Source organism: Sander lucioperca, chromosome 4, assembly GCF_008315115.2.
Source record: "Sander lucioperca isolate FBNREF2018 chromosome 4, SLUC_FBN_1.2, whole genome shotgun sequence".
NCBI classification, from domain to species: Eukaryota; Metazoa; Chordata; class Actinopteri; order Perciformes; family Percidae; genus Sander; species Sander lucioperca.
The window spans coordinates 7507005-7579093 of record NC_050176.1 but is presented as its reverse complement, the minus strand read 5'-3'; the positions used below and the strand labels follow the sequence as shown (position 1 = coordinate 7579093).

The following is a 72089-nucleotide window of genomic DNA, read 5'->3' as shown; positions in this document are numbered from 1 at the left end:
ACACAATATATATCATCACATATTTTGGTTGCTTTGTGTTTAAACATGCATTGCACTTTTTCATACACGATTGTTTCACACAAACTTGTACACTAATGTCAAGTTTTTTTTAATATATGGTAGTTTAATCACAATTTACAAACCAGCAGAGCAGAGTTCAGTCTTATTAGAGCAATCTCTCTCATCCATTGTTTTCTCCTTATCTGTCTATCATTACTGAATCTCTGATGACCTAAGAGACGTGGCACCTCCTCCTCGCAGCGCCTCCTGAAATAGCTCCAGTGTCCTCATAGGCATTGTGCTGCTAAATAAGCACCGTATCCAACAAAGCCCTTCACATACAGTACATACAGTATGGGATTTACTGTGCCACCAATCTGAAACCAGTGTTGGTAACATCATTTATTTATGGTAGCTTATGCATGCATTTCTAAACCAAGTTCTGCTCTCTACCCATTTATACCAGGGGCAGTTTCATATTTGTATTGCATACAATTAGAGTGTGGCATGTCTTAAAGGAGAATTCCGGTCGATTTTAACACGTAGCTCTGTTGTTTGTAAATTTGGAGTGCTGTCAGTAGTGAGAAAATGAAAATATATAGAGGTTTACTCCTCGACGCAGCGGCCACGGGTTCGACTCCAACCTGCGGCCCTTTCCTGCATGTCATTCCCCTTCTCTCTCCCCTTTCAAGTCTAAGCTGTCCTATCCAAATAAAGGCCTAAAATGCCCAAAAATGAATCTTAAAAAAAAAATTTAAAAAAAATTAATAAATATTTTTGTATCTATTTTCGGTGTTGTACTTCGTAGACGGTCCCGAAGCACTCGTCTTGCCATCTCAACACCGGAACTAAACAGAGCTGAATTAGCATACATTTTATGCATTTCTTTCATATCTACTGCAGTCAGATTCACTGTGTTCACTCAGAAGGAATCACTTCACATGGGTAGGCACTTTTAATGACATTTTGAACATGTTAAGAGGCTAAAAGCACGTTTATAACTTGCCCGGTTTCAGCCTCCTGGGTGCTAATGCTAGCAGGAGGATAACACGGTGTAGGCAGCACCGATTGTTTTCGTTTTTCTCGCTACTGACAGCACTCCAAATTTACAAACAACAGAGCTACGTGTTGAAACCGAGCCAATTTTATAGCAGTCGCCTGTTGCAAATCCCCTATAACGCTCTTTTTCATGTGTGTCTTCTTGTGATAAGGACAATATGCATGAGTCCACTCCGTTTCTTTGTTTGACTCATTTTTGCAATAGAAATTGTCAGATATTACTACATTTTTCAAACTTGCCATAATACCTGTTCAACAACTGAGACTATGATTAATGGTAAGTATTGCTCATGTTACTGCAAAATTAAACATGCCATCAAATCCATTGTTTCCTGTGATAAACTGAATGTTGCAACTTTCCTTCAATGGCAGTGCTCTATGTGCAGTGTTTTCTCTGAAATAGATTTTCAAACACTCCCTCCTTCCACCATGTGGACAGAAACTTTGACAACTATGCTAGCTTCTTTTGTGTATACACTGTAGAAAAGACACTTGATACACAACAAGGTGCAGTGTGGAGGCCCTCAAGGCTCCAATGTCATGCCAATGGTCTCATTTGATTACAGTGTTTATTCTAATATCACAAGACACAAATAGTGATAATTGTCCATATTAAAATGTTACATTACTGCCGTTAGCATCGTACTATCTTGTGAGTGCCTTTGCACATACTGTATACTCTATCTTTCAAACCATCTTAGGAAAGATAATTTTAGATATTTTTCAACTGGCGAAAAGACAACACAAGAGGCAAGGTCTGCTGCACATGAAGAGGACTGACATTCTCATATTGTCTGCAACTAATTGTTGTTTGCTAACCATCCTTAACGAAGCTTCATTATTTAGAGTCAAATCTGTCACTTTGAAGATATTACAATTGTTCAGAAACCTTTATTTCTTTGCCTTTTCATCACGCTTCCACTATACATTTTGTGTCAAATAAATGAATTCCCCTGCATTGCAGCGATCATTACTGTCACTTTTCAGACAAAGGCAGGAGGGGTTGTTTTGGCTGTGGAAGAACTGTCCAACTGCATTCGACACAGGCACGCATGTGAGCAGGAAAAAAGGGGCAGAGGAAAAGGCAGAAGAGAGCTGACGAAACAAAGAAAAAGCTACAACTACCCTACAATTATTCAGTCTCACACCGGGCATCTCTAAAGTTAAGAAATGAGAGAGAATGAGAAGCAGGAGGAGAAGGAGCGAGAGGTTGGAAAAGAGGTAGTTAGAGGAAAGAAATAATCTCAAGTCATGCTTGGTGAGCGTTTATGACCTTATCAGCCCACTAGTCTAGTAAAGGAACCAGGCAAATGCATGCCTTTGTTTTCAATATAGACATAAGACAAAGGTAGACTTTCCCAAAACTATCAACACTCTGCAACGGAGGCCATGGCGTCAAAAACACCATTAACGTATCTGCAGAAAGGAAGCGCAAGCATGCTTGAGTATGACACTATCAGGGCCCGAGAAAATAACAGCTTATGGCAGAGGATACGATTAAATAGCTGTAGACGAAGCTTGATGCAGGCTGGGTAATTGAGAGAGCATATTGCTGCAGAGTAACCTTCCCAGAGACATAACCATAATATAATGTGCAGTGGAGAAATTTCTCATTTACGGCCGGGTAATAGCGCTTAGGTCGGAACAATGGCCCTCTCCACTTGGAAATTGGATAGGGTTTCTCATTAACATGTATTGGTGTTAGGAATGGACTAATGATGGAATAACACGGTGAATGGCCTGAAGTTTGCAGAGAGGGGAAACAAAGTTAGGGAGGAGAGTCATAGATGTGGCTAGTCCAGTGTGTGTAAAAAAGATACAGGTACAAACATGCTGTACTTGTGGATGGTAAAGGTACAGAGCTGGTGGTTTGCAAAGAGACTCACACAAATGGAGCATAGTGTCAGTTCAGGCAGAGCATTGGTTAGTGCCAGTTTCTTTGGTATTGTTGTTTTCACTAGATGTCATGTTTATGTATGTGTGTTAATGGGAGATGTGTTCTCCCAGCAGAATCATCAAAGCTGCACTGATTCTTCAAAGAGCAGAGCCTTTTCCACAAAAGCTAAATAACCATATGTTACTCTGTCTTTCTCGACAACTAATATGGCAGCCATTTGGTCACCTTTGTGAATTTACACAGCATTGAAACTGCATAGGTTGATAAATACTCGTCTTTTTGAATCTCATAGCATCTCATAGCCATGGTGTATTGCCCCCTTTTCTGCAAGTTAAGTCATTTTTCAAATTCAAACCTCAAAGCTGTTAAGTACAAAACACAATCTTCTATTACCCACTGTGCAGCTCCATCAGAGCAGTTGGGGGGTGTGTGTTTTTTTTAAAGACAAACTGGGGTGGTGAATATTAGTAAATTTCCAGTCTCCAGTTTTCTATCCATTTAGCATTCGGGGAATTTTACATACATAATCCAGATCATAACTTCACCACTGGAGGACTGTGTTCAGTCACTGGCAGAGGTCTTTGGGCTTCATCCCTCAAACACAATTGGCATTGGTGTTCACAGATGAGGAGGGACCATGTCACAAAAATAAGTGTCTCCTGGTTATGCATGCATTTCTAAGTCTAGTTATGCTCTCCACCTATTTATACGAGGGGCAGTATAATTTTTGTATTGCATACAATTAGAGCGTGGCATGTCTTATGCCAATTTTATAGCAGTCGCCTGTCGCAAATTCCTTGTAACACTCTTTTTCATGTATGTCTTCTTGTAAGTGCAGGATGTCCTGCTGGTTGGTCTGTGTGCAGTGTTTCTCTCTGTATTCCCCCTCCCCAGACAGAGAGTGGAAAGAAAACAGCAAAGCAGCAACAAGCAGAGGACTTGGCGATTTACATTGTGGTCCTTTGGGTACATACTACCATTGCACTTTTGGAGGAAAGAAATTGTAGGGGTCGGAAAATAGAACCGTCAGAAGGATTACCATAAAGTATTTCGGTACTGTCCCACCCTCACTGTACAATATGTATGTACGTGTTTCTTTGAAGCCTGAATTTTTCCAACTCTCTTCATGACTACCAAATACAACCTAACATGATTCACCAGCTTCCTTTAAACACATTCATCTCTTTCTAACCAAAGTCTAACCTTAGTCTAATCTAAACCCTTTATAAGACTTTTTAACATCTTATCCACAAAATTCTGGATGCCACACACGAACATGATTTTGATTATATACATACAGAAACATCAGTCCATCATTCATACCATACACACGCTATACAGTAATGATGCTTCATTCTAAATTATAGCTGATCTTTTATCTGAGCAAGGTGACTAAATCAAGGTGGGATTTCCAGTGGAGAGAGATATGACATTTTTTATTACAAATTTCACACCTAATCTCAATAAAGGTTTCCATATACTATCCCACTTACTCAAACCTTTATCTTAAACCCTAACTTAATTTGAACTCTAATCCCAAATGTTAATGTTAACTCTAACCTGGAGAATAAGACTTTAAAATTAATTTAGAATTTGGAAGATTTTCCTGATCTTCTATCTTTCTATACTTGTGAGAACACACAAATACACTTAGTCAAACAGACCGACACACATACACTCCAAAACCATGTTATATTTTTGGCACTTAGTTGATGGCGTTATCCAGAAAGAAAACACACACACACACACACACACACACACACACACACACACACACACACACACACACACACACACACACACACACACACACACACACACACACACACACACACACACACACACACGGCTATGAGTGTACTGATAAAGTGTCCTCCCGACTGACTCCCCTGCTGCACCTAGCACCAGCGACATGCAGAAGATTGTCATGCCAGATTTGTTCGACATGAAGCGATGGGAAGAAAACATAACTGCAGGGAATGTGTGATAGGGATGAACATCCAGTGTGAAAAAAATATCAAAGGGGACCAAAGAGCGGGGGTATCTGGTGTGCTCAACCGCTACCAGCTACTGCATACTGATGTACTGAAATATACACGCACTTAAGGGGCGATCTGGCAGAAAGGTCATATCACGATTTTTTCAAGGCAGGATCACAATCCACGATCTTATCACGATTATTTTTGGTGGTTTTCAACACTGTTTCCAAGTTACTGAACAGTACAACCAAATGAATTTCCCTATCTAAAAAAAAAACCAAAAACAAAAATGATAGCCCTACTAGGTTACAAAACGCTATAACAAATCCTGTTCTCAAATTTAACACTTCTTTAAGAAGCCTCTTTAAGGGTTCTTAATCAACATTCAGAACATAAATATAGCACACTTTCCTCCACCCTCTCTCTCCCTTTGTGATACGCTGATCAGCTTTGTATGAGCACTGATCTCCCACGAAAGCCCAGCCCTGGTTGTGCACAGTGCAGATCGGCAGCAAGATAGCCAGTAGAGGCACTATTACTGTTGTTAGCACGCGGCAAGCATTTCGCTGCTGTACGCAGGGGAAACACTGGAGCTATAGATAGAACTGCAACTGATGTGCACTGTAGCACAATACTTTAAAAATAAAACTTTAATTAACTAATCTTTCTGTAAAGGCAGGACCCATTTTAATAGTTCACCATCTAATATTGTCACATTGCACACCCCTATGTGCACTTTAGAATAATCAGAAGAAAAACACATGCACGTAAGCTGCAGTTGCTTGTTACAGTATCTCTCAGTTGAGGTCCTCTTAGGACACAAGTAGAAATGTCTTTTGGGAATGTGACACAGGGGCGTGAGTCTTTTTCTGACTGATGGCATGGAAACTCTCAGACGACCATCACAGAACTGAGTTTAATGTGAGTCAAACAACCATTAGTCTCGGCCCCTGCTTGTATCTGAGCACAGCAGCATTTCCAAACACAGTGCTCTCCTCATGGTGATAAGAAGTCTTTCATTTTATAATTCACAGTCTTTGACAGGATTCTCAAGCAGTTAACTATTAAACCTACAGAGATGAGAGAACTGCAAAATTTTAAACTGAGGCAAATATATAAAATCTATCTCCCAGCAGGGACCCACCTCGAGAGCGAGAAAGCCCTGAGTATTTCAGCTAGAACAAACATGCTTCGGGTGAAGGGACTGTCATGGGTCCTTGTTAATGTAATAAACTGCAGAGTATAAACAAGCTCTATAGGGAGGGCCTTTGATCAAGCTAACATCTCCCTTATGTCTGATGTATTTGAATCTAGAGGAAAAACATAATCTGGTTATGTACCTTTTTATCCTGCTTTTTCATCTTTCTCTTTTGTTAGGAAAGCAACCTTTAGAAATCTCATTCTCTTGCTTGCTTAATCACAGATGCACAAACAAACACATACAATTCTTATTCTACTTTCACCTCTGTCTTCCTCCCACATTTTCACTATTGAGGCCCCATACCTCTCCATCTCCGCCACACAGCTCTTGATGAGTTTGTGAGTCACTGAGGAGATAGGGGATTTGAGCGACAACCCTGCACGCTGAACCTCCAGTGGAAGCTGATAATCCACAGAAGCGAGAGGTGGCTAAGGAATTCAGCTAATACCCAAACAATGGTTATCAGTGCAACTCCCCCTAAAGTGACGAAGCCCTACACAAATTTGGCTGTTATTGTGTGCAAAAAGCAAGCTCATATCTGTGTAAAAATTACTATGGCACAATGCAGGATGAAATCCTGTGACTTTGATTTATATACTGTACAGAAAAGCATCTCGTCTTGTCTTGTGTGTTCCTGATGGCCTTGTTTTCAATACATAGCTGCTTACATCCTTAAGTCAGGACATAGAAAGCCCTGTTATATAATAACATATTTTGAGATAAAATGGACAATAGTGACTAAAGGATTGCTGTGGGCTATAAGGGGCAAAACTGTTAAGGGATGCTAAAGGATTAGGAATGCACCGAATGTTCGGCCACCAAAATTATTCGGACGAAAATGGTACAAAAAGCCCTTTCGGTGTTTGGCCGAATAAGTGAAAATGCCGAAATGTTGCCGAGCAGTAACGTTTTTGATGACACAATCGAAATAGCAACCAGTGTAAAGTGAGAGGTGCGCAGGCTTCATAAATGCAGCAAACATGTCGGTAGTGTGAAAGCACTGTCAAAACTGTCAAAAAACCCCGCAATATTTAACGATTCCAATCTTAGCTAATTGTCTGCTCCTTTCACAAGCGGTGACAGCGCTGCATTTCATGCCGGGAAGCACAGATGCTCCCTCCAGGGCTGATGCTCTTTCGGGGGTAACACCCTTCACTTTACTGACTTTCATGTGAGAAAGCAGAGAAGCTACTTTTCATAAAGAAGAACCTACCACTTTTTCTAAAGAAGTAAGCTAAGTAGGCTAAGTCTAGGACGATTATTCATTGGCTGTGGATCCATCCACTTTTTTGGACTCTATTCAATGCACTTTTCAATGCAATTTTTGGTGTAGTCGTACAGAGTATGTTACATTCTTTCAGCAGTCAAGTTAAAGGCCTAATATAGGCTATTCAAGAAGGCGGCCTCAACGATGGCCAGATAAAATATTTTTTATTTTACTAATTCATTTATTTTAAGTTATATTGTGCTTTGTTGGTATAATGGCTGCTTTTCAAATTCCATTTCAATATAAAAACAATTAATCTATAAGCCCTAGCTGCTCTCTAACCACAAATCTGAAATGTCTTGGCAGTTGTCAAATGGTCACAAACATAGTGATGATAAAGACTAATTCCAAGCCTGTGGAAAAATGTTAAAAAGAATCACAGTTTTTTTTACCTAAGTAAAAGTATTCAAGGCAAATAAAAAGGGACCACAGCTAAAATCACCACTGAATGAAGTAGCTTTGCTCTGCTGGTCCGTGTAAAAACACCAGAACCTGATGAGCATTTTTAATTTGGCAATGGTGCATATATTCACATGGAAGGTCTGCCAGAAATGACATGTAGTTAATGATACACAAGACTGGAACTGAACTGTGTGTGCGTGCGTGTGTGAGCTGCTCTGCAGGTGGTGACTGGGGGCTTAATGAAAGGGCCAGTTGTTTTGTGGTGCTGATTTGCAGAGAGCAGATGGATCGGTCTCTCTGGTCTCAATCTTGTCCCACATTGCTGCTGTCGCCCCATTTAACAGCCAATTTCCTGCCAGCTCATCACAAACACACACACACACACAAGCGCACAAAGGGAGAAAGTAGCAAAAACAGTGTGAGGTAGTAGACCACAGAGATGCGCATAAAGGGAGAAAGGAGAGTTAAACAGTGGGGTATAAAACAAGTGTACCCAGGCACACTGTAGACGATAAGAGATACAGGCATCTTTTATGCATAGACAAGCACAAAAGTATTTAAGTACATAAAGGGGCGGGGACACACACACACACACACACACACACACACACACACACACACACCTCCTATGGGGAAGCATGGGTGGACACTATACAGTTTTTAATGAGCTTGCACCAGATGTCTTCCCAGGCTGCACTGCATGAATAGTTGATTAATCAAGTACATTTTACTAAGAAACACCGACACATACACAGTTATCTCAATTTATCAAGAACACAGTAATCCCAACCCCCCCCGTTATCTCTGTCACACACACTGCACCTGATTTTGGAATATGCTTCTACATATGCATTCAGTTAAGCCTGCTATTTTCTGTTTCCATTTCCACTGGCTCATCTTTCTCTCTGACATATTACAGCACACCCTCACACAACACCAACACCTGACTTATTTACAGTAATAGTAGCACTCACTCCATCTTTCACTTGCTCTCACACCAACGCAAACTGACACACAGCATGCTTCATCCACTGCTGCGCATGCACACATGTGGAAGCGCCCTCAGGATGCAGGATTTCTTATATTAACTGCAGCAGTAGGGAGAAGTTGCTGGCCTCCACAAAATGACCTCTGACTTTGAATCTTTGCACCTTGTACAGCAGGAGATTACAACGGCACTCTTTTTTTCTGCCTTGCCACTGGCACCCTTTACTCCGAGTCATATGATAATGACAATACACTGGTGAGATTTGGCTTCAGTGTCCATGCAACACAAGTACAGCAACCAATGTGCAGTGTGGAAGAATTCATGGTTGCTACAGTTTTTCACAGTTATGTCTGACAAAGAAACATGCTAAGAAGACATTACTGTATAAAAGCTCAGTTCCACTTTGCATACAAGCTCACGATTCTAACCTCACTTGCTCTCAAAACTTGCTCTTCGCTTATGAATCTGCGCATTCTCACATCTTAATATGGTAACTGTTCAGCACTAAATAAAGTTATTATTAACCTCAGTGCAAGAGCAAGACCACAGCCCGCCATAATACAATTTCCTTTGCCTATCTACAGGACATTAGTCTTGCATTGCCAGACCTTCCTCCACAGCGCTGCGGAGGAGGGTCTGGCTATTCCACACAGCATTCCGGGATGGAAGAAAAACGTGCTCTGGTTTATTGGCATGTCTTTAAACCAATCACAACCATCATGGGCGGCGCTAAGCGCCAGACGGAGCCCAGGTGCCGCTGCAAAAAAGCCTCGGGAAGGAACATGTGTACGTTCAAAAGTTGTTTTAGTCGTGCAACAGAAAACTCAGATTTGACAGGAGTTAACCATAGTCCTCATAAATCGACCGGAGTTTAAAAATTCCAACACAAAGAAAGCGTAAGGCCGAAAAGAAGGATGACATCCGGTGGAATTTCCTTCGGCAACAGAGCAATCCTGGAAGTGGAACGTCGTGGATATAGACTAACTGTATATAGGCATGTCTAATCCTTTTCTCTCCTGTTTGTATGAATTCTCACAACCCTCTCTCCCACATCCTGTTCCTCCTTTTGTCTCTAACAAGACAGGAGGGGTGATGAAGCCGAAGCTCAGCCAGACGTGTCCCCACCCGGAGTCTAACTCCCTGGGTTCCTTGACACCTTCGGGCCCATTCTCGATCCCCATTCGACCCTTCACGACCCCACATCTTAGTGAAAAGTTGTGTTGTGCTTGCCAGTGGTTAATGTATTCAACTCAACCACTGACTCAAGACAATCTCGGGAAATGTAGGAAAATACAATGCGTCCTTGTACCGTAATTTCCACTTGTGGTTACAGCAAAATGTTATATAGGCTTGCTTTAATGGACTTCCATATGATGGCGAGTCTAACAGAGAATCCTGAGAGTGTTCAGGGCAGCTGTAAAATGCATTTTAGGCTAGATTGCTTATCGTTCCAAGTCATCAAAGATAGTGCAAGAAAAAAGTTTGAAAAAGTGATTTCTTTTCAGTCTATCACCTTTAAGAGGGTTCATTCTGTTGTAAATGATGCATAGTTTTGTTTTGTCTTGCTGTAAAGTATACTGTCAGCTGAGTAAACAACATTTTACCAACCATATATTCACATGTATTTTCTTATATATCTGTCATGCACGCAGCCCCAGCATATACTGCATATCGCTGAAAAGTAGTGAGCGTGAAAACGATACACACTGCCGTCTCTGGGGATCAGACCAATAACTTTGAAGCTATTGGCTGGCGTCTCTATCTCATGTCCCACCCACCATATCAATGTTCTTTTTTTTTTTCTTCTTCTTTTTTTTTTTTTACAAGCATGTTGATTTATCGCTCACCACTTGACCGCAACTATAAAAAAGCAGCTTTTCTGCTGAAGGTTATATGAAAGAAATTCACTGGTCATACTGGTTCTGCAATGTAATTTACATTTACTTCATGATTTTGTTGCCTCATCCTTCTATTCCAGGCCATTTTATGTTTCCAGTGACAAGTGGTGCAGCTTTGACAAAGTGGCACATGGCAGAGAAGTGGCAGCAGGATCACAGTGTAGCACAGCAATATGCAGTGACTTTACAGCATTTCAACTCAGTGAAGGAACTGCGCGCGCGCGCGCACGCACGCACGCACGCACGCGCGCACACACACACACACACACACACACACACACACACACACACACACAGTACCTTCTGTGCGGATGGTGAAGGGGGAGTCCCCAAGTCTCTTGGCTGAGAACTGCCCCCCCAGAGAGGTCATTAGAAAGCACAGGCTGAAGAAGCCTATTCCCACCAAGAATATCCTGCAACACAGGGGGAGGAGAGAGGGAATAGATGAAAAGAGAGTTGAGATAGATAGACATATTTATAGGGAAGGACAGATAAATATATGTTTTGGGTGAGAAGTTGGGGAAAAAAAATGAAGATGAGGAGAGAGAGAGAGAGAGAGAGAGAGAGAGAGAGAGAGAGAGAGAGAGAGAGAGAGAGAGAGAGAGAGAGAGAGAGAGAAGGGTGGAGAGTGAGACATTTGGAGGCAGAAAAAGGAGTGGATGAAGAGTGAGAGGCTTAAAAAAAGGTAGAATGTAGGCAATTATTACAAGCCGGCAATTATGGAAGGCAGGTTTTGCAGGAAAGAATGATCGGCAGAGACAAAAAAGAGGGAGGGAAAATAGAGATGCAGAGACGAGGGGGTGAGGGAAAATGTGGAGGAGAGTAGAAGAGGAGGGGAGAAGAGAGACGAAGAGACAGGCAAGAAACAGCAGGCAGCACTTCCAGAAGGCAGAGCATAAATAGAGCAGCGATCACAAGTAGAAAAGTAGAAACTTGAAGCCAAAGGGCACCTAAAACAGTTTGTTGTTTTAATGTTGGCATACTAACAACTTATACATCAACAACTGCCAAAATAAGCAAGAGTGTATGGCTGCAGCCTGGAGACCTCCCGTCTCATGCCAACCTGTCTCATGCCCTCCCGAGCTTGGACTTTTCAGAATATGAAATTGCAAATTATTTTCTAAATGAAGTCACGGTTAAGTTAGTAAGCATGATGCAATTAATTGAACGCCGTTTAAACTTTTGAATTAATGATAGCCATACATAGCCTATAGTTGGCAGATTTGTGGATGTTAATGTTGTCTCCCTGATGTTGAAGTTTGTTGTTTATTTGATGAAACCTGCGTCAGCGTTTAGTTTGTTTAAGCCATATTACATGAGAGGGTTTAATTTCGAGGTCCATAATTCCGCACATTGTAATCAAAACAATACACATACGATTGTGTACTACTACAGGTTATATTTATTAAATGAAGCCCAAAACATGTTGCCGACTAGAAATCGCTTGTATCAGCTAGCGCTAGCTAACGTCAACGGTAGGTAGCTGCTAGCAAGAAGGGTTTGTGGTGACTTTGCCTGGAACCAAGTCGTAACTCGTGACTTGAAGTCGTAACTTACGGGCTAAAAAGTGTGTGTGGAATGCAGCAATATTGTGGAGCAATTCACTCTTCCTACAAAAAACAAAACAACAGACAGGATTTCTAGTCCCTCCCTCTAGTCAGCCAGTCAATGTCAGCTAGATAGCTTTGTGAGAGCATGGGATTTATCAAACTGAATAAATCCCGTCGGCACATATAACACAAAAACTGCTTTGCTAGCTCCATCGTGTTGTAACTGAGACACCTGCTAAAAAAATAATTGTATTCCTTAGCATGATTGCCGTACCGTTTAGTTTAGAAATGGGATGGCACCAGCCGGGATGGCATGAGACGGGAGGTCTCCAGGCTGCAGCCATACCCGGCTCAAAATAAGGGTGAACAGTTTAAACTTCTTTGTTGTACATACAATGTCCTGCTATGTGACAAAGTGTTAAAAGGATAGGTTTGAATATTTCAATTCTGTCTTAAAAATAAATACTTACACAGTATGAACAGTAAAAGAGTGATGTGCAATAGTTTCTCCTGTCCATATGTCCCCAAGAGGATCCTTTTATAATACAACTCTAATGTAGGGGACAAAACCTAGTCCTCTGTTTAACTGAAGCTAATTAGAGGCTTCAGCAGCCTGAGTTAGCCAAATCACGTGGGTGTCCTCATAGCCAGTATGGACAGCAGGAACAATTCCAACCACCAATAACTCTTGCAATGTACACATAGGCATGTCAGCATTGTTTTAAGTTTACATAACCTATTCTTTAAACTAGTCACAGGTGATATTAAAATCCATCAGGATGTGGGCTCCGGTCTGTAGTGCAGATCGTGCTTTGAAACATAAACTTCTTCTTTACCCCACTTTGTGGCACTGATTTGATTTTTGAATCACTACCGTGCCTCAGAAGAGGAAAATAAAATGAGACTCTGTGTGGGTTCTCCCTTGTTAGACAGCCATGAGAGAATCAGATCTTAGACTAAAAAGAGTTGAAAATCAGGTCTTCTGTATGTGTGTAAATCCTGCCCTAGTTAGGCTACTCGCTTCACTGTATATGGATTAAAGGTTATCTTATGATGCCAAGACTTATTGGGGAACCAGAGAGGCAAAGCTGTCTGTGATTCTCATCCGCTGGACAAAATACCAGTCAGCCTCCATGAGTAACAAGACCCACTTACGTGCTGCTCTGCTGCTAACACCACAAGAGAAAATGATTGGAAGATTTTGTAAAAGTAGTGCAGTACAAAGGCAGATTTATGTTACAAAGAACTGCTAACACTACAGTACACTACATATAGCAGCTGAAGCCATTATCCTAAATGTCCTCATCATGTTCATTTGTTTGGGTAAATGCATTGTAATCTTTCAAATATATATAGTGCTCCTATAGCAAACAAGCAGTTGCAATTTGTATTCAGCATATATGAGGAATTGCTAAAAACAATAATGTGATAAAACAGCAGGAAGAAAATACATTTTTGATGATATAATTATCACAATTCACTTCATAATTTACCTTGCACAGGTAGTAACCTTTAAACTCATAACGTATGCACTAGAGGTTGGAAAATAGAATGTTAACATAACAGATGAATACATTATTCATAACTATTCCTTTCTCTTTAAAGCCAGGCAAGAGCTGTTTGCTTGAATGCACGTCCAGGTGTGGAATCTGACAGCACTTCCTGTAATGGTAAGTAGCTCCAGTCACGCAAAGTTCTGAACAAAACCTCTTAATATTGATGAGGCTATAAGAAATGAGTTCCTTTCAACAGCAAGGAATAATGGCCATTTAAAAGAACATTTGCTGGAGTGATTTGATTGACCTAAAGGGATCAAAATGATATTGAATAATCCGTTAAGTATAGAGCGTGGTGGTTTGGCAAGCTCCCGGGTGACTTTGTATTCCAAGACGGAGCCAATGTGTCTTGTCCGAGTTCTATTGTAATACACCTACTTCAAGGATAGTGGGATGTGGCTCTTCTAGAGGAATTTTTTTAATGTTTAACACAAGAGCATATTGACAGTGAATAATCAGCATCATCATCAAGGCTCTAATTTAATGGGTTGCATCAAACATGATTACAGCTATACAGTCATTGCAGTTAAACTGGTCATTTATCTTCGTTTTCCATACTTTTTGGAAGAAAGGTGATCAGATAACATTTTGCTGGAGTTTGATCTAATGAATTACAGCACTTATTACACTTGTAACAAGACAAACTGTAATTCATGTCTGAATACATGTTGAAATTTAGACTCCCCAATTCTGATTATCAACTTAATTTACTGCTGGCAGAAACGGATTATTAGACAACACTTTCATGTGATGATGATCACTGTGATCATCAGGATTAGAGCTTCAAAGTGAAGTGTCAGCATGCCAATGACCACTCCTATAATTTCTTTATTGATCTACACTGAAAACATGAGGACATTATAATCATACCAAGTCACAGCATCTAAGCAGATGGCACATGGCTCATTCACCATGGTTTCTCATTTACCTCTCTTTCTCTCCCAGGATACTGTAATATTATGAAATAATAAAACATTACCCCATCTGTTCGAGGCATATTGTGGAATGAAATAGAATAGCTCAATCGCTGTCAGGAGGACCACAGAGCAGCAATAAATTAACTGATGTGAATCCAATCCCAAACAGTCATTACGATGAAGGGATCATTTGTCATGAATATGCCGCCATGATCCAGAGGTACTTCTACCTTCATGGATTATGCACTTACTATACTACTAGGGGTGTAACGGTACGTGTATTCGTACCGGACTGTTTCGGTACAGGGCTTTCGGTACGGTGCACGTGTGCACCGAACGGCCGAACGCAATCTTTTGTGTGCGGAACATAGGTCAATTTTTGTGTTTCCACACGAACATATTAAGTGGCGGAAGTCTCCGCGTTCAGCGCAAATCCCGCCCTGCAGCTGATTCTAAAATTTTCATTGGTCATGTCAATATGTCAATCACTGTACAGATTGCCTACACCAAACACTGATCTCTAAACCTACCTGCCGTCACTGTAACCTAAACCAATGAAATTGACTGCAGGGCGGGATTTGCACTGAAGTGGTTTGGGGAAAAAAATAAAAATCACACACCGCGTGCTGTACAACAACATACACGGCACGCTTTAGCCCAGCCTCTCGCTAGCTAGCATCATGGTCACTGCAGACAAGCCCATAGACAGTACGGACAAGCCGAAGCTTGAAGAGCCACCCATATCATTAAGGTCTCCTGTTTGGGAACACTTCGGTTTCCCAGTGAAATACGTCAACGGACAAAGACTAGTCGATAAGACGAAAGCAGTGTGCCGACGTTGCTAACGCAAAGGCATCACGCGAGTGTGAACATCACTACTACAAGGAAAAAAACGACCGTAATTCAAACGCAGCTCCCGTTGGCATTTAAACAGACCTTTGCTGGTAATTCCGATCGGGCCAACGCAATAACGAAAGCAATTGGTGTTTTTATAGCAGCTGATCTACGACCATACTCCGTTGTTGACAAGCTGGGATTGATAATGCTGCACTGTAATCCATAGTTATTTATTTATATTTTTCATTAGATTTTATTATGTGATATTGGTTTGAGACAGAGTATTTTATTTAGTGGAGAACTTTGCAGCAGTATTTTTCTTATTCTTTTTTTATTTTATATACATTTTATTTATTATATTTTATTAAAAAGTGTTTTAAAAAGTGTAAACAAATTGTTAAAAAAAAAGTTTCTTTCCCTTACTGTACCGAAAATGAACCGAACCGTGACTTTAAAACCGAGGTACGTACCGAACCGTGATTTTTGCATACCGTTACACCCCTACATACTATCATATGGTCAGCAAGCCAAGAGTACTGTAGGTGGAAGCTGAAAATCAGAATCACTGACCTGTTTTAAAACAAGTGTGTAGTCTATACATTTCCATTATTTATTTTTCATTCTCATCCTCAGTGCCTTGTCTTACTACAGTCAGGAAAACTGAAGAAGCCCAATGACAGGTTTGAAAATATAAAGGGGTTACACAGAGGACGTGAAGCAAAATTAGCTGATTTTACAGCTTACCATTATGTTTTCTAATACACTTTATTATCTCTGTGATCTAAGGGATAATAATAATCCTGTGTGTGTTTATGTGCGTGCAGGAAAAAGCAGCAATGGGTGTAAGCAACACAGCAATTGATGGAAAGAGAAAGAGAAGGGGGGGGGGGGGAGAAAAAATATTCAGCTAATGTGGGAGTGCACAAGCTGGCCTGATGCTGTCCTAGGGCGATCGTTTCCCCTCTTATCATTTAGCTGTTTTCCAAAGTGGCGTTAGGTGGGTGATATGAGAGGATTAGGCCCCGGTCCTGCCTGACGAGTCTTTAATTAACAGGCTTAAAGTAAATGCTCTGCTCCCTATAATTGGATCAGAAGGAGAGATTTGCTATCAGCTAATTGGCTTCCTCACACATACAGACTTATCAGATTTTGCCTCAAGGTACATGTGGATGATTTTATAGCAAGAAGAGTTCTGATAGGCGTGGTGTAGATGTTAGATGTGGTGTTTTCCAAGAAACTTTTCCTCACGCCTGAACTAGCCTAAGATCAGACGTGTCAATTCATTTTCCTCTTGCCTAAAAATGTGGACATAGTTACCTGTCTTTATTCACTGAAAATCTGTCTACTGGTGCTCCAGTGATCTAAGATGCATCATCACAATAACCAGAGTTCAAGTCCGGCCAGGCAACTTTATCTCTCCCAATGTTTTTGTGTGTTTTTCCTGTTAAAACTGCCCAATGAAGGCAAAATGTCACCAAAAAATCTACTATTCATGGTAAAATGATTAAAATCCATATCTGGGCTAGAGATCTATTTTAATTTTGAACATGATACACACTATAATCACCTGTGACACACTCTCAGTCTGTGTTGTCAGGGTTAGTGTAGCTTTGTCACAAAGCTGTTTAATTGAGTGTGTTTGAATAGTGCTTGATCTACTGAGTACAGCAGGTGAAGTAATTCAGTGCAGCAAGAATGTAACCATCAACGGCTGGGCTGCATCATTGCTCCAGCCCACTAGAGAGATTGTTAAGAAAATCCAACAGTGAGCAGGTGGAAAGTGGGTAAAAGGTATATGGCAGTATCCAGTGGAGAAGATCCTGTAGCTTTTGTACCATTGAGAGTCGCTGCTGCTATTAATCTGCAACTCCCATAATTAAACAAAGAGAAATAGAGGAATTCATTTAAAGCATGCTATTATTATTTACCTATCAGGGCAAATAAAATAAAGCAGGTTGGCACAGCACAGCTCAATGGACAGTAAAGCATCAACTGTTTAAGTGGTTAACAAGTATAACAGATTCCCCTTTTTATCTAAACAAAGCCCAGCCACACAGTGATAATGAAGCTACCCATGCAGTAAGAAACTAAGTTAGAGCTCGCCTGACTGGTAGTACAAGCATATTTACAATGGCTCTTTCATGATTTATAGCTGCAAGATGTCCCTTTTTCCAGGTGGGTCTTAATCTAATTCATCTAGTGGAGAAACATCTGGTGTGTGTGTGTGTGTGTGTGTGTGTGTGTGTGTTTAAGGGAGTGCTGACACACATACACACACCTTGGCTCCACATCGTATACACAATGCCATGGTAGAGCATGTAAGCAGTGAAAAAAACACATTTTAATCAAAACTAACCAACCACAATGCTAGAGGCTAAACAGGAAACTAGGTACATAATATCGTCGTCAGCTCTTTGTCTCTTACCTGAACGGTTTGAACGTTACTAGACATCTTCTGACCATTATTTTACCGTCGGTGCTGCCAGTAATCATTTTCCAAAACGAGCGACCCCTGACATTGTTGCTAATCTCCCAACTTGGAACTTGACGTGACCAAACATTTTATCTGCGTCCCATCCAGAGGTCCACAACGGCAGTCAACTCGGTTATTTTAAACGAACACGGCACCCAGAAGTGCTTCTTTATCACTCCGGGGGAAATGGTGGAAAGTTTCATTCAGTAAGTCTCCTTTCCCGTGTTCTGAAAATGTAATTTAAAGCGTTATTCCGACGTCAGGCAACCACTCTGAATCTGTGGTGAAGTCGATGCAGATTGTGTCGACCGTTGGAGTCATATCCGATGTGAGTTCTTTACAAAAATATGGCGTTGTTGTCAAAACATGTAGGTAAAAGTGTGTGTCGTTTGATATCTACGTTGCCACTGTGGATGATTTTACTGAGAGGAGTGCTAGCTTCACGGACGTTTTAACTTCACGGAGAAGCCAGCGCGAGTGTGGCAAGTCAGCCTCGTAGCCTATTCGTTCACTTCTCAAGAGGCACATTAGCTTTAGTAGAGTCTTAAACGTCCGGTTGATCTTTTCAAAATAATACTTGTTCATGAACGATCATTTCTAAAAATGTCATGAGGCAAAGTAACAAAAATAAACAATCATGTTAAGTCGTAGCATGTTGAACTATTAAACCCGAAATCACAAATTCCACAACAGAGGACTTAACAAAATCAGAAGACTTGACAACTAACATTTAAAATAAATTTGTAAATGGAGACAGGTTTTATCATTGTTTGTTTTTGTGCTTTTTCATACATTGATTATCTTTTATATTTCATGAAACACATGTACAAATGCTTAAGTATTAACCCTACGCAAACCTTGGGGTACTGTTCAAAAATGAAAATTACATTAAAAAAGAGTGTAAGTACAGTGAGTGATTTGCTTTCTGTGGAACCTGATGATCCAGTGGATATATTGGGCAGAATCTTTTTGTTACTGTGTCTCTATTCTGTTATGTTTGATGTTATTGTGCTGGAATTCAAATATTTAAACACATTATTCTACAAAGCATCTCTACAGATGCATGCTGATTTAAATAATAATAATAAAGTAATCTGATTTTGATGGCATGGTTACCCTAGAGGCTACAGACTTAAGCTAAGTTATCTCAACCACTTCTTTGTGCGAACACATTTAGTTATTTTATTTGGGAGGCAAATCCACATTACTTCCTGTATCGTTGTGGCTTCCTCTAGCTGACTTGACACTGATCCAGCGGCACAGTGATGGACAGATCCGGATGGTCGGAAGCCTCCGCAGCCGCATTCACCTCTGTATGGCGCCATCTACGGCTTTAAATTGTGACATAAATAGCACTCAACTAACACTCAAACCCTTAACTTTCTATGCAGCCTAACAAAGGATAATTTCCTTATGGGGTTCTAAACTGTAGCAAGGAGTTTTGGAGTAGATCACAGGCTCCGTTGATAACCAGGGAGCCTTTGGAAGTGGAACGAGTGATTTGAGTGACTTATTGCTTAAGGCACTTGTTTTATGGACATTCGTATCTATAGGTGAATGTGTGTCTATTTGGTAGTGAATGACAGAGGAACAATATTGTAAACCCTGGATTGAACATCGCAGTTGATCATTTCAGCACCACGGACAGCAAACGTAATCAGGATGCAACAGCGGCACCCAGCGGCATGCTGTGTTACTGTAGCAGGTGGCAAAGCAGCAACAGTAGCAGTAATAGAAGTAGTAGTAATATTGTAGTGTAATACTTAACAAAATAGTAAATTTACAGGGAAATATGTCATAGTGATATATATAAGCACCTTTTTGTCTATCAGTGACTACTAACATTTTTATTTTACATTATTTCACATTAAATTATTTGCAATCACTCTTTAGTCGTGGAACAGATTATACGGTCTTTGTGGCAAGCAGAGTGTTGGAGCAGAAATGGAGGCAGAAGGACGGGACTGAAGATGACAGTGAAATCTCAAACTCCCTTCATGCATCACTTACCCCGGTACATGTGGATTTGACTGACAGCCCAGCACCCATGCAGGCTGCAGGTTGTAGGAATAGTTCTGCTCTATCAGCGGGAATCCACTGGACAAACATGGGAGTTTTACACCTTTTGTGTGTGTGTGTGTGTGTGTGTGTGTGTGTGTGTGTGTGTGTGTGCAAATGTTGATGGTTATAACGTCAGAATCAGGCAAGGGCATGAATGCATAACCACAATATGTATTTTATTGTACTTGCTTACAAACTTTTCATATTGTAGCTTTATGGTATAATATAGTAGCGGTGCAATGCTAGTTTTAGATTTACCCTAAAGCCATGGGCTGTGTATGCCTAAACTGGCTCTGTACCCACTGTTTCCTGCAGGCCTTGACCTTGCCAAATGTAACTAAACTAATCAATAGTTTAGGGATGTGTGATCTGTCAGCTAATCAATATGGCATTTTGGCAAATGTGGTCAAAATACTTTAGCAGCCAAAGACCCATCAATACGTTCTTTCAGCAGCTTACACCAGATGTAATTGCCTCTCTGACTGTACAAGATGATGGGAACCCATGAACGGTTACATTATCAGCACAGTTCCTCTCTGCTGTGTCTGTATGATTATGATGTCCCATTCAAACCCTAATAATATCCACAGTGAAAGAAATCCATGCAAAAAATGTGGAAAAGGTGAAATACCTAAATAAAAATTTAATTTGAGTTAAATAAAAAGGAAAATGCAAATAAAACACAAAGAGATCCAAGAAAATTCAAAGCTGCCCAACATCATACAGCATAAAGCAGTATACAAATACAACAAAACTGCAAAATGCAAAGGGGACTGTAAAGAACACACTAAAAACAACACGCACAAAGAAACACAGAGCAAGAGATATAAAGATCAAGGGACAGCATTTTTTTTACATATTGTATGCTTTCACGTTTCCTTAGAGGATGGATGACTAAAGTAGAAGGCGATCACGACCGAGCATGATCTGTTGATCTATCAACAGACAGGGTCAAAGGGAGGAGAGCATACAGGTTGTTTTTTTTTTATCTGGCCCACAAAGTTGTCATCAGATTTTCGCCGCAACAACCTCTCTTACCAAGGGGGAGTAATGACTCTGAAATTAACAGTCCAAACCAGTGTTTTACATGAGTTAGTTACTGGTCATGGGTGCAGTTCACTGCAAGCTAAAATTGTGAAAGGCATAAGAAAAAATACATAAAAATGCATCTTGGTAGTAAGAAAAAGCTAAACATTTTATGGAAATGCTTTTAATTCAATTGTGAAGATATAATACTTATACTTAAAATAAATCTTTTTAGTGAGACTGGCTAGAACACTATCCTTTTTCTAAGTGCTTCTATTTATTTATAAATTGATATTTAAAATCTTTAAAAACCAGAGCAGCCCATTATGGCTGAAAGGAAGGACATTAGATCTTGAGCTTTCTGTGCCACTCTCATTTCGCATGGACTATGTGTGCATAGCTTTTTGTTTGTTAACATACACTTACACTGATTATGCTTCAGTACGACTACCCAGCTGGCAGCCTGATTTTCTTCTAGACTATTTTTTAAGACTAGACACAGTCTGAACAGACATGCACAATCTTGTGGTGTGTGAGGGATAAAGAATCAATTTGCTTGCAAATGTCAGTGCACAGGCCATAGGATTATCTCAAGCATGTTTGGTTTTCACATGTTAAAGTGTCTAAACAAATCTGGATGGAGGGAGCAAAACAAATCTGAGAATGAGATACACATGACGGATGGCAATGTGCTGAGAAGAAAACCTTAACCCAAAAAAAAAACAAAACAATTTGATGAGTGATTATAGAACTAATCAACGCTCAACAGTCTCATGTTTGATAACGTTGCCCTTAATCTCAATATCCCACTTGCCTCATTTACAAATATATCCTATTAGTTTGTAATGAAATACATAAAGTTCTGAACATGTTCTTCACATTTCAAAGCTCTATGATAAATTAGGTAAATATTTATTTGACTTTTGAAATTCTGAAAATCAGATTTAAATGAATTTGCATGATATTGAAATAATGATTAGCATGTATGGTGACAGAGAACTGCCAGTATTTGTTTGCTGTTTTTACTTATTCAAACACTCTAGTAATATGATTATAAATTACTCCGTGGCATGTTTTAATGTCCGTTAAATATGAACATAATGGTCCCACTAATTTAGTTTTTATCTAAAAAACATTTTTTGCCTAATACTGGCTATCTCTAAATGTTGGTGTTACAGACGTTATGTGTCTGGATGAGGCCGATGATCCTGTTTTGTGAGATGGAGAAGCTGTTTATTGGGACAGCAGAATACATTGATTTTCTGCTTCTGGAGCCAGCAAAGGTCAGAGGCACTTCCGCATTCCTAAATGCATCTCGTTGGAACAAAGTGTAAGAAGAGTCAGCGAAACAAAATACGATTCTAATCGGGTGATTTATGCTGGTCATTATAAAGGTATGTTGCTGTCACTAGAGGTAAGGGGGCGAGGTAAGGACAACAGACTAAGATCAGACTCCAAACTCTGATCACGTAGACAAATCGCATATCAGTGGCAGCCAATCTAATATAAATTTCACTGGCAGTGAGGAGAAACTGGAGAGTTAAAAAAAGGGAAAATTATGTAATTGTCGCAGTTCTTAAGATATGACAAAATCAGCAAAAAACACCCAGATGAAAATATTTAGAGAAGGCATTAAATATATGGGCCTGTCCCCATGACTGAACAGTTTAAGGAGTAAATCTGCTTAATCAGACACATACATTGTTAACACTGAACCATCTGAGAAGCTGTCTTTAAAAACTGTTTGGAAAAGGGCAGGTATTTAAAAAAAAACAACCTGGCAGCTGATTGGATAAACCATCTGATTATCATGTCAGCCACTGTTGTTTTGAATGAACAGTTGCGGCCGTCATACACATAAACCACACACGTAGCTTCCTGTAGCTCCTCACTGGACACTGATTGGTTCGGTTAGCACAGGTTCAGTTCAGACACAATACAAAGTATTACTTGAAGCCTGACAAGAGTGATTTTCATGTCATATGTGTTCCCGCCATACTCGGGTAATCTACTGATATCGCAAGAATCCATAAGAACCAAAAGAAAATGTCGAGCTATTCCTTTAAATTAATGACAATCCAGCTGCTGTGCATACTGCAAGATGAACTACAATCTACTCTTGCTAAAGGTCTTCTGGACTACAACACAAATCTTTCATGTTCCAGTGGCAAAAACTCCTTTATTACTGCTCCATCAAATTTGAAAACTGCCCTTGACTAATACAGGTTAAACTTCTGCTACAGCTGGGTTGATCTGAACCAATTTCTGCTGCACAGAAGTTCAAACAAAAAAGAGGAAATTAGACCAATGTAATAAACCTTCCTTTCTTAATTAAGACCAACTTCGTTTTTGTCTTAAACTCACTCCTTCCATTCCGCCCTGCCTGGTCTCCCAAATAAAGATGGTTTAATTGGGAGTCTGGAGCTGGCCACAAAAAAAACAAAACAAAAAACAATCCATTACCTCTGAACTGTAATTGAAAACAGAGCTTGGAGTTGATTACAAATCATTAATCATCCCGTTCACCTCCAGCTTCCTTTATCTTTTTTCCACCAACTTTATTTTTATACCAATAATAAAAATCTCCCTCTGTATGGGAAGGAGGGAAACTGTCGAAAGGAGGGATAAAGACAAAACCGATGAGACAAATGGAGGGATGACAAAAATCAATGGTGGAATAGAGAACAGCCACGAAGAGAGAACATAACAATGAGGGTGATTGATTTATCTGTAATGAATGAGGGAAAAGGCATAGCTGAGTGATTTGTCCCATTCACGTCAGGGTTGATTGCAGGACGTTGAAAAGCGATAGAGTATTGTGATGCTGATTGACAGCGCAGGTCGACACAATTTGCATTTTCATTACATTCGAGATTGACTTCCTACTCCTGTGTGTTTTGACACACAGGAGTAGGAAGCACATAGTAATACCAACAACGGGAAATCATGGCACTGTCTGCACGCAGAGCCTGACCCTCGGCATCTCTACAGTGTGTAAGTGACAGCTACAAAGTGGCTCTGGATTTGTCAGTGTGGGATTTGGAAATAGTAGCAAAAGAATTACTCTCAAAATAGAACAAGTGGAGTCAAATTATTTGAACAAACTCTAATTGAAAACCTGGGAGGAGATTAGCTTAGCTTCTCCAATCTTAAAAAAATTCATCTACCAACACTTATAAAGCTCACTGATTAACCCATTGTTTCTTGTTTGTTTAGTCATAAATGTAAAGATGACTGATTGAAAAATACGGATTTGTAATTTCCACATGCTGTTACATGCTGTCGAGCTATTCCTTTAAACCAAATGACCTTCTGTAAGGGAAAGCATTGGTAGTATGCTTATCCAACTGAATCTGCAGCTCTGTGCACCTGCTTGGTTTGCCTATTTCTGGCTCTCGATAATGGAAGATTAAAAATTCAAACAAAGAAAAAAAGGTGAAATACAATACACATTGTTATTTGTATTTCCTTTTTTATATACTGCATTCATTAACCGTGCCTTAATTAAATGAAAAAAATATAGGTTACATTATAATTACTGTGCTTTTTGTTTTTAATGACTGAATCTAACTGGGTGGTTGTTTGCATATGTGAACAGAAATGTATTGTCACTTTGCAATATGATGATGGAGCCACATACACACACACACACACACACACACACACACACACACACACACACACACACACACACACACACACACACACACACACACACACACACACACACACACACACATTTCTGTTTCTTCAGACAAGCACTTTTGTCAAGCAGACTGTTTTGACAGCCAGCAGCCCTCAGCCTGAAAGGATCAGTCATCTGAGAGTGGCATCACTAAGGAACACCGAGGGGGAAAGGCCCGTGGGGGCCAATGGGGGCCCTAACACTGACACTGTGACTGACAGACCTACAGTCCCATTCTGTGACTGCAGGGCGTGGAATATACAGAGAAGACAAGCTCCCGAAAGCATCTTCCCAGAGACAGAAAAGAGCTGATCCCAGCATTGTAATCCAAACAGAAATTCTCTCTGTGGCACAAAAACACACCGGGCAGCCAACAGCCACAGCACAGACATTCTGTCCTAGCAGAAGAAACTACTGGTGGTACATACAATTTTTAAATTTGATTCTACAACAAAAGGGTTTTCCCATGTTAGTGTGAAAGAACTTGGCAGTGCTGCAGAGCCTTGACCTCAACCTCATCAAACACCTTTGGGATGAGCCTGGCCTCATCGCTCAACATCAGTGGCCAACCTCACTGATGCTCTTGTGGCTAAATGGGAGAAAATGTCTGCAGAACAGATTCCAAAATCTTGGGAAGTGAAATCTGTTAAAACAACATATGAATGCCCAAAGATTTAGAAGGTGATTTATCATTTTTAGCGATTTTCTGCTGTCCACATACTTTTGGCCATACAGTGTATCAAAGAAGGTTCATTGGATCCCACAAAACAAAAACACTCTGTACTGTTTGTAAAGCATGGCAAGTAAAGAAACAACACTTGGAGTGAACTCCAACTTCTTTCAAGCCTCTCTGGCTGAATCTCTTGGCTTCCCTTTGTGGGAGCTGAATCCTGGTCTCCTTTTCTCTCTCACTGGGAGTGAAACATCAATGTCTCATAGCGTGTAAACCCTGAAGGCCTCCCACTGCATGCCATACTTGCTGATGTTCTCACCTCCTCTGCGGCAACATCGCAACAGATTCAATCACTATGATCTGCCGTCATATGTATGTGTAATTTGCTGCCCTGCTTTTGCTGGGGAAGACATTGCAGGAGAGGACAGTGCTGGAAAGTCGGACAATAAATGAAGTGAGGAAAGCAAACTGGAAACCTTAGGAGTGGGATTTAATGAGCAGTCACATCTGTTTGGAGCTGACTTCAGATGAAGCTCTCATCTCTGTGTGAGAGTGGAGTCCCGGGATAACTTTCTCAGCCAACAAACTGACTCGCCACATACAGTACAAGTCAGTGTCCTCATGAACTCTGTGAATGAATCATCTGTAAGGTTTCTCACAAGTTTCACCTAAGTGGCACTGTTCTTACTGTAGCTAGACACCACCTTAGTTTCGACATACATCTGTAGTTGGTATTTGATAGGACTTCATGATCCACCGGTGTGTCTATAGAGCCACTGAGGTCTCTGCCAGTAGATGGCAAATGAAGAAAAGGGGAGTGACTGAGCTTATCCACTTTCATTGCACTTACCTCCATCCTATGTAAATGCATGGAAAGAGTATATTCTGTATCCAGCTCTTTAGACCAGCTGCAATTTGCTTATAAAGTCCAGAGGGGTACAGATGATGCTACTGTAACCTTGTTTAATACCATAGCTAAGCACCTGCAAGTCACTACTCATTATGTCAGAGTATTGTTCATAGATTTTACATTTGCATTTAACACTATGCAAATACATATTCTGCTGCAGAATTGGACTTGGACTTTGGCAGAATGGTGGACTTGGGGGTTAATGGAGGTATAATTCACTGGATAAGAGACTTTCTCTCTGACCGCCCTCAAAGAGTTATTTTGGGAAATATTGTGTCAGACGAAAGTGTGTTAAATACAGGAGCACCACAAGGGACAATCTTATCACCATTGCTTTTCTCTATTTATACGAATGAGTTAAAGATCCAACATTATCATTTTTGATTACTTAAATATGCAGACGATATGGCCTTGGTTGCCCTATTATAGAGATGGGACACTGAGAGAGAGAGCATTCATATTTCAACCATGGGTTAAACCTACAAGACTGGTGTCACACTAGCTTCTTAGAAATAAATGCCAGTAAGACAAAAGAGCTTGTTATTATATATATTATTATTATTATAGCTATAAAATATCTATAAAAGGGATAGAGGGGATACACCCAAACGATCAAGGGACAGATAATTGAAATGGTTAATGATTTTAAATACCTTGGCACATATATTGACGGCAAACTTACTTTTAAGGAAAACACTGATTTTATTTTTAAGAAATGTTCTCAACGGCTTTACCTTCTACGAAAGCTTAACAACTTTGGAGTGAACCAAAATATCCTGGAAACTGTACATAAAAGCTTAGTGGAAAGCATCTCATCTTTTAACATGATCATGTGGTATGGTAACCTAACCATCCAAAGGAGGAACAAACTGCAGAGAATAGTGAACATGGCCTCAAAAATTATAAGGAAGCCACAAAACCACTTAAGCAGTATTTATGAGGAACGCATCATAAGCAAAGCTGAAAAAATAATTAGTGACCCCTCCCATTCATTATATAGTAAATTTGAACTCCTACCTTCAAGGCGGCGTTTCAGAGTACCAACAGCAAATAGAAACATCTTTAAGAAATCCTTCGTCCCCAATGCTGTGAAGACGTTAAATAACACTGGGAACAGTACTAAGAATAGAACGTAGGGCGAGGCAGACTTTCGGGTCACAGGTTTTATGCACAGCAGGCACTTTAAGTAGGACTTTAAACTTTAAGTAGGATATATTTATTTATTTACTTACTTATTTACTTTTGTAAATGTAAACTTTGTAAAGTCACTTTTTATGAAATGTATTGCCCGTCTGCCGTCTTGGCCATGTATTGTTTGTAATGACCTGTCTCTCGTGTATTCTTGTATTTTTGGTGAAACCGAAGAAAAATTTTCACATCTGTGGACAATAAAGTTTTTCGTATTCGTATTCGTACCTTATGTGGAAATAAAAAGACAGACCAGGGCTAAATCAATAGAGGTTTATAAAGGTTGCTGTTTTGCTGTGGATATAATGTTATGACCACTTTGAATTAAACAGAGTGAGGTGGAGGCAGAGCAAGAGGGAAGGAATTGAAAGCTGGTAACAAGCTGGCCTGTTTTTAAATGAGACTCACATCAACATGTAGGATGAATATTCTTTTACTAGTTTTTTGTGATATTCCAGTGATGGGCTCAGATTAGGTTGATGAAGTAGAAAACCACCATCATCTCCGATGAATTGGGGATGACCACGTATCAATTTTTACAGCAATTCAACCAACACCAGCTGGGCTGTATTTTATTTTATTACCAGCTCTACACAACACTGCACCTCCAATATCTAATTGTCTACAAGGGGAGAGACAGTGTCCTAAATAGGACAAATGGTGCGAGTGCTCTGAGAAGGCAGTGATGTGTCAAACCCTGCCATGGTTGGTAAGTGGTTGGAGAGCCAGAGTGATTAAAGCAATGAATCACCAGTAGGAGGTCTCAGCTGCTGGCGTCATCTCACAAGCAACCTGGCAATTCAGGGTGTACAAGCAGTAACAGCAATTCCTCACTAAAACTAGAGAAGTTTGTGTGTGTGTGTGTGTGTGTGTGTGTGTGTGTGTGTGTGTGTTTGTGTGTGTGTGTGTGTGTGTGTGTGTGTGTGTGTGTGTGTGTGTGCATGTCTGTGTCTCTGAGAGGGAGAGATGTTTCAATCTAGATGCATTGTTTTTCACTCCATTGTTTATACAACAGTGTATAAATGTGTTCAATTTTATTCTCATTCTTCGCCAGAAACAAGACTCATAAATCTAGATAGTACATGAGTATGGAGGGTCACATTCACTTTGTAATGACTTCAGGTGTTATTTGCAGGTGTGTATAGTGGAGTGGAGAGAGGCTCTACTGTGTTTATGCTTAACACAGCAAGACAGAATCAGGATTTGTATTATCCTAAATTATAAAAATATTGCTGTAGACTGAAGCAAAAATAAAAGGAAACTTATATAGTAACTAAAAGTGAACACAAATTCTTCAAATTCTTCTCTTGCATGTAAAACTGCAGAGAATACGCTCCAAGCCTGTCTAAAAAAGTAGTGCAGCGAAGTAAAAAAGAATAAAACTACCATAGTCATACAAAACAACTGACCAAATCAAAACTGAATTTGAAACTAAACTGTGTTTAATTCTGATACCCTGCTAAAGATAAATCCCAAATCATGGTAACCTTGGATAGAGGATTTAATAAAGAAAGAAAAAGGACTAGATAGCAGAAACAAAGGCAGCACAACTAACCGTGGCCCTGCTGGCCACACTTACAGACACCAAGCCAATCTATCCTTGTTCTTCATTTCACGCCTCTGCTTGCACCGTTTATCCTATTCAAGAAAGGCGTCAATGCCAGTATTAAGCTATATGAACTCTGATTGATGATGACACCCACAGGCTGCCACAGTACGTATTCTCTCCACAACAGAATATGTACGTCTGCTCTGCTTTAATTGACAGAACAGAAACAACACAGCTGTCCTGCAGCTGTTCTCTGACACCTGGAACACTAACAGGAAGGATAATGGTCCAGTAGGAATCACTGCTCTTATCAACAATAGGGACACGATTTGATTCTATACACAAATATACAGATATACTAAAACAATTTGTATTTTTTCTTAACATTACTGTTTTATTGTAAATACTGTCTGTACATTTTTATTTATGTCTTATTGTGAATATGTTACTTGTTTACTGTATACACTTATTGACTTGCTCTTTTCTTACTCTTATTTTACCTTGAATGTGACTGTAAGCAACTGCAACTAAATAATTTCCCCTGAGGGGATCAATAAGTATTCTGATTCTGAAAAGAATAATTTCCATATGAATTATACCACTCCAAAGTCTATTTTAAACCTGTCAGGACTACTTCAGTCATTTTCTTTCAAACTAAGCCAAGGTTATTAGAATAGTGTAATGGGGTGAGAAGCTTTGCTGTATTGAGTGTCTAACAAACATGATGTAAGACTAAAGGAAAGAGAAATGTCAAAATATAATAATATCTGTTCCAATGCCAAGCAGGCCCAGAGATTGATCTTGGAGACTGACACCAACAAGCTGCAAAACTCCTTGATGAGAGCAGACTCAAACTGAATCAACAGCTGAGTCTTATTCGTCTGTTTGTCTCAGTGGCAGAGAAATTAAATCATTACCTTAGAGTAGCCATTGTGATTAAAATGCGAATGGTTGTCACGTATCATTTCAAGTCCACGTGTACTGTAGGGCCATGGGCATCAGTCAGTTGGCAGGATTTGGGTTTATTTGTGATGAGTCCAGAGGGAAAGAGGATCAGAGAGTAGGAAAGCTGTGAACTGAGGCCAAGTCCATTTCATTTGAGCAGCATATCTTCGTATTTATGATGCACAAAGTCAAAGTAAAATAACTCTATGAAGTGGCTTGGAAATACACAGAGTCTGTGGAAAAGTGTTAAAATGGGTCTGTTAATTGTGTGTTGAGCACCACTCTTACAATAAAATACCAAATTAAACTGTGATGATTATACTGGAGAGATATCTGTGAAAAAAAACATTTTCAACTAATTTGTCTCCCATTACGGAAAACTGTGTGTGTGTGTGTGTGTGTGTGTGTGTGTGTGTGTGTGTGTGAATTATTCTGGCGAGGAGTAATAACAGGGTTGGAGAAGAAGAAGAACTGATAGAGGGAAACTAAAGCTGATAAGTCGAGCCTTGAAATGGCAGATTCACCCTCATTTCCCTTTCATAATAAGAGTGACTGATGTATTCACCTTGGACAGTTTTCAACTTGCTTGTGTGTGTGTGTGTGTGTGTGTGTGTGTGTGTGTGTGTGTGTGTGTGTGTGTGCGCATGTGTGTGTGTGTCAGTGCCACCCTTGGCTATTGTAAAGTCAGTTGGCAGTGGTTAGAGGTGGGTTAGGGTTAGGGGCAGTGACCCTAACCCTAACCCAGTTGGCAGTGGTTTGTGGATCTTCAAAATCTTCTGATGCAAAATGTTTGTTTTTTTAGTTTATCCCCTGCCCAATAAGTTACTATTGCTATGCCTGTCAATATCACTTTTCTAGTACAGCACATAGTTTACAATCATAGCAGTGTTTATTACTTATAATTCAAGGTCAGCCACTATCATTGCAGCAATCCAAACCCAGCAAGCACAAACTCCAGCACCGGGTGCTAACTATGCTAATGGCAGTTTAATGATCCGTCGAGAAACAGACCATATCACACCCCACGCACACGATTCAGAACAGCGGCCAGCCGTACATCTCCATTGACGTTACCGGTGTTCGTGCCGAAAATCTCCCTCCCCCTTCCTTGTTTAGCTGTCTTTACAGTTAAATTTAGCAGACAAAAGGTGACTGTCCTGCATCAAAAAGTGAAGGGGGAGATTATTCCGGGCAGCTGGGAAATCTTCTGCACAACATCAGCCATCAGACGTCTCCACTACCCTGGAGATTCCGCCAGCCATCCCCAAACGCACCCGCGAAGTGAGTCTCTCAGCGTCGTTGAGTAACGTTACAACAACCCCTCTCCCCCCGGTGCTGAAAACATCCAAAAGGTGACACTGACATGTGAAATATTTTATGATACTGTGGTTTTAGCTGCTGGGTAATGTTAGCTGGTCAGCTACCAATACAAATCGAATCAACTTAATTATGTGTGTAATGACATGGATAAACGTTACTAAACGTAACATGAATAAAACTTGAATGAAGAAACCCGTCCGTGAACAGATGCATTTTAATGGTGTTTGGTGTTTTTTGCCCCCAACGTCGCCTTCCAGGCAGCGCGGCAATGGTTATGTTTAGGGTTTATAGGGTTAGCTGCCTGGAAGGCGATGTTGGAGGCAAAAAACGCCATTGAGCCATTTTAATCGGCAATGGTGTTTAACAATGAAAACTACAACTCCCATAATCCCATGCAACTTCACAACATCATTAAAAGTCCGTGTTTACATCCATTGTTTTGATTGAGAGACCCCTAGCGGTAGAAAAGTACATATTGTACGTTTAAATGACAGCTGTCCCTGGCAGATTGTATTAGCTGCAGCTAACTAAAATTAACTCTTAGTTGGCTGACTTTTAAATGTCTCCAGCTGGCTCGTTTGAAGTCTAAAAAATGATTACATAAATTATGTTCTTGTATTACACGGTAGCTAGTGAGCTCTAGGATTATAGCTAGTGCAATATTATAAGAAGAGAACAAAAGATTAGAGAACAAAAGATTAGCGTTTCTTTCTTTCCTTCTTTTATAACGCCATTCAGATATTTACTTATTGAGCTATTTAGCAGTTAATTGAAAGGCTTTAATTTTGAAATATGATATATAAGCTAGTACTGTACATATGTATGTCTACAACAATAACATACACAATGTGCAGGCATCCTTTTTTATGTATTATTTAAGAAGTACAACTGGCAATGTAAATATTCAAGATTCCAGACATTGTAATCAATACAATGCACCATAGGTACTACATGAAAGCGATGGAAAAAACTCTGCACTGTGTATTCAGTCATCTAGTTTGCAGTTGAAACGCCAGCTCTGAAGCTTACTTCTGAGGGAGGATCCCTGACAACAGTGACTGATTACTGGGGGGCCACCCATTTAAGGGTGACATTGACAAGTTGAAACACCTTTTTGTTTTTTTCCTGAGATGAATGGGAGTTTGAGTTTATTGACACTCAACTATAATTTCCACATGTAGTCAGTGTCCTACTTTCAATTAGTAAAGTCATGTCAGTTGTATTAATTGTAATTATCTTTTTATGTTTCTGTTATAGCCTAATACGTGGGCTTAATTCAACATATTTCTATTTGATCACATAAAGTGTCGGTTCAGTATAAGCAAACTGTAAATATGACTCTATCTCTATCCAGCCATTCATATGCCATCCTTATATCTAAACATTATAGGTTGATTTCCAAAGACTCCAATTGTCGGTCCTGATGAGCTGCTTCCATAATTGACCCATATGGTCGTTTTCTTGGTGAGGACGGGCTGGCCATTCAGTATTGTTTGGCAGTCAGTGTTGGTTGGCTGTAAAGCAGAGACATTCGAGGAGCTGTGAGACTGAAATAAATGGATTCTATTTACAGACACCTGCTGTGTCTAGACAACCTAGATATGCCAATACTTGATCTGGCACACTGTCACTGGCAGCCTTTATGCCTAAATATCTCTCCTGGCCAAGAAATATTGTCCTTGAGCATGGTAGATGTTTTGTGCCTCTGGGTTATTTGATGAGATAACAATTCTCTCAGGTTCTATAAGTCTCTCTCTGCTTAGGGGGAGAAGTGCCTACTCTATCTGGGCCTAGAGGTAGTGTCGTCATGCAAAGTTTACACCTCTGCTCTTAGTTATGGTCCAGAAATACTCAATATCCACACACTGTAGCTATCCCCACGCTTACACAATAGGCTCTGCTTTTTTGTTTTAATATTTGAAAGTGTGGAAAATACCACCTGCTGCCTTATAAAGCTTATGCATGTCTCTTGGCCCATATGTATCCTCTTTCCTCTGGCTGCTAGAAGTTTCCCTTGTAGCTCAGGGAGGAGTTGGTCTGAATTGGTGCTGCTATATTCACACAAAGAAAAAAAAACATCTACATTCATACTGACACACGCCGTAACAATTTCAGACACAATCAATAATGCTGTCATTACTAATAAAGTCAATTGAGACCAATTCTGAAACCCATCTTGAGAGGTAAGGAATGTCTACAATTACTGATGCAAAATAAACAAATTCTACTAAATAATGAGTATAAAAGAAAATGTAGAATGTGTCAATACATGTACTGCACATGGCAACACCTTTCTACATTTTCAAACTGTGATGATATAATGTTATGGTCATTTTTAATGATTGTAAATACCGCTCTTATACCTTACATCTTCTATCTTTCTGTTAACTCATAGACTATGGGGGTAAAATAAAGTTAATTGAAGTGAATTGAAATAAAATATGCTTCTGTTCCAGATGAGGCAAAGTTTTGGAAGGAAAAGTAATTTGCACTGCGTTGCCAGAAAAGTCATCGCCCACCTCTACAGACATACATGTAATGTGTTTATCACCTTCAGCCAGTTAGCACAGGGAAAGAGTGAAAAACAAAGAGTGAAACCGTCCACTTGCATGATGTCACTGTGCCCTGTCTGTCTGCTCCTTGCACCCTCTCTGTTTAAACTCCCATTAACCATTCACACTTAATGGCTCTGGCATTTCAGATAATTTAAGGCCCCTCTTCAGCAGAGAGGGCTGTGCGATCAAGCGTGGGGGAGAGCTAATTGAAGTCCGCTGACACCATTAGCAAACTGCCATCAGGCTGATAGCCAGATATAACAGTCGTATAACAGGAAACTAAAGGCTGAGGAAGACAAACAGCTGAACAACACAACACTGATTTCTTTCTTACAGGTCAGACTATGTCTCCCTTAACAAGCCGAAATAGACACACACAAACACACACACACACACACACACACACACACACACACACACACACACATAGTGCGTCTCACTATCTTTGTGGGGACCCGTCATTGACTTAATGCATTCCCTAGCCCCTTATCCTAACCTTAACCATCACAACTTAATGCCTAACCTTAACCCTTACCATAACCTAATTCTAACCCTAATGCTAAAACCAAGTCTTAACCCTCAAACAGCCCTTTAAAGTTGTGGGGTCCAGCGTTTTGGCCCCACAAAGCTGTCCGGACCCCACATGTATACTATATTCCCGGTTTTTGAACCCCACGAATATAGTTAAACAAGAACACACACACACACACACACACACACACACACACACACACAGACACACACACACACACACACACACACACACACACAGACACACACACACACACACACACACACACACACACACACACACACACACATTTTCAAAATCTCTTAACTAATGGCAATTAATCCCATAAATAATTCCGCTCTCAGTTACTGTAAAGCACACTCCAGTATTCTGCTACAAACAGGTAAAAAAGCTATATCAGTTAGATCTACAAAAGGTCATTACGTAAATGTAGTGACCTGCTAGCTTCTGCCATGCACTGGCATTTATCTCCGTGGCCTACGTTAATGCACCATGACTGTTGCCTTTACTGAAGGACTATAAGAGTATACTATTGCTGAAAATGGGTTTTTATTGTGGAGTTTCAAAAACAGGAGAGTAAGATAGTATTTGTGTTATTTAGCCTTGTAAGCACTCTAAAGTTGTATTACAAATACATACAATGAATAAATATGCATTATACTTTTTTCAAGTATTTCCCATCTCCATCCTCTGCCAGTTACCCACAGTGGAAATCAAACGTGTAGCCCTGGAGGTGTTAACAATATTAAACCATTAAACTACCCCCCAGTCTGGCTCAAGCCTAAACAGGCCAGTAACATGCTGATCTGTGGCACCGTCTCCCCCACTGTGCTGTGGATTTGATTTGGCTGTGAATATCTTTATTTCCCATGGGCTGCACTGCTATCACAGTGAGGCGAGGAGGTGAGCCATCTTGCTGAATGGAAATGCTCCCATAGATGTGCAGTATATGAGAGACTAGCCGTTGGGACCAATACCAGCTAATGGCTATCTGATTGACTGGGCAAAGAGAGGAAGAGAGAAGCGAAAATGGGGAGCGCAGTGAGGTGACAAGCCTGTCAGTCTGTTTCTCTTCCTGAGCACTCAAGTATAATACTATGTAGAGCGTGTTTATCCATGCTTATCAGTCTTTGGTGTATACATGTGTGTGTTTATGTGTGTGTGAGTGTATTCTCTGTCCTCCCTACACCTTTTAGCCAGTACATCTAATGAAGGCTGCTTACAGTATAATGAGAGATGTGGTCAGATAATGGAGGAAGTAATTACTCCAGCGCACAACAGTCGCTGGTTAAGAAGTACATTATTGATCGGCCAGATGCAGCAGCATGTCAGGCCAGGGAGGGACGCAAAAATAGGGAAGGGAGAAAAATCAACTCCTAAAATAAACAGCTTGTCTGTCTGGCTTCCAATCAAGTCTAAAGCATGAGGCACACAGGTGAGTGGAATGTGTGTAAGGGCGCACACAAACACACTCCAACTGAGCAACTTCCCTCGGCAGGGAACATCTGCAGTTATGGGATTGTGTAGTGATCCAAAGGCTCCACTGAGGAAGGAAATGTCGGGGCTGCAGCTAAGCCTTGTTAACTGTTGGTCTATAAACGCAGCTCTATCAGCATGACAACAAAGAGATATAAATTCAGAAAACATTTAATTCACATCAAATGCGGTACACCTGATTTAATTTGCCCAATGTGTTTGAACAACTATGCTTAACCTGACAGCTTTGCCCAGAGCTACTGCACTGCCCCAAGCAACAATTTGCACTGAGTACTTCTGCACCTACTTCATAACAAAGATATTTCCCAAAGTGTTCCGCCTACAGTCCCATTTGCTAGTTAGTGTCTTAAATATGATTTAGCAGGCTAAAATAATTTTATGAGAAAGAATCCGGAGACACTAAACATATTTATGGATTTGGTCTCATACTGCAGAATCGTTAAGGTTGAAACTGTTGGTTAATGGTGGTGTTTACAACCTGTTGTTATTATAGTTATACAGCACTTAAATTATATTGCAATTATATTGCATGTTAGCAGTTAACAGTGAACGCACACATACACCAATACATGCTGCACACACACCAGACACATTACGTACACACAACACGCATTCACGAGCTTTCATCCCCAGCAGCAATCGATACATTATATTGATTCGCTCTTAGAGAGCAGCTTGTAAGACATTAGGATGTTCTCTAGTTCACCAGTTCCTCTGACCTGCCCATGTTAGAGCGTCCCCTTGCTTTAGCATGGCTTCAGAACATGACACTGAAAATATCAGCCTATTATTAACACACAAATAAACTTTCTTATTTCTTTAACACTTTAACACTCACTTCTACCATAAGGCAGAATTGACATCCCCACATAAATCACTCACTTTCAGCAGACAAACAAGGTGGTAACTCCAGTTGTTAAATGCCAGTGGGACTTATGGACCCAGGCCTGCCCGCTAGATAGCTGCAGTGTGTGTACTATACATAATGTGTGTTTCAGTTTGTATGTGTGGCAGTATGTATGAGGGCTTTGTGTGTGTTGGTGTGTTTGCCAAGGCTTTAGCTTTTCATTAAAATAGAGGGCCTGGCATCCCGGTCCTTAAATGTATGTCCCCAGAGGCTGCCTTTTTCCACAAGCTCAACACAATCAATTCGCCAACCTGGAATAGGGAAAGAAGAATGTGAAGGAGTGGAGTGAAGGATGGATGGATGGATAGAGGGCGGGAGAAACAGGCAGGGATTAAAGCATGGCAAACAGGATTGATGACAGAAAACTCCACCAGCATAGAAATTCCTTCATTTCTGCCAGGAGGCCTTTTGTGGGCAACAGGTGATCTCGGAGCAAAGTCAGAGGAGCTGGAGAAAAGAGGAAAGAAAAATACTGAACAAGGAAGACACTAAAAGCAGCCTCCTTCTGTCCTCCCTCCATCCCTGAAGTTGTGTCACTCAGTGCATGTAATGACGCGAACCTCACATACTAAATGCTCACACTTTCTGCAGCCACCTAATAAACAATTATTTTTATTGAGTCTCTTAAAGCACCATGTTAAACTAATAATGCATGTACTATAATCATGCATAAACAAGTATCTGATATCAAAATATGACTCTTTTTAATCTGCATGGTTTGTAACATTTATTAGTCTCTTATATCTGTGGTATAATGTGTAACCATGTTTGTCATTTTTGACCTTCTTGGTTGGGAGCTTTCTCCAGTCCTGTGGCTGATAAGCGAGTTACAATTTCTCTTTGAATAATCTTCTTTAATCAACACCAATGCGGTTAGACCCTACAACTGCTCTCTCTCTCTGGGTTTACACATAGGCAGTTAAAAAAATGGACAATGTGACGCTGTAGATTTCCACGGAGACCAGTGAAGTCTATTAGAAGCACTTTTCCGGTGATGGCTGAGCGTTACTGTGCAGCTGCACTGAGCTTGCCGACGTAGATGTGACGTGAGCAACCTGTGTGAAAGTTGTAAGTCTTCTGGTAGCTGTGCCAAGAGAAATCTCTCATTCTGAATCTTGCAGAGACAGAGAGTGTAGGTATATGTAAGGAGATAACATAGGCACAGGCTAATTATTGCTAACTAAAATGCTAGTTAAAATTAGTAAATAAACTTAAGCAGCTAATGTAAGTTGAAACTGCCTGCGAGCTTCTCCTGTACTGTATGGTAATTCCTCTACTATGCGACAGTAAGTCGCGTGGTCATGACACAATTGTTAGACTATTTTTACAAAAACGTCTGCTACGGAGCCATAACGTGAGGTACAAGGTAATAGAGCCTTTTATACATTGTCGTGTTTCTTTAGAAATAAACAATGGACAAATAGAGTCTTTAAACACTTAAACACGTAAAGTTATTCGCTGTCAAAGTGGCGCCAAAATGAATGGCAGTCAATGGGATGCTAACAGTGGGTCATGGCTTGTTAGCAACAAAATGGCTCCATAGGAGGTACGCTTTGTAGAGGCTGGCTTACCCCCTTGGGGGTACAGCAGTCTGTTACAGTTTGAGTTTGTTACACTCACAACTGTCCCCTGCACTGTCCCCCGCAAAACAATGACAGGCAGAGCCAGATTAACCATTAGGGCAACTAGTCACTTACCCAGGGGCACAGGACATCTAAGGGGCCCTGGGCTCCGTCACATATTATGTTAGATCACATTATAAACGCAGTCCTCAGTTTCCTAATTATATGCGGATTTTTGCAACCCGTTCAATCAAAATATTATGCTAAATCACGTCAAAAACAGTGTCTGTAGCTTCCTGCATAGTAAGCGAGGACGAGCTGTCACAGACCGTGGTAAAGTTGGTTTTATATTGGAAGGTCAAGCTGCATAATAGATTTGTCGAATATCCAACGTCCAATATAAAACCAACTTTACCACGGTCTGTCACAGCGAGTCTGCTGCGGTGTGGTGGCACTGCATGAGGAGCATCTCGCTGCAGTCTGCGGGAAGGCGGGGCTTCAAGCATCAAGCCCCGCCCACATCCAAGTCAGTCTTTTTTTTTTTTTTTTTTTTTTTTTTTTTACCTACGTCGTCTCCCCATACGCTCGAACGGACCAAGACGGTAGCAAAGCTGATATCCTCTTGTTTCACATTAGGTGACAGAAACTGATGTAAGCTAAACACAAACGACATTTCATGCAACAACAGTGAACTGTAATTGGGCCCGTGTACTTTTTCGTTCATTTGATTTCCGACTTTGAAACGAAAAGAGTGGTTCGGAAATAACGTAAGACTGCTCCGGTGAAAGCCTTGTTTTCATGAGCTTCTGGGGCTAGCTGCTAGCTAGCTCGGAAGCTACATCTGATGGCAGGCAGGTTGCTAATTAGCCAATGCTAAAAAGTATGGAAGTAGCCTACTAGTTTCCCCTGCTTTCTATCAATATTCCTCAGTATTTGTCTTTTGGTGTAGTTTGCTAACATGCTCGTAGACATGTAAATTAACTGTTTGCGTGCTAGCTAAGTCAACGGTCAACACCTTTTATATTGTAATGTGAAAGCTCAGGCTGCGTTAGCTTCAGCTAAACCGCAGCTGCAACTTGCACTGCCCCGTTAAAATGCAACTTCAACCCTCGGATATAACGGTAATCACGTAGCGATTTTATTGTATCTAAACATCTGTATGTGTATTCGACCTTTTGAAATACTTAGATTAGGTGTGTTACTGTGCAGGTAATATCCGAGGAGCATCTCGCATGATTGTGAAGACCATTTAAAGACTCAGGAACCGTTTGCAGGTGTTTTGGATTAATTAGCTGATTAGAGTGGGACACTTTGAGCCTAAAATATTGAACCTTTTCACAATATTCAAATTTTCTGAGGGTTTTCATAAACTGTAAAAAATCAAAATTATAACAAATACAGGCTTGAAATATCTCGCTTTGCATGTAATAAGTCTATATAATTAGTTTTACCTTTTAAGTTGAATTACTGAAATAAATGAACTTTTGCACAATATTCTAATTTTTCGAGTTTCACCTGTATGCTTCTGGTTCACCTGTTAATTGTTAAAGCAAAATAGCCCCTTTGTACATTTGGTTGTGACTGAATTCTTGCTGTTAATATGAAAGTCCATAACAAAACAACACACCATTCTACTTTTGAGGGCTAAATTAAATGAAATATGGCTCGTTTTCCGTTTAAAATGACCCATTTTTCAAATTTGGATATCATTTCAAAATCAGAAATCAGTAGTAACTACATGAAAACTTCACTGTTGCATGAAATATCGTTTGTGTTTAGCCTACATCATCAGTTTCTATCTAATGTGAATCAAGAGTCTATATCAGCTTCGCTACCAGGCTGTCTTTTTTTTTTTTTTTTTTTTTTTGTCTTCAAAAAACTTTATTATTCAAGTACAGATCCATAAACACATTGAAAACATTGAATGCATACATACATACACGAAAAAGGGGCTCATTAAATTAACATTAAAGAGGTTGTAAGGCATTGTAAATGTTCAGAGTCCGGATGGCTTTCTTATTTGTCAGTCCTTTTTTAAAGTTTTAAAATATAATTTCATGTCATTTTTAAATTGGTGACTAGCCTATTCGGTTTTCTTTCAGATCATTTACATTTATAGATATAACATTTTCAAATAAAATTAAAAGATTCAAAACAAAAAACATGGCATTTATCCAAATAATTTTCTTCATAGCAAAAAAATTCTACCAGGCTGTCTTGGTCCGTTCGAGCGTATGGGGAATGACGTAAGCAAAAAAAAAAATGGCTGACTTGGATGTGGGCGGGGCTTGATGTCAAGCCCCGCCTTCCCGCAGACTGCAGCGAGATATACTTGCACTGCATCCTGGCAAAGACTGGAGCGACTGAGCTGCACCCCCGAGCCTCTGAAAGTGAAGTCAGTTTCCCCAGGTGAAGTTCAAACACACGTTTAATTTAAAGTTAAATTTGTAATGAATGTAATATATGCTAAAGGCAAGTCAGCATCAACAACAGCGTGTCTATTACGTTAGCTAAAAGTCAAATTGCTCCCTCGTGATTTGTAAGAGCTTTCAGCCCTTTGATTAGTTTTGATATTAGTAAGAACAAGAACAGCATAATACAAAATATTACAAACTGGCATGTTTGAATTCATAACGTTTACAGAGGGTCGCCGTTTCGGTGGCGTTACGTTACAACACACTACACATTGCTTGCTGAGACTGATCATTTGTATTCAAATTCTGAGTAGTGCACAGGAGGAAGAGGAGGGAAATGAAGGAGGAGAAGGCAGGAAACTGGAGAGACCAGGCGGGTCAGAGCAGGAGAAAACCACAGAAGATGATGCAGAAATAAGTGAAAGAGAAGAGGGAAAGGAAGACTTGACTGTGAGGGATGAAGAGGAGGCTGCAGATTCAGAGAGAGGGTCAGAGGCAGAGAGTGATCAAGTCAGGAGGATGAAGATGACAGGGAGGAAGAGGCCAGTTGTAAGGCCCATTTGTTAAAATAAAATAATAAGAATATATAGTTGTGCATCAACATAAAATGTTGATATAGTTGATTGTGAAACAATAAGCATGATCTTAACTTTGAACTACATGCAACAGTGTAGCCAATGGTTTACTTTTACTCCATACACACTAATTGCCTGCTTCATGATGATGATGATGTGATAATTTCACATTTTAGCATTTTAGAAATAATCTCTGGTTTTAAGTTAAAGCTTCCCTAGCTGTCTGCTTTATGTCACTGTTGCAGTCAAAAGATAATTGATTGGCTACATATTGAAACATTTAATAATTACTCTGTAGCCACCAAGTTCTGTGAAAGATTCATTGTAATGTTAAACTTTTGTGCATCTGTTCTGTCTCTTGAATGCACTTTATGCTGAGGCTATTGTAAATATATACATCTCCACTGAGCCATGCAGAAGCCTTACTTGTTTGTATAGAAGTATAGGCTATATGCTCTTGATGATAGCGATTTTGCGATTGTTGCTTTGGGGCGGGGGGGGGGGGCCTTGAGTCTTGTTGCCCAGGGCACATGAAATTGTTAATCCGGCCCTGATGACAGTTAGGAACTAAAATTGCTCTTGCGCAGGGAGACGTGAGCAATGTGGAATCATTCTTACTAAAATATATACTGTATATATATTACCACAGTATACTGTAACAACATACATTATTATGGTAAACTTAAATGTGCTGTTATCGTCATTCAGAACATTAATATACATAGCAGCAAACAAATATTTGCTATGTAAAGATATAGTGGGGTTGTGGCATCCTGAGCAGAGAATGAAGTCACACTCCCTCTGTGTGTGTAGTAATCTGAGCTTCTGTGCATAAAAGTGCATGTGGCTGTGAAAAAACCTAGGTATTTTATGTATTGGGGAAGAACAAGTAAGTTAGCCAAGTTTTGAACCATCCAGTAGCACTCAGATTCTTCCCATTCAAAGTTATCTCAAAAAACAAAAGAAAGAAGAAACTAGTGACTCAAAATTAATGAGGGAAAAAACAAATCTCTTTCTGATCAAATCAGTTTTTGTGCACTATTACACACTGGCAAAACTCTGCATCAGGCAGTGTTGATCTGCACTTGCTATTCCTGAAAGTTCAGGGCAGCTGCTGTAGAGCATTAGTGTAACTCTCTTCACAAACACACAGTACAGTGCAATGTGGCAAACTCTTATTGACAGAAGCCCATTAAAACCTCATTACATTCCAAGCCATACAGTAACAGCAGCCCATTGTGGCCAAGTAAATTGTGCAAGAACTTTCTGGTGAGGTTGCAGGCCTAATGGAAAATCTCAAAAACCTTTCAGCCCTGAGAGGAAATTAAAACTATGGTGAGCGTAACTTCATCTTAATCTATACATCTCAACCCTTGAGGTAAAGCACGCTAATGTGCCTGGAAATGCTCAAATTGTGTCTAATAGTTTTGTTAATTTTTTTTTTTTTTTAAAAGGCCAAAAAACACCAGTTTTTGATTTAGTAAGCAATAATTCAGTTCTGCTCAGTTTTTTTTTTTTTTTTTTTTTTACATCTTTCCTGTTGTATACCAATGTTGCCTGAGTTTCTTTGCTACTTTTGACCTGCTTGTCCTCCTCCAATGCACTATTGCACTCTGTACAGAATGTCTCAATGAAAACATCTCACAATCTGTTATTATATACTGGATCAAAATACATCTTGAATTAATATTTAACTGGAGAGACCTAGAAAGAGGGCATTAAACTCTTTCATTAAAGGCGTTTTAATAACCATTGTTCTCTGAGTAGCATGAAGTGGTGTCTCACATTGGGAACACTTCCTGTTCCAGTTCCTGTCTTGCTGTGACAGCCAAGATTGGCTGGAATCATGGATGTGAGTGTCAGGGAGAGTGCAGAGCAGACTCACCCTCTATATTTTGGGATGACACCACGCTATCAGTCATCTCTTAGTGGCTACACAGGAGCAAGAAAGGTGGTCTGGTGAGATGCTCACTTATGCTACTCAGAGAAATATAAATAAGTCAAAAATCTCTTTCTCACCATTTGTTTCATGTGTCAGTGTTAAACAGGCCTGTTCCAAATACCAACTGTCCCACACAGGAGAATCATGAGCAACTGATGCTCACTGCTGTGCAGATAAGCTCAATGAAGACCCCTCTGGACAGGGCCCATGAGGTGGTGATCCCTCGAATAAGGATTAGTATGTTTAGAGTAAATAATACTTTACAGGGTTTCAATCCAAAATGGCTTGGATTTGAAGAGAGCTGCTTTTCATATTCCAGGCAGCTTGCTGGAATAACTCAATAGTGCAACTAGTTCTAGTATGATAGTTCTCTTCTCAATTGTTGCTGGAAAAGTAGGCTGCACATACAGTATATAGTACTATTGCCTCTAAGGGAATGTTAATATTTGAGTCCAGCAAGGAAACTGTTTTTCTGATGTTGAATATGTGCTAAACTAATTATTTCAAATCAAACTGTTTTAGTGGTTATTTCATCTGCTTTTGTTGAACATTTTTCTCTTTACAATCCTGCTCTTGGTCTGTTAGATGGGACAGCATGAGAGATGGTCTGGATGTCAGGTTTTATCCCAGCACTTACCATCCGGTAAGCCAGACTATCTTTTTTCAACCCCTCAGAATTATCTTGCAACCATCTTGTGAGCCATTGGGGCTTAGAAGATGGGGTTAAAAATGAAGCAACGTTTTTGAGTTTGCTTAAATACCAAAACTCCAAAATTCTGATCACAGCTGCCATTTCTCTTTCATGATAAAAGACATAACAAACGTCCTATACAGAAGCAAGCTTACCAAGAACAAAGGCAGACCATTGATCAAGATGAAAACAGCAAGCTACAGACATTAGATGTAGAGGAAGGAAGGAAGAGCACAGCCCGGTGCTAAAACCACTGAATGTATTATTATACTTGAGACAGGAAGCCAAGGTATTTGAGAGGCAATAATGGAAGTTACTCAGCAGTCAACATCAGTGATGCCATGTTGCAGTGGTGGAGCAGTGATAGTGCGTGTGAGATAAACAGTACAGAGAGATGCACATTGATATGAGACATCATTCAACAGCCATCAAGGAGAAAAGGCAAGAGGTAAGAGTAAAATTGCTTTTGTATTTAGCAAGCTGGTGTTCGTGCAGCAGAAGGCACCATAATGATAAAAGTAGATTTTATATTAATGCTGTTGTGTTTTTATGTGTTTGAAAATGTATCCACAAAGCCACTTAACAGCGACAACGTGACAGCAACAGCAGTCTTGCTTAGCATAAACTCCAGGAGAGGAAAGTAAGAAGATTAGGAAGACAACATTACGAGACTTAATGTCTACAAAACATAAGAAAGTAATCACAATTATATAACTAAAACTCCTCCCAGCTGGTGAAAAGTGTAAGTGAAACTGGCATTTTCTAATTTGTGATTTAGCTTCAAGCACTAGGGCTAGAATCTTTCAACAATGGGAGATAAGCTTTCCTCATAACGTTTGCTGGCAAACTTCTATCAAGCCCTGAAGCCTTATGAGAGGACTTTCTCAACTGGATTACATTTCTGATGGGTTTGTTTTGGCCAAAATGGCCATGGAGCTACTCCCTTGACACCAAAGTAATACAGCCGTCTTGTCCTAAAATGACTGCCTCAGCATGGCACACTTTCAAGCTTTATATAAGTGTAATTTTAATGTTGTACTTGGTCCAATTTAATCAACAAGAGATGCTTCTGGAAGTTCTCTCTGGCTAAATTACAATATTCCTTAAAAAATAGGAATGTACCGTAGCAAACATATGACAGTTTTCAGGAAGCAGTGTTGTACACTTGGAATGTGACATTTACTGAACTTTGTTATAAGCTTCCCTCCTCTCCCTCCTCTCAAATGTAAACACGATTGTTCCTCATTCAAAGGTAGATAACAGAACATGATAGCAGCTGAGTTCCACAAAAATAAATGAAGGAAATATGTGCATGCTAAAACACAATGAGACTGGCCCAGGAAAAAGAAAGCCAAGCTTTCAGTTATGTGTAATCATTCTTACATGGTTTGTTTTTTCTAGATCTATTATGATTTTGTATTCTTAAGGTTAAGGGTGATGTACTTTACCTTTTGACAGAGATCACAAAACTGGTGCGTGATTGGCTAAAAAGTTTTCTAAATCAGATGAGATAAACCTAATCATCTGGGGCTTTCCAGCGAGAGTTGTTTTCCCTTACACGTGTGTTAAATTCAAATGGGTGTTCTGTAATCCATCTTTCTCCAGTAATCTTTAACCTAACAATAGTAAATGTGCTGTAGAATCAAATTATCAGCGTTAATCCAATGTTTACTTTCCTTCCTGCTCCGTTTTTGGTACCAACTGCTGAGAAAAAAATATCTGTCTCTAACTGATAAATGCTCCACTATGTTTGCCAGCTAATCACTAACTTTGGCTGTCTGTCGTTTGGTGCAGAGTGTACAGTGGGTTTTAAGTTACACTATGAGAGCAGTGAGACTGAACCAAAACATTAAAGTTAGCTATAAAATAACTGCAGTCAAGTGATAATTCTCTGTAGCCTCATCGCTATGGCATAGAAGTAGTCATGTGATCCATTGTTAATATAAATATATTGATTATAGCCGCTCTAAAGCTGCATGATTAAATAGAACAAACCGACCCTCTTTAACACAGGACCTTTAAAGATCGGTTTGTCGGTATGTTTCTGTGTTGCCTCATACTCAAACAACACGTGTATGCACAATTGTCAACTATTTCTGCTGTTTCCCAAAGGAAAAGACATAAGAGTCGGTGACCTAATGATCTTTCCTGTCTGTGTTTCCCCCAGTACCTCTCTTAATGTTTCTTTGTCTGAAAATGATGTGCCTTACTTTCTGGCATTTCCTAAGACAGCCCTGCAGCTGTTCTTTGTATTGCCTTAGTAATATAATGTGACTGATTTGACCAGCCAGCCTTTGGCAATCTCTCTTTTCAAACTTCTATTGATTTGGTTCACCTATATATTAGAGTTCACCTATAACTGTGCTCTGATCATAGACTGTAAACATAATGGACGAACCTTTGGGGCCTGTGAATGCAGAAGTGCCTTAAACCTGCATTCTATTTATTTCCAGCAGGCGGTGACTCCACTGGTTGCAAAAAGAAGTCAATTTCTATAGAAATCTATGGGAAAATGACCCTACTTCTCACTTGATTCAATACCTCAATAAACATTTCCATAATGAGTTTATGGCCTCAATCGCTACTTTCAAGTCTTTTTCAATACATCATGATGATGGTCCCATTTGTTTTAAAATTTACAATAAAGCAGGAAATGCTTTAGGGGCGTGGCTACACGCCGGTGTCCATGTTATTGTCTTAAACTTTGACCCTCTCACTGTGTGTTTTCACTTCATCAAAGTTAATTGGAACATTTACTTGCCTAAAAAAGGCTTGTTCAGCATTATGGAAACGCACCTCATTAGCTACTGCTAGCATGAGCTGGAAAGTTTTCAGATTTTCTGTACTGCTGTAGATGCAGATGAATGGCGGCAGTAGCCTACCCGGAGGTCAGCGCTTACTAGCCAGGGAAATCTCCACTGGATGACTCGCTTCAGAAGGGTTGAAAATCGTTAACTTTCCCGATTTAGCATTTAGCTTAGCGCAGCGCTGTTGCAACACTGGCTTGGCCGCGTCATCATCACCAGCTCCACCCTCTCGTCAAAAATCGTCACATCCGGTTGCAAAAAAAACAAGATGGCAACGCTATATCGCCAAACTCGAGGCTTTAAAATGGCAGCCCACAAACCAATGGGTGACGTCATGGATGCTACGTCCTCAATTTTAACAGGCTATGGCAAAGCATGCTGCTGCCTGTTGCTTTGGCTTTCAGAATAAAATGTAAAAGTGAATGGGGAGCATTACGGTGGCCCTGAAGTGCAAATCACCACAGCAATTAGAGAAACGCAACAACAAATCATAAAACACAACGGCAAATAGGAAAACACAACAGAAAAAATGAAAACACGACAGCAAATATGAAAACAAAACGGCAAATAAGAAAACACGACAGCAAATAGGAAAACACGACAGCAAATATGAAAACACGACAGCAAATATGAAAACACGACAGCAAATATGAAAACACAACAGCAAATAGGAAAACACAACGGCAAATATGAAAACACGACAGCAAATATGAAAACACGACAGCAAATAGGAAAACATGACGGCAAATATGAAAACACGACAGCAAATAGGAAAACACGACGGCAAATATGAAAACACGACAGCAAATATGAAAACACGACAGCAAATAGGAAAACACGACGGCAAATATGAAAACACGACGGCAAATAGGAAAACACGACGGCAAATATGAAAACACGACAGCAAATATGAAAACACGACAGCAAATAGGAAAACACGACAGCATATATGAAAACACGACGGCAAATATGAAAACACGACAGCAAATATGAAAACACGACAGCAAATAGGAAAACACGACGGCAAATATGAAAACACGACGGCAAATAGGAAAACACGACAGCAAATAGGAAAACACGACAGCAAATATGAAAACACGACAGCAAATATGAAAACACGACGGCAAATATGAAAACACGACGGCAAATAGGAAAACACGACAGCAAATAGGAAAACACGACAGCAAATATGAAAACACGACAGTAAATATGAAAACACGACGGCAAATATGAAAACACGACGGCAAATAGGAAAACACGACGGCAAATATGAAAACACGACGGCAAATAGGAAAACACGACGGCAAATAGGAAAACACGACGGCAAATAGGAAAACACGACGGCAAATAGGAAAACACGACGGCAAATAGGAAAACACGACAGCAAATATGAAAACACGACGGCAAATAGGAAAACACGACAGCAAATATGAAAACACTTCAACAAATCACAAAACACAACGGCATTAACTTCTACCGGAAAAGGTAGGGCCTATCTAGTAGAGGACGGGCCCTCCTGATTGGACAGACGCACTGTCTGTCTTTTGACAGGAAGGAGAGGTAAAAAAATAAAAGTGCCTCACTGTCTATGCTTTTAACAGACGGACTAGCCGTTTCTCATTTCAAAACACTGGACGAAATGGATGTAGAACTATGAACTGTGCTGTTGGTGAATCGGCGTCAGTCTGCTTGCAGGAGGAGAATATTCTGTCAGGAACTTTGCTCGCAACGTGCAAAGGTAGGTAACGTTACCGACACCGATAGGCTTTAATGTAAGCAATAGTCGTTTTGTCTTATTTATCCCATGTCAATAAATTAAAAACTCGTGGGAGTTCATGTTTGTACAGTAGTCATAACACTTACCGGTAAGGAGAATTGCAGTAGCTAACCGTTTACATTAGCTTGTAGTTTACTGCATGTATGCAACATTAGCTCATTGTCCAGTAGCTTCTAGCTTTCAGACAAATGCAGTGCAAAATATGATCAGCAACTACAAGGTAAACGCTACCAGCTAATGAGCTACCACAGGCAGTATGATATGCATTAAACTGCAAGTGAGAAAGGGTAAATAGTACTGTAAACACACAAGCTACAAGGCTACAACCAACATATGAAAAGTCATAATACCTCCATTGATAAACACCCACTAATACAGTAAAGGTAGGTGTAAGTGTGTTAAATGGTCAACAGTTGTCAGTTAAGACCATGATGAAGAAACTACACCACTACACAGTTACATGAAGTACCTTCATGTTTCAGTATGCTTAACTATACTTGTGATACAATTCTAATCTTACCAGGACAGGTTGGATAACTACTGGACTAACCTAATCTTTCTCCTTCTGTCTGCAGTCTTGAAGCAACACCATCATCGGGAGCTGAGTCTGATCGCCGCTTCATGTTGAATATACTTGTGTACAGTACATAGTAATGTTTGAATAAATGTTATAATAAAGATACACGTTTCATTAATGTCTTTTTAGAGCTTGTATACCTAACTAGTTATTAAAACAGGTAGCATCTGAACATAATTACTCAGTTAGAAGTTTCCTGTGTCCAGGTCATAATTTGATGGAAAAATAAACATTGAAAAACAGTTTATATTATATACACACCCAAAAACTTAAAAGACACAGACAAACTAGTTAATTTAATGCATTTCTTTTTTGAATGGCAATCTCTAATATAGCAAATAATCTATTCAACATCTCTTTTTGGCCTCTGTCTCCCTGCTTGTCTTTTGCTTTCCCTCTCCTCCTCATCTCTCCCTTCTGGTGACGCTAGTGCAGCCACGACGCTGAAGTTGGCATCCGATTCGCAGCTTCTGATTTGGCAGTTAAGGGGAACTTAAAGCTGTTTTTTTAACCTCTTACTGTATTGAATAAGTGTTAGTCATTAAGGTAAATTTATAATTATGTCTAAAACACACTTTTAGATTTGTGAAAGCTTTATTGTCTTTATGAGAACACAATAAGTTTTTTTTCACATATAAACCACATTAGACTAGGTCTAGATCCACCTAGACTTGTCAAATCTGGACTACATTATCCCAGAGAGGCTAAGGAGTCTTAAAAACACAGTTTGGGATTTGTGAAAGCTTTATTCTATTTGTGAAAATGCCATAAAGGGAGATTTTACTGTTTTTTGCATATGTAGACCACATTGGACCAAGTCCACATCCAAAACCACAATACCTAAACTTGTCAAAACTGGACAAGAATTAACTCACTCTCTCCATGTCATTTATTATATCCATGAGCAGGTCTTCCCCTGTACTTGTGTAAACACGGTAACGCAAACTTGGTAATCTACAGTGGGCAATACAGCACCGTAAAGAAAAGACCTTTACGACAGCGGGGGTGGTGAAAATACTACCGCTTTTGTCCAAAATGGCCACTAGAATTAACACAAACTGAAAGTTACATATAGCCACTTTAAGTCAGAAAAAAATGTCTTCATGAATATAATGTGGAACTGCTGTGGACCTATCTCTGACAGCAACACATTTAGGATGTATTTGATCCTGTCAGAAGACACCATGGTGCACACTTTATCAGAGAGTGTGTCACAGCTGTCGAGGAAGTTTGACAGGTATTTCACAATCCTGTCCAGCTGGGTTTCATCATCAAAGAAGATCGGGACCCAGCGTTCCCCAGAAGTGGGGTTGCTCCTCACCTGAGACAATGGCCTATGAAGTATGAATTAAAAAAAATCTTAATAAATACTCAGTCCTGCCTCTTTTTCTGAGGAAAGGTGAGAAAACAACACTTATGTTGAAGGAGAAGGATTTGAAGAGTAAATTAAACCACTGGCAAATCTATGACGATATTTGGATTGATTTCCAAAAGGTAAAAATAACTTTTTCTACTTTTCTTTTGAAGTGAGAAGGAAGACCTGCTCATGGATATAAGAAATGACATGGAGAGACGTGGACTTGTACGTTGAATGTCAATTAGCAAAGGCCATGCTGTGGCAATAAAATAAAACAGTTTATTTAGCCTCTCTGGGATAATTTAGTCCTGATTTGACAAGTCTTAAGTATTGTGGTTTTGGATCTGGACCTGGTCCAATGTAGTCTATATGTGAAAAATACAGTAAAATCTCCCTTTATTGCATTTTCACAAATAGAATAAAGCTTTCACAAATCTCAAACTGTGTTTTTAAGACTCCTTAGACTCTCTGGGATAATTTAGTCCTGATTTGACAAGTTTAGAAAAACGGTGAAATCTCCCTTTATTGTGTTCTCATCAAGACAATAAAGCTTTCACAAATCTAAAAGTGTGTTTTAGACATAATTAATAATTTACCTTAATGACTAACACTCATTCAATACAGTAAGAGGTTCAAAAAACGGAGGATCAGTCACTTAGCAATGTAAATTATGTTTCCCTGCTGAATCGGACAGTTTTAAGTTCCCCTTAAATTTCCCCTTAACTGCCGAATCGGAAGCTGCGAATCGGATGCCAACTTCAGCGTTGTAGTGCAGCCTCCATTTGTTCCTTAGTCCCTGTTAAAAGACAGCAAACACAAGAAAAAGATCTTTACCATTATAAATGCTATAACGGAATGTTATACTTGTTACATGGGAAACTACTCATACATTTTAGCTTTCATTTAACGTTGCTAGTGAAGTTAACAAGGTGCAGCTTTACCTCCAATCCTGCAGCTACAACTGATAAACAAACCAATTTCTAAATCTCTGCTAACATTACGCATATACAGTAACGGCTTACAAAAAGAGATGAAAATGCCACCGGACATTAAACTTTACGAACACAAATGGCATAAAAGACAGCAACACAGCTAGCTAGCTAACAGCCTAATGTTAAATGATAGGTTCAGTTAGCTTAACGTTAGCTCGGGGTGTATCTACCTAATTATAATAGCAATTTGTACCAGCATTAATGCGTAACACTTGACATTGATGTAACACATTAACGGTGATAACAAATGTACGGCAAACACTAAATATACTTACATTTAAATGTTAATTGTGCCATCAGCGATGCCGCTCCAACTCCCACTTAGGTCCGCCATTGTTGTTGTTTTTTTAACGAGCCGGCAAAGCCGCGCGCATAGGATTGTGGGTGATTTGGGAGCGCGAAAGACAGACAGTGCGTCTGTCCAATCAGGAGGGTCCGTCCACTGCTAGATAGGCCCTACCTTTTCCGGTAGAAGTTAATGCCGTTGTGTTTTGTGATTTATTGAAGTGTTTTCCTATTTGCTGTCGTGTTTTCATATTTGCTGTCGTGTTTTCCTATTTGCTGTCGTGTTTTCATATTTGCTATCGTGTTTTCCTATTTGCTGTCGTGTTTTCATATTTGCTGTCGTGTTTTCATATTTGCTGTCGTGTTTTTCTATTTGCTGTCGTGTTTTCATATTTGCTGTCGTGTTTTCCTATTTGCTGTCGTGTTTTCATATTTGCTATCGTGTTTTTCTATTTGCTGTCGTGTTTTCATATTTGCTGTCGTGTTTTCATATTTGCTGTCGTGTTTTCATATTTGCCATCGTGTTTTCCTATTTGCCGTCGTGTTTTCCTATTTGCTGTCGTGTTTTCATATTTGCCATCGTGTTTTCCTATTTGCCGTCGCGTTTTTCTTATTGCTGTTGTGATTTGCACTTCAGGGCCACCGTAGAGCATTCCCACTCAATGCATTTTCATATAGACGGTTTTGATGTTTGAAATAAGTGTTAATATAAAGAGTGCATATAGCCAACCTCTGGCATTAGTCAAGCTGCTAAAATAATTTCCTTCCAGTGTAGGATGTGAGGCTCCCTTTTTTGATGTGAGAATTACAATTGGAAATCCTACACCTCTCTTTCCACAATGAGTCCCCCAGAACAATGGTAGCAAGTCCACACATGTGTGTATGTGTCTTGGATGGAGGAGTTGCACATGAGCATTTATTGTCTCATGCTTACAGGTTTTTTCCCTTCGCCTGTTTGGGTCCTTCATACTCTCCACTCCCCTATCCCTCCAATTACCCACCCTCAGGTGGAAACCCCCTCATCTCCCACCACTTAACACTTTCTACATGAACATATTATTTATGTTTGTTATAATAAAAAGATAATGGATGAAACTACCTTTTCGCCTTCTCCCACCGGGGCGGGGGAATGATCCTCAGTCGCAGTGTGATAGAGGTGTGGGAGCATTGATAGAGGCCATTTTCATCAGCAGTCAAACAGCTCATTTTATGCACTATCACTAATGGACAGGGCTATCATTTATGAAGGGTAATGCCTTTAAAAGGGACATCAGTGGAGGCTAATGATCTGACCGGCACTCTGTTAGAAGCAATCATTTTTGGGATATTTAGACTCATATCTTTACGAGGCGCACTTTCCCTGATGAATGGTGTTCTTAACAAAGTTACATTGATGGCTGAATATTATCACAAACTCTATTTTGACTGGTTCATTTACAATGGAGATGCAAATCCGTTGAGTAAAAATACTGTAGTTTCCATTTGGGGTTTGGCCCCCAACTTCCCTCTGTTTAACACAGCAACTTTCTGTCTCACCACGCATAGCTTGTTGAGATCAGCTCTCCTGTGTAAAACAAATACATCTCAGACCTATCTGAGATGATCCTCTCCCCTGTGAAATCTCACTGTTGCAAAAGTCCAGATATACACATAGATATACTTCCTGCTCATCCTGAAACACATGCATGCAGGTTCCTCAAACACATATGTTCACTGTAGACACACCCTCTCCCCCTTTTATCACTGTGAGATTAAGGTCCAGCATCCTGTAAACAAAAACATAACTCACTTGTACTTCTCCTCGACATGAAATTTATGGTTCTCAGCTCCACTAAATCTCAGTGTGTGAGTTCTCAGGGGAGGCTAAAAGGCTAATACACACTGTCCATGAATACCATCGGCAGTGAGGCCAGTCCTATACGTCTAAATATAGTAAATTCAGAGATGGATGGGTCTAAGCTGAGCAGCCATAGGTGACGCAAAAACACCTATAAGGCTGTAGAGCATTTGATAATTGTAGTCAACCCAAGTCAATTTTATGTATATAGCCCAATATCACATATTTGCCTCAAGGAGCTACAGTCTCTATCCCCCTCCCCCCCACCGAGAAAAACTTTAACAGGGGGGAAAAAATGAAAGAAACCTGAGGAAGTGAAACAGAGGATAGATCCCTCTCCCAGGATGGACAAACATGCAATAGATTTTTGCAGAGAATAGAGCACACTTGTAATTCAGCCCAGTCTCATGACAGTTCGGGAAATGGTAATGTTCGAAAATCGTGATCTGTACACGAAATAAACGAGAAAATCGTGACCTGTACACGAATCAATAAATCTAAATAACGTGACTATTTAACAAACTGGCGTGAGATCAGGTTGCGTAATTCAACATACACTTATGCCATGAGAGGTAGAAAACTTCCATTGATTCACTCCATTGTCCTTCCCATGTCCTGCAGGCCTGCTTAAGACCGGGTTTTTTTCAGTAAACCAGGGCGTAGGCCATTTGGCCGTCTTGTTTTGGCAGAACAAGGTGTTGATGTGTGAGGCTAGAAAGAGAATTTGGACTGAGGGGCCAATTAGAGGGACAACAAGATGAAGAAGTATGGCACCCTGCTGGATAACACAAACACTTCAGTCCATCAGCCTTAACAATACAAGGTTAAAGGAAATGTGTTTCCTTCCCTCCGTAGTGAAGGTTTTTACACACTAGAAGTGTTCAGCTGGCAGATATGGCAAGAGTATTAACCCTTGGAAGGAACCTTAATTTAGTCAGCACATGAAGTATTACCTCCCTATGGCTTATTGCAATGTTATAGTGTTATTGTAGTGTTGTAAAGGTGTTATAGTAGTGAAGCTATATTGTAACAGTGCAGCTATTATTTTTGTCTCGACAACTATTGGATGGATACCATGCAATTTGATGCAGTCCAATATTTGCTGACTAAATACCTGAAAGATTATTTCAGCCTCCACATGTTATATAAAAGCGATTAGTGTTGACCTTTCTGCTTACACTACAATAAACTATAATATAAGCTATGTAATACTGTTACAGACATCTCTTTTCAACATGATGAACCTCTCAACTACAATTTGTCAAAGACCTTTATTTTGACACTGCCCTCTGGCAATTGATTACATTTACTTCACCATGACTGTTACAGATCAAAAACAAATTTGACAGCCTCACAGAGGCTACCTTGGCTAGACTATTTATTGTATGCTTCCTTCTGCATGGTTCATCCTTTGTGATTATGTTGCAGACTCACCTTGTCCAAATCAAGGTGAAGCACTAAAGCTTAATTAAGGGAGCAGCATTGTACACTAAGCACCAGCGTGTGGACAGTCTTGTTATTAAATGAAAATAATTTCTCTGTCAGACATGGATTACCATGAGGGGATGAAATGCATAGAGATCTCTGTGTGCTTTCACTGAAATCACCATAATCATATCCTTTTTTACATATCATTTTTTATAATGAAGGTAAATATATCCACTTTAAATGTCTGGCAGTGAAATAACATCTATAAGCCCTTCAGTGTGAAGTGGTTGTCTACAGAAGTGTTAATCACACAGGGGGGCATTCTTTTTCACTGAGGCAGTTTGAACCACATTTTATCATCCTATCATAAAACACCTTTAGAAGCTAGAATCTCATCGGGGAGTCGAGCCAAAATGAAGGATTTGTTTAGGGCCAGTAATGCTGAAATAACACATCAGCAGCTACAAAGTGCAAGCAAACAGAAGAGGCTAATCCTCAGCATTAGCAAACATTGGCGTCAAGTTTGAGCACGGCCCTACATTCGCTAAGAAGGTAGGCCAGCTACCCTGTATGCTCTGAGCCTGATTTTTTTTTGTCCTGCATCAAAGCTGTCGACAACACCACCGGGCTTACAGGAGGCATGGGATGTTTAGTCAAATATTGTATTTCACCCATTTACAGTCCAAACAAAGAAAAGCGAGGATGCTTGAGACAGTCGTTCCTTTAGAGATTAGAGAGAATTATGACTCAGATAAATCTGATTATGCAGGACAGAATAATGTTGAGCTGGTCAAGAGCAACAGCCTGTATTTGATGAATCCATGAATCACGTGCAGGAACAAGGACATTGCGGATGGAGCTAATAACAGCACTGTGGTACCTTGAACTGCTTATTAAACTGAATGTGTCAAAATATAATCATGCAAACATCTTTAAGAATTTATGGATATGTGGTGGAGGAGGATATCACACGTACTGTCATATTATGCACACATTGCTTTACCTTTTATGCAAAAACATCACTAAAAATTCATAGACTGACAGTATTCTGCCGACTTGGAGGGTGGAAGTAACAAATGCAGCCTCTAGTTAACTGCAATGTCAGCGGTGGTACCAGGCCCCCAGGAAGAGCGCTCAGCATTTCTGTTAATATTTTCCAGTGGCCACTCACGGTATTGCAACAAAAAAATCCCCCTGCAGCCCAAAAAGGATTTCCCCATACCCCATACCGTTGTAAAAGAGACGTCTGTAAAACTGTTGACAGGGCACCTCGAACTGCAAACAAGGTTGGTTATGACTCTTTCTATTCTGAATTTTTAATCCATGGAAATTTTGTATTTAAAAAACGTTCCTCTAGCTGAGAAAAGCGATTTAAAAACCTATAATGTCACCACACACGTCTATGGGCTGAGCAGGAACTCGCGGGCGGGGCCAGCGGGGGAAACAGTACTGCACATATTCAGTGGGCCACATATCACGGAAGTTAACCTGGAAGCTTAGAAACGTTTTTGGCGTATGCCCCAGACAAGCAACTCCATTTAACTAAATAGGCGCCATTTTGGGATCCGGTATCCAGTTAATATAATACATCCATGGGTGGTGCTAATGCAATTATATTTTTTATTATAGTAAATATTACAACATAATAAAAACAGTGTAGTTTCTGTTGAGCTGTCTATGCTCACTTCACAATATGTTATGAGGCTTTCTTGGTACAAAAGTGCTGTGAAGTTTCTCTTGATTGAAACTGGTTTTCCACTACAGTATAGAGTAAATATGTTCATATTGGATGTGTCCTTTATTGGAGGTGTCCTTTATGTAGTGAGGGCGGAAAGTAATAGGTGAAAGTCGTGGTGATGGATGTGTGTGTAAAGTCTATGCCAAACCTGAGCAAATATTTTATTTGCCTTACTTTCCCAATACAATAATTCTTCAAATTGCCTCAAGTAACATCACTTAAGGCAATTTATCTTACAGCTCCCTTTGGAGCCCAAAAACGCTTTATGCTACTTTTTTTCCCCAAATGCAGTAGTACTCTAGACTGGGTAAACCCAGCCCGATCTGCCGGCAATTTGATTTCGCCCTGCAGCTCAGATTGGAAACCTGTACATTTATCTATCCTGCTTCCGTTACAAATCTGCGGGGACCAATCACAAACTGGCTTATCCACCTGGCGTGCTATTGGCGGGTTTAACACGATGATGATACAGAAGTGACGGCAAGCAGCTTTTTGTTTACATTCAATAAGCCGGCTACCAAAGCGCAGCAACCCGTTGATGCTGCTATCGCTGCCGTTTTAAAAGATTTCAAAGGCAAGTTTTTTTCTGAAAATGGAACAGAAACTTGCCCTGGAACAATTCCTACAAAAGAAGGATGTGCCTTACTACCGACCGGCTTTGGTAAAAGCCTAATTTACCGGCTAACCCCGCTGGTGGCCAAAAGGATGGAGCTCAACTCAAACCCCGTTTGTGTGTGTGTGTGTGTGTGTGTGTGTGTGTGTGTGTGTGTGTGTGTGTGTGTAAAGTACGTCACCCGGATCGTTGGTCTAATTGGCTGAAGGACTATCCAATTGCGTACAGAGTCATTTGAACTATGCCCGTTGAACTATACTAGTGCAGTAGAAAATACAGAGCAGACTCCCCAGACTAATGTTCAATCTTAAAAGACTGAGCTTGGTCTGGTGATAGCCAGACTAGTAGCACTCCCCAAGATCTTTAAACAGACTTTGATGTGTTGTCAGTAACAACATGTCATGATGGTTTTCTCTCAATTCTAAAATCTCTCCTGTTCCTGCCAGCTACCGCAGGCAGCTGCACTGCAATCAAGATTATTCAATTGCATCTTTAGTTTCTGTAACAGCCTGTAGATTGTGGTAAGATTGATGTATCATGATGCTACAGATGGCAAAGCTCAATTCTCCTTAATTTCTCGATGTTCACATAGTAACTGCAGCTTTTCTAACCACATGAGGGTAATTTCAACTTCAGTGCATTGCAGCTTTATGTAAATCAATGTGACAGGCCATTTCTAACAGCAACAGTGAGGCCTTTTAAACATGTTAAAAGGGATGACCTTTAAAAACATATGATCCCAGAGAGTGAACCAATTATCTGCATTCATGGCTTAAAAACATCAAGACATTTTTCATTGATCTGATGGGCTTTGTGGATTTCCCCACTGAGACTTGGATATAATGTTGATGAATTGCATGTTAAAGCGGTGTGTCAAAAATGGAGAACTGTAAAACTTAGCAACAATCAGCAATTAACCTTTCATGTCTACTCTACATTTTCTTTCTGCTCTTTCTCAGTTATTTGCACCTTTTCATGAAAAGGTCATTTATGAATTTAGGAATAAAAACCAAAGGCATAATGATCATTCAGGATATCACCTCGTCTTTCCAGCACACTTATATGGTTTGCACGGAAAATACATAAAATACAAAAGATATAGCATTAATTTATATTAAATATATAGAAACAAAGACATGACTTTAGACTCCAAAGCCTTGTAGACCATGTGAAAGTATGGCTTAAATAGCGTTATATGAACCTAGATGGTCTGTCCTCCATTATAGAGTTTACTCATCACAATATTGTATATAGTCTAGTGTACTGTATGTGCAAGACAAAAACAAATGTTAGCTGATGAGTCTAGTTTGTGACCATCCATCCATTTGTGATATTTACATCATAAAATGCACTTTTGTGCTCATTAATTAATATTTCTCATTTCAACCTAATTGTTCCTGATTGTGTTTAACCATTTAACATGTCTGCAAATATAAAACCCTGTGTAAAACAAAAGAAAAAAAATACAAAGCCTTGTATTTGGTCATGCAATGTCACATGTTTTTCGCGGTGTGTATCCTCATACCGTACTGCAAGACCCAACAGGACCCAGCATGGTTTGCCAGGGCCTGTGCCAGCTCAAAATGCTGACAGACAAAAAACATCTTTCACACTCTTCCCATTAAATTACTAGATGTGGGATATGGGAGTTTGATCGTGTTGTATTGAACTGAAAACACATTTCAGAGGACAGCAGTTGATGTGCCTTACTGCTCCTTATCTAATACAAGAGTGAGTGCAGCCTCTAGAACCAGACTTAACTTCACTGGATCTAAAATGAGCAATAAGTGTCATTTCTTTTCAGTCCAAACCCACAAGGACAGCTCATCCCATTCCTGCATACTCTCATTCTGTAACCTCCAACAAACCTTCCAATAGACATTAACTGTGTGATAGCACTCTTTATGAGTGGAGATTGGGTCGGGTGGTGTGTTTATGAGCGCAGCGAAGCTTCCAGATCAGCTCATAAATGTGATTCATGATTGTGTGTGATAGAGATGTCCTCAGAGTTTAAGGGCTTGAACAGAGGGCACAGACAGAGAGGGTGGATTGGGGCAGCGGGGGAGTCCTAGAGTGTAATGTGTTGGTTTGGTCTGTGCAAGGTTGTTAGCAGAGAGCAGTCTGGAGTTGAGGCTCCTGGGTAAACTGGAATTACAGACACCACAATCTGTCTGTCCGTGTTTATAAAGTTAGGGGATAATGGTCTTTTCTTTCAGTGCCTGATTTGATGTTTCAAGTGTTTCAAGTGTTGAGTGATTGTCAGCATGTGTGTGTGTCTGTGTGTCGGTGTCGGTGTATGGATGTGTCCTTCCTCTCACACGTTTTCAGAAAGTAGCATCTCCAAAGGTTTGCTAATTAGCTGGGCAAAGTTGTTTGCCCAGATTGAAATGTGTGGTTAGATCAGAATTTACACAGATTGTGCTGTATTTTCCAGTTACACAATTTCGAGGTCTGTTTGTTGTTTTTCTTATTATTGAACAATGGTTATGTCTGGATAACGGCGTGAACTTCTTTCAGAAAGAGCAAATTGATATTTTACTATATTTTTATTATATAATATTGTAACAGGTCCCAGGCGTGAGGCCTGTGGTCAGATTAAAATGTCGTTCTGAAAAGAACAGGAAAATGATGAGACCAGCAACAGGTATTGCGTTTCCTTCTCTCGCTTCTGCCAGACTTTATTTTACACATAAATATGTACTTTAAATATGTTCTCAATTTCACATTCCTTCTCATAAGAACATCATCAAATTACCATCATCACTACGTAACTTGAATTCAGTTTCCCAAATAAACATAATTTTCAGAATCCATGGGTGCTATTTGTCTTCATATCCAAATGAAAGTAAAATACACTTTTTCCCAAACTTCTTTGGTCTGCTGCTTACAGCTTTCAAAACTGTACTAATGACTAATAACTGCAACATTACTCCTTACCAATAAGATTCCAGACGCACAGGCTGAATGCTAACATATTAGCAGAATGCTGTTAATTCTATTAACAAAATAGTCCAGCTGGCGTGAGACATTACACAAGCAAAAGTTAACTCTATGCATCTTAACAGTATTTCAAACACACACTTGCTTAAACAGCATTTAACATGACAGGGCTTTGCGAAATAAAATCACATAAGGGCCTCAAAATAGGACAATATACCCGACGTGACACACACGTTCTGTAAGTGAAGCTAGCTTGCTCGGCTTTAGCTGTAGCATTCCAACCACGTTACTCTGTGTTCATCTAAATACCTTCTAACTACAATCTTCATCCAGTATAAAACACGGAAAAGCATTCATACTGGGTACTGACATTATTTTGACCACATATGTGTGTTTTTTGCTAGCGACTAACCTGAAAAGAACAGGAAAATGATGAGACCGGTGACCGATGAAAACAGGTATTGCGTTTCCTTCTCTCGCTTCTGCCAGACTAAAGACGAGAGTCGGCTACAGCCACAATATGCCGTCTCGCTGGGAGGCGAAGCCCCCTTGTGGTGGAAATTTGGAATACAGCTTACACAATGAATTTACACCAAATGAAAGAAATAAGACCCTTATGAAGTAATATACATATGCCAACTATTCAAACTATACATTATTAAACCACATAATGTGACCACACATTGCTGGGCGTCACAATATAATATATTAATATATTGTGGAGCTGTGTATTAGTGTGTCATCACAGATCATGTTGCTGGATAAACTCTACTAGCTTTTTAAAACTATAACTTCTTGAGAAAAAAAACTGACTCAAATGTAACTGTTTTACAGTATTGCAGAATATCTTATACAGATGCTATGATGTGGCTAATCTCATTGGGGATCTTTTACCATACTGTATGACTCAAGAAATTCTATAGCTGAAGAGAAGGACTGCTTTGGTGCATTTTAAATGAATTAGCTTTGAATTTGATAATCATTGGTCACAAGCACTTTGTCTCTCTCTCAGCTAATGCGTTAGTTATTTATTGTGATGTCTCTCTACTACTAAGTCAAAAGCACAGATGGATGTGCCTTGTATGTTTATGTACTTTATGTATTTTAATGTGGCAATGTTTAATGTATGTTTTTATGACTGTTTAAAAGCCCTTCTAGGGATGGGCATTGAAAATTAGCAATAGCTATAAATGCTGTGATGCTGTACACTGGAGATTTGTTGCACAAATGTCTGTGTTGCAGCATCTGCCCCTATTCAAACAACATGAAATGAAATGAAAAATGAAAATAAAATTATGACTCTGGAAACATAAGGTATGTGCCTGATCGAATGGACCCTCACAGTATGTCTGTTCAAATAAAGGCCAATGTTTATTGCATTTGTAGACAGCAGATGATTCCTGTTTTTGACAGCATGTATAAACTCATGTGTGATAGGAAGGAGTGCTGTGTTTTTCTAGTATTTTCAAACTTTTGTCCCTAAAAACACACTACAGCTAAAGCCTACAATCATTGCCATGCAGAGATCCACTGAGGCACCTCTGTGACTGTTGGGTAAAATTGGCTCAATTTTATTTGAGTGGCGAGTTACTTGCTACCTGCGCGCAGCCATTTCAACAAAGAAACTAGTTTTTTTGCTCAAACTGCTTTGCTTCTTTGCTCGCAAAACATGCTGTATAATTTAGAGCCTTGCTTCTCTTCTCCTGTGCCCCTCTCACTTACGGCTCCTGAAGGAGGAGATAGTAGCATTAAATGCATCCTGCCATTTTCTGCATGTCGCCAGTCACCACCACTAATGGCTGTACTAAGCACTACAACCATGCAGCTGATGACTGGAATCAGCAGTCAAAGATGCTGAGAAGGGGGGCGGGGGGGGGGGCAGCTTTCCTCTCTTTACACACATTGTCTTTACAGTCAAACATCTAAGGACAGTACCAAAGTAATACTCCTCAAATTGTTGCACTAAGAGAAGTTCAAGTGAGTTGAAGGTGTAGCAGAAGTGGAGAAAACCAAAAGACATTGGCTATTAACCTGACCCAGAAAATACTGTGTTGAGCTGAGAACAAACTGATATCACCCATGTGCATATGATTCATTGTGCTGTGGTCTGGTCCAAATCCCCCATGAATACTGAACTACACATCCCTTATCATACATGGTGAGATGTTGTTGCTTCATAAAGTGCTCATAAATCTTAGTTTCTGGCAGTGTTGTACCCGAGATCTGTCTTGGTCTCGAGACCACTTTTTGAAGGTCTTGTCTCAGAATTGACCGCATTTTTACTCAGTCTTGTCTTGGTCTCAAATAAAGAGAACTCACTATTTCAAGACCGGTCAAGACCACAACTGCTTTTTGATTATTTTATCAAGGCATGTCTCATGATACACTTATGGCAATATAAGAGGTGAATGAAGAAGAATCTTAATTTGTTTTCTGTGGGGGGAGGGGGGGGCTCCCTAACAACAAATATGTAATACACAAACTTCACCAATTCAAAGTTTTCCCCTTACTGCATAAAAATCTACCTGATTAATCATCATAGCAGCAGGTCCAGAATGTGACTCAAACACAACTGGACAACTTCAGTGGTTTACCAGAACTTCTGCAAATCATGTAAAAGCAACAGAGAAAACTCAGCGTTATGGATAATCTGGTCCCCACAGCAATTAAGTACAGGATGAAACCCGACATGCCGTGTAACTAAGCCGCATCGTTGATGTAATGCAGGGCAGGGAAGGCCTGAGACTTTGACACCATGGTTTCCTGTAATATGAGAAAATGAATTGAAGTAAAACACATATTTATGTGTAGTGCATGTGTGCATAGCCAAAGACAGATTACAGACTGGGCATTAAAGGAATTAATACCATTAATGATGGCTGCATTCCACTTAGGTGAGTGTAACTATGTGTTACAACTGTGCTTTTACTGCTTTGACAAGTACACGTACAGTAGATGGTTTGTTCCTACCTCTAATACGACCCACAAGACGTTTCCTAAATTAGCACCCCTTCCCGGTGGAAAGAGATCAACACATCCTCGTACCTAAACAAAATGTGGTTAACATTGTGAAAATTGTCACAGTTTGGTTAGATTTAGGAAAAGACCTTGGTTTGGGTTAAAATAACTACGTTTGTTATGTAACTACAGCTACGTATGTATGTGACGTAGTTAACGTACAGTAGTGCAATGTAGTTACATACGTAACCTTACAAATTACACAGCAGAAGATATGCAATGAGATTAGTAGTAACCGAACTGAAAAACAGAACCACCTTGGCAGAGGTAATGAATACTGAGTACTGATTCTTAACACAATACACTTAAGACAACTACAAGGGCTGGATCAACAGCTAAAGGAAACTGTAATGGGGTAAATGTGTTTGAGAGTCAGGTAAATGACTGAATCATACATGAAGGGTGTTCAGAGGGTGATGAATACACACCGTCAGCTAAAGTTTTGAGGAAGAAAAAAATATATATAATATATTTATCGCTATGGACACATCAACCTTGACAAAAGTGTATACTGGCCTCATAAAACCATAAAAGCCTGCCGTTAGGGCAAAGGACAATACCACAGAAATCAGAATGAATTCAGAATTTATTGCTGTAGAGACGCTGTATAAGGCAGGAGACAGGCTCACTACAGACTGTCAGGTAGATAACATCAACAGAAATGTCAACCACTTTTAAAGGTTTATCAGTTTGTCTGCTTGGCTTCATGCTGATGAACTGAATCTGCCAATCATTAAGTTGTTTAGATTCACTGTTAAGATGAGGACTAATGGTAAACATGACTGGCTGTTTTGTTGTGTTGTTCCAAGTAGGCATACTGTATGTTGGTCATAACTACCAAAGCTGCAGCAGGAAGAAGTCACTTCTGTACATTATGCATAAAACATGCATTATGTGCAACAAAAAACAGTTGTTATAACACTGACAGTAATAAATCATGAGTGAAATTTTAATACTACATTTTTTTCACAATTCAGTAAAATGTAAGAGAACTGGTGAAGGGATTCAGAACACAACATACAATACTGTTATGGTGTATAACTGCATCTATACTGCCAAAAAAAGGTACGTGAAGCAATAGACTTGAAGATGTTTTACTAAGAGCCCCCCTCTAGTGGCTGTGTAAAAAATGACTGTGGTCTCCAAGAACCAAAGGCAGAAGCAGTGTGACATTGTTATAGTGCCGCAGAGATATTGTCGTTTTTTTTCCCCACACATTTTCTTTCTTGTCAAAAACATGGTGCCTAAATGCAACTATGTCCGACCGTTGAGGTCAAATATTTGGGTGTGCTACACAGTATGCTGGTAGCGGCAAATGTAGCCTCAAGCCCCTGAAACGTTTTGCAAGATGACCCTGCATTTTTTGCCGGCGTCCTTTCATTGAAATAAATGGGATGCTGTATTTTTGCATGCAGTCTCAACATGGACATTTTACATGTACAGTTTTTGCAATAACCCTCACCAGGTTTCTCTACAGCCTGCAAGATCTTCCTACACATTTAATTCTTGTTAAGAAAGAAAGAAAGAAAGTAGCAACAATTAATTCATCTCCTATTATATAGTAATTGGAACAGATAGGAACCAAAGTAAAAAAGGTTTACAGAGAAGAAAAACATAAATAAATAAAAAAAATAACCCTTAATGGGTCATGGTACAATGTGTGTGTGTGTGTGTGTGTGTGTGTGTGTGTGTGTGTGTGTGTGTGTGTGTGTGTGTGTGTGTGTGTGTGTGTGTGTGTGTGTGTGTGTGTGTGTTATTGACATTTATCTCACTCTTCTATGATTACATGACTGCTTCCAATAAAATGACCAAAGAACTTACAATAGGACACAACACAGTCCTCAACTGAGCAAGAGTGACTCTTTAGAACATAAAAGATCAAAGCCTTTCCCCTGTGGCTATTGCCATGGAGTTTGAACAATATCAAATAGTCATAATGACCTCATGGGAAAAAAAATCTAATCTTCTTCATGAATAGGCCACTGTCTGTTTCTTTCACTTTTTCTCACTCACTCACACTCACACACACACACACACACACACACACACACACACACACACACACACAAAACACCACACTTTCCTTTCCCTTCCCCTTGTTGTTTAGATTACAGCACACACCCTCCACAGAGATAAGCCTTCCTGTTAATTCCTCTTCATAATTCTGTAATCATTAACGTTCTGCTCTTAGGGACAAGTCTGAAGGACGATAAGCACCATAAGGAATCAGAGACACTTGAGAAGAGCTGAGGAGAAGCACCAATCATCCTGAGGTCAGTTCTACTGTAGTTTTACTGTAATATAAGTGTTAAATGAGTAAACTGTTTAATTGTGATTGTTCTCCATGTTACAGTGAAATGCAAAAGAGGGGACAATGGGGTACACAGCATTGCATACACTTCTCTGGCTTCTAACTGCATTCGTTCTTACAACACAAGGTATGTGAAACTATTTTACTGTTTTTTTCGATTGCTAAACGACACTGGGCACAACTGAAGCTACATGTGCAAAACTCAAACTACAGTCTTCACTACCAACAGTCACCTGAGCTAAACAGTTCACATCACCTGCAAAACTCATTCCAAACAACACAACTCTTAACACACGTCTCAAAACAGGCTCAGTGCAGCCAAACACTGATAAATCCTCACTGAGATAACACACGCTGTCACTCAGAACACATTGAGTAACTGAGTGAGTAAAAACACTAGCGTCAAACACCAATACAGAAATTACAAACTTTTCATCTTTACAGTTTGAACAATTGAAGTGACTTCACACTACTCAATAGTTTATTTAAAGAAAAGATATAGATTGTATGTTATATACCAATTCTTACGTAAGGTAAACAAGAAGGAATGAAAATCAGCAGTTTGCTTCAATATAGTATTTTGTCTCTAGTAATTTATGGAATTACTGGAAAAAAAACTAAAGGTGCATAACAGTAACAAAGAATAGTGTGACTAATCCTGCCTCACTCCAGCATCATGTGGCAAGTTTTCTTCATCACATTGTATGTCTGCATCATCTCATACAAATGAATGTTGTGTTTCCATTGATTTCACCTCCATTACTTTCTGAAAAACAGTAAGAACACAGTTTTACTATAGTAAAGATATAGTGTTTTTCACATTTGTTTTTAAAGCTGTGTATATAACCTCAGACATCTTACCTGGAATATTGGTATCTTTGCTCTTTTTCCTGTTTCTCTCAAACGGTACAGTGTATAATTGTTTCCTTCTTATTTGGTGTTTGTACACAAAAAAAGGCTTTCTGAGCTTTCTCTATATAAATACCGTATATGTTCACTAACTAGTCTAAAACAAGACACCTGCTTAGGCTTTCAGCAAAATTGCAATCAGCAGTGTTTGATAGGCACCAGACTGAAATCTATTCTGTTTTGAATGTGTGGTTAACAGTTTTGACAGCAGTGTGTTAGCATTTGAACAAAGTGCTGTAAATCCACAGTGTTGTGCATGTTGTGGTTAAAGCCATGGGATAAGTGTGTAGAGTTTTGAAAACTGTGTTCAAGCAATGAAAAACGAACTAGAGTTTGGTCCATATTGGTCCGTTTTGCACGTGGCTTCAGTTGCGCCTACTGTTGTTTAGCAATCGAAAAAAAACTGTAACCAGTTTAGTTTATTTGTTCAGTAGACATATTTATTGAAGAAAAGGTGACACATTTGTTGAATCTTCAAATGATCAGAGGTATACAGGAGGAAATAATCTCTGGATTCTTCCTCTAAAGGTTTAAAGGAAGAACTGGGTGTGATGCCCTAATATGTAAGCTATAGCAGTGGGGTTCTGCTAATAACAATGTTAAACCAACAAGAAGATTTTGTTTCCTTTAAATCTCAGTACAATATTTGTATCTTTGTCTACAGAGTTTGTGAAACTAAATGTGACTCCCAAGATTACTGCAGAGTGTGGCAAACAGGTTACCCTAACCTGCAACGTGTCCTCATCACGGCATGGACTATCAATCAAACACATGAACTGGTCCCAAAAAAACAGATCTTTCTGTTCTGTGGACAGTGAAGGAAATATCTCACACCACATGCACACTCTAAGCCACTTCCATTGTGAGTATAAACATGGACAATTGTCGCTCATCTTTAAGAGAGTGCAGCCACTGGAGAGCGGAGACTACAGGTGTAAACTGCAATCCAACCAGGGAGCTAAGCATCAATATACAAGAGTGGAGTTACAAGGTCAGTGTCCACAGCCATTCTTATTTAGACAAACAGTGATATGTCTCAACACTATTTTGTAAAACCGCTATACAAAAACACGTCTGCTTCTTTAGCTACTTCCTCTATTCAGATTCTTTACTTACAGTAATGGTGCCCTGTGGAGTTTTGTAGTAAACAAAGTCAAATATTTACATTCAGGCTGGGTTGCACCAACAAGGAGTCATTAATTCTAAGATTAGTTCTAATCAGTTTAGCAAAACTAGGCAAGTTATGTACTTAAGGTGGTATAACCTCACCATTGCAAGCATTGTGTTATCCTTGAGGTCTAACAAACCTGTTGAATACATTTACTTAATTATAAAACATTTGAAAAGCTTATTTATTATAAATCCTGTATTGTTTACATTCACCTGTGTCCTTCTGCAATGCCTTTGTTGGCTCCTTTTTGTGTTTTTTTTTTGGCACACTTGTCGATCAGGACAGTAGTGTGAAACCATTGGCAGACCTACAGTATGTGTAGTGTCAGTATATAGTGTGCCTGCACGAGACAAGAAAATGGTGATCCCGCTCATAAAACACAGCTCCATAGCGAACTAGTGGTCCAAAACTCCCAATGGTAGAAAGTAAATAAGTACAAACTGAAATACTGTAGTTTACTTTTTCTAATTTTGAGTTACTTTACTTGAGGATTTCAATTTTCTGATACTTTTAACTTCTACTCCACTACAATTCAGAGGCAAATGTTGTAGTTTTTATTCCACTACATTTATTTAATAGCTTCAGTTACTAATTACCTTGCAGATTCGGATTAATTATACAAAATATAATCAACAAATAAATATACAATGTATTAACATAGGTTAAGATAAGATCACATAAGACTTTATGATTTCACAGGCTAGCCCACAGTAAAAGAGGTAATTCAAATTTGCTCCACCTTTACCTTTAAGGGAAAGTAGTAATACCCACTAGTACAAATATTCAATTACTTGCATAATTCAAATAGCATTCAATAGCATTTCAACTTTTATATAACATATAATGTGTAACATAATTATTAACAGCAAAATGTACTGTGAAAAACCTTTCAGAAAAGACACAGTGGGGGTTGCCTGGGTAGCTCACCTGGTTGAGTGTGCACCCCATGCACAGAGGCTCAGTCCTTGTCACAGCGGCAGCAGGTTTGATTCTGACCTGCAGCCCTTTGCGGCATGTCATTCCCCCTCTCTCTTCCCTTTTAAGTCTTCAGCTATCTTATCAAATTAAGGTCTAAAATGCCCAAAAAACCCAATGGGCATAGTATTGGATTATTACTCCTCATGCATTGATGTAGATAAAAATGTCCTTAAGGCATTGGTAAATTACAACTAAAGGCTTGATCCTTGGTTAATAGGTAATGTATTAATGTTTTATACACCAATAAAACCGATACCGTCAGTTAAAAACAACCTTTGAGTTGTCAGGTTTTAGAACATTTCTCTGGCTGGATTTTCATCCTTCATAAGCACCAGGAAGGCAACTTCAATGGACTATTTTCCTTCTGAACTGAAACTGCAGAGCATCTGAACCAAAATGAATTGTTACAAAAATTATGAATTCATTATTAACGACTGCAAACTAATGGCATATTAGTAAATCATAAATGCACAATCCCCTTTTAAAATAATGTACTCATTCTAGTGGACTATTGATATTGTTAACTGTTTATTAATGACTTGATACCATTTTTAAATGCAGACCTGGTGGCTTTTTTAGAAAATGAGCCAGCCGGTCTGCATGAGTTGCTAATTAATCGATTTTGGTCTGCAGCTCTTTTGCAGAAAGTAAGTGGTTGAACCACCCAATTAGAGAATCTTTCCTGATGAATTAAATTGCTCATTAGCTAGAAAGACAAAGCTAGTTATGCAGCAAAATCGATTTCGATCGACAACTTGGCAACCCAAAAGTTCTCATTTTTGAATGTGTTAGGGCTAATGTATAAAGCATTAATGAATGCTTTCTTAGCCGATAAAGACATTAGTTAAAACTTATAAATCCTTATGAATTACCAGAATGCCTTATTAAAATGTAATTTAATGTAGCTACTAGTTAAGATAACGTAAACAACTTTATAGACTGTACTGTTGGGCAGAGTAATATATTTAAATAAGCATCATGTTTTATAAACCCATCATGCGTTTTGGGTGTAAAACAATGCATGCAAAGTCACTAGTTGCTATAATTGCCAAATAAATAGAGAGAAGTAAAAAGTATGTTTTTTTTACTAAAAGGTAGCGGGTAAAGTAATGTGGAATTGCAATTGCACTACAATATTTGAGTAAATGCACCTTCCACCACTTCTTCCTTGTGATTGGTATAGATTTGATAATGGGAATAATCATTGAGGTACTGTGGGTTTTTGATAGTTTCACATGCTAACTGAGAACATTAAGTGTCCCTAATGTTCTGTACATGAAGTACATTATTGAAGTTAATTTCAAAACTCTTGTTATGTTCTTCCTCTCAGAGTGTTGTGGAATCGTTGAGGGTGTTTCGACTAGTGGTGGTCCCGCCTGCACCTTCAAAAACGTCTACCCAGATGGAGATGTGCACTGGTTTCACGGCTCCCACAATCTCTCAGATGGGTCTGTGAGGCAACACACTACTAAACATGTGGACGAAGGGGGGTGGCTGACTATCCATAGCGACCTTGAGTGGAAAAGTTCAACTGTGCCCTACAACTGTTCCTTGAAGAGCATCACATCTGGTAGATACATTACATGCACTTCGGTTCAGAATTCAGAATTACTGGTCATAACCAGATCACAGCAACATACACATCTGGGCGGGAATGGAGTTGGATCACAGGGACCTATGTGGACAATTTTGTGTATTTCGATTTTACTTGCTGTCACGCTAAAATAATGTATTTGTCAAAGTAATTCCACATAATGGAGTGTAATAAGATATCAGGGTGAAGCGATGATTAACATTAATAAGGAACAATGAGGTGCTCAGAATTGTGTATATTTTAAATTCCAGGGAAACAATGCTCTCAGTTAAGTGAGTTATCACACATGGTACAAAGGTTCATTAGTCTTGATTGAAGTGAACAAGGAAATGAAAGACTGCTGAGAGGCTGATAATCATTAAACTGTCATATAACTGCAAATGTGTGCAAAAGGTGTGTCCACTATGGTCTATGGTGTCTATGTGTGACTGCTGTGGGAATGAACGCTTTCTGCAAGAAAAATAAAATCTGTCCATCTTGAACAGAATGCAGACATCAAAAGATTGGCTCTGCCGCGAATTCCCCTCAGACACACAGAAGCCTTTGTGCGAAATATCTAATAACAGGACGCAGGAAATCTCTGTCATGCAACATCTCTGTGTGTTGTTTGTGGATGGATGCTGCCCCCTGGTGAACTATAGTCTGAGTTGTGGCTGTGGCTGCTGTTTAAGGGGCAGTGGACTGTCCACATGAAGGGCAAAATGGATACATTTAAAAGCGTGGTATACTTCAACATACAGAAATTGAACAGGTTTCATAGGAACTATTTTTGGTAGAGGTCGTTCCACCGTTTTACAGTAAGGTCTGTGGTTTATTGGGGCACTTTTTGTGGGAAAAAAATGCTCTGAGCAGCCTACCTGCATTTCCAAGCATGCCAGTTTTATGGGGTGGTTGCAGAAATGCAGAAAAGCCTGGGCAAACCAGACCATAAAACTATCTGTGTGGCTACACACCACTAGAGCTGAGATGGATATATAAAAAAGGGACTGCCCTACAATAAAATTGACTTCATCATACAACATGCAGTGACAGATAATGTCTAGCTTGTCAGAGTTGCAAAACTGTATATTTTCTTTCTTTTCATTTTAAATCCAACCAGTAGTCAGTGTGACAAGTCAGAAGACAGATACAGATAATTTTCCTGTTTCCCATCTTCAACTAGCCCTCTGTCTTTGCAGGTATAGCTCAAAGCTGAAGGACAATCCCAGTTCCAAGGCTAAAACTCTGCCTCTTTAACGCCTCAGTGCCCTCTCTTCAGACAGGACAGTTAAGAACCTTTTCAAGTCAGAATGACTCTCTGCTAATGGTGTCACTAAATCTGTGCCACGCAGGGGCAGGTTGAAATTTTAGCAAGATGTTGTTACAGCTGAGAGCTCACTGAATGAATGACTACGAGGTCACCTTGACTATTGTAGTGCACACGGATACACACCTATATATACAAATATACACACACCAGTCCAGATACATTGAGAACTTGAATGTTTGTGTTTGTGGAGTAAACACACACATTTTTGGTGTTTTTTTTTGTGAAATATTATTTTTGACTAATGACAAAATGAGATTGCACTGCAAAATCAAAGCAACTTACATAAATTGTCACAAAACTAAATAATACTTTCACAGTCAAAATGGCTGCATTTTTAAATTAACTCTTTAATCAAACATGGAACCATCATTAATGAGCTTCAGAGGGAGATG

General features: G+C 39.6%; 2 protein-coding genes across 3 annotated transcripts in view; one reads left to right on the top strand and one right to left on the bottom strand.

Moving 5' to 3' along the window:
- The window catches only part of LOC116042850 (alpha-1,6-mannosylglycoprotein 6-beta-N-acetylglucosaminyltransferase B-like), a 128217-nt gene extending 109682 nt beyond the window's left edge, over nt 1-18535 (bottom strand). For both annotated transcript variants that reach the window (XM_031289255.2, XM_031289256.2), the window contains exons 1-2: nt 17977-18535; nt 10992-11104 (exon numbers count right to left, since the gene is read on the bottom strand). In XM_031289255.2, the coding sequence (XP_031145115.1) occupies nt 10992-11104; nt 17977-18044 (181 nt within the window). In that variant the 5' untranslated portion in view covers nt 18045-18535. The remainder of the gene's footprint in view (nt 1-10991; nt 11105-17976) is intronic.
- Nucleotides 18536-44315: 25780 nt separating this feature from the next.
- On the top strand, nt 44316-70758 carry LOC116043030. Its single transcript, XM_031289526.2, has 5 exons — nt 44316-44504; nt 65617-65698; nt 65779-65863; nt 67310-67636; nt 70125-70758. The coding sequence occupies exons 3-5, from the start codon at nt 65800-65802 to the stop codon at nt 70520-70522; spliced, it is 789 nt and encodes a 262-aa protein (XP_031145386.1). The 5' UTR covers nt 44316-44504; nt 65617-65698; nt 65779-65799; the 3' UTR covers nt 70523-70758.
- Nucleotides 70759-72089: the final 1331 nt, after the last annotated feature.

Excerpts from the sequence above, each read along its gene's own strand:
- LOC116043030 (XM_031289526.2), top strand. The coding sequence starts at position 65,800 with ATGGGGTACACAGCATTGCATACACTTCTCTGGCTTCTAACTGCATTC. Across the intron at positions 65,864-67,309 it reads ATTCGTTCTTACAACACAAG|AGTTTGTGAAACTAAATGTG; the intron begins GTATGTGAAACT and ends CTTTGTCTACAG. Across the intron at positions 67,637-70,124 it reads TACAAGAGTGGAGTTACAAG|AGTGTTGTGGAATCGTTGAG; the intron begins GTCAGTGTCCAC and ends TCTTCCTCTCAG.